The sequence below is a fragment of the Plutella xylostella genome, chromosome 17 (genome assembly GCF_932276165.1).
Source record: "Plutella xylostella chromosome 17, ilPluXylo3.1, whole genome shotgun sequence".
In the NCBI taxonomy this organism is placed as follows: domain Eukaryota; kingdom Metazoa; phylum Arthropoda; class Insecta; order Lepidoptera; family Plutellidae; genus Plutella; species Plutella xylostella.
Window position 1 is genome coordinate 3,078,178 of NC_063997.1, and position 72,089 is coordinate 3,150,266.

At 37.6% G+C, this 72,089-nt stretch overlaps 2 protein-coding genes and 2 long non-coding RNA genes across 4 annotated transcripts; 1 reads left to right on the forward strand and 3 right to left on the reverse strand.

The window, feature by feature from the left end:
- Positions 1–6,063: 6,063 nt before the first annotated feature.
- On the reverse strand, positions 6,064–7,188 carry LOC105392257. Its single transcript, XR_007267214.1, has 2 exons — positions 6,669–7,188; positions 6,064–6,500 (listed from the first exon to the last, which is right to left on the reverse strand). It is a non-coding gene; the product is annotated as an uncharacterized LOC105392257 (long non-coding RNA).
- Positions 7,189–23,041: 15,853 nt separating this feature from the next.
- LOC125489791 lies at positions 23,042–26,977 on the reverse strand. Its single transcript, XM_048626865.1, has 3 exons — positions 26,724–26,977; positions 23,657–23,838; positions 23,042–23,263 (listed from the first exon to the last, which is right to left on the reverse strand). The coding sequence occupies exons 1-3, from the start codon at positions 26,863–26,865 to the stop codon at positions 23,042–23,044; spliced, it is 546 nt and encodes a 181-aa protein (XP_048482822.1). The 5' UTR covers positions 26,866–26,977.
- Positions 26,978–37,106: 10,129 nt separating this feature from the next.
- On the reverse strand, positions 37,107–41,042 carry LOC105387823. Its single transcript, XM_048626870.1, has 3 exons — positions 40,789–41,042; positions 37,722–37,903; positions 37,107–37,328 (listed from the first exon to the last, which is right to left on the reverse strand). The coding sequence occupies exons 1-3, from the start codon at positions 40,928–40,930 to the stop codon at positions 37,107–37,109; spliced, it is 546 nt and encodes a 181-aa protein (XP_048482827.1). The 5' UTR covers positions 40,931–41,042.
- Positions 41,043–49,540: 8,498 nt separating this feature from the next.
- LOC125489751 lies at positions 49,541–50,585 on the forward strand. Its single transcript, XR_007267213.1, has 2 exons — positions 49,541–49,637; positions 49,985–50,585. It is a non-coding gene; the product is annotated as an uncharacterized LOC125489751 (long non-coding RNA).
- The last annotated feature ends 21,504 nt before the right edge of the window (positions 50,586–72,089 follow it).

Here is a 72,089-nt window from a genome sequence, read left to right on the forward strand (position 1 = left end):
CCCGGTTGGTTTTCAGAGATGTCGAGGATGATGACCCGGAAGGTGCAGAGCCGTGACCTGGAGATCCAGCTGAGGACAGCTTTGGAGGATCTCAAGGCGTCTCGTGACCTCTCAAGCCAACTGATGGCAGAGCGGGAGGACAACGAAAAGGAATTTGATTCCCTTTTGAAAAAGAACACCGACCTAAAGAATGTCATCGCTGAAATGGACATCCAATACCAAGACTTACAAGGCAAATGTGATGAGCTGGAAATTGTACTGAGATCAAACACAGAGTGTCAGGATTTATATGAAGCTGCCTTGACAAAGATCTGCAGCCTGGAGCATCAACTGGCTGAAGCACACACAGAAATCCAGCAAATAAATGAAGCACATGCAAGCGAAGAAACAAATAAGACAATGGCACTGTACGATGAATTAGTTACCCTACATCACACCCCTATGCCAACAATAGACCTCACCACTCCAAGCAAATCAATCAATATCAAAGGTGCAAACAGGCTTAAAAAATATATTAAAATAAATAAATATATTAGGAAGTCTGAGCGAGCATTGAAAAAGCATAAGACGTACCTTCCATTGAAAAAGGATAGAGTGAGACTACAACTACTGGTAAATAAATATGAAGAACAGATGTCGGACTACAACCAGAAACTCGCAGACAACAACCAAGAGTGCGAGTTCAACATGGCTATGCTACAGTCTAGGCTGGCCACATTGAAGTCTGCCCTAGACCAGAGAACTGTGGAGTATGAAAACCAGCTGCTGGTGCTGAGAAGTGTGGGCTTAGTTCGGGTTGAGATGCTGCCGGAGAAGTCTTCACCTGCTGAAGCCTCCACCGCATCTCCGGAGGCCACCACCACCACCTCGGAGGCCACAAATAGCATCCCGTTGGCCACCACTGAACTCACCACTGGTCTCCCGAGGGCCACCACCAGACTCCTGGCGGCCACCACCAGCATCCCGTTGGCCACCACTGGACTCACCACTGGTCTCTCGGGGACCACCACCGGACTCTCGGGGACCACCACCATTCTCCCGAGGGCCACCACCAGACTCCTGGCGGCCACCACCAGCCTCCCGACGGCCGCGCCATCCTCAGAGGTCATCCAGAGCGGATCGGCGGCAGCAGATGTTTTTCAGGCCTCCACTAAGAAATTACATAGGAAACCCACCTATTCTCAGGCAGCTAGTAGAATAGTAGGTAATAAGCAGTTACCTAAGATGTCACCCACTACCTTGACAAGGCTTACTACAAGTAGTAGCAATTCAAGCGAGGATTACAGCACAGTTGTATATTCCGATAGGCTTGGCAAGGATTTCGGGCACATGTTGGGTAATCATGTAAATGGAAAAGTTGTTAATTATTGTTACCCAGAACTTACATTCGGACAAATAGTTGAATTAATTTCAGAGAGGTCACACACTGACAAAACAACTATATTTATTATGGTGGGAAATAGTTTAGGGGTGTCAAAGTCTGACATACATAGAAGTTTTGCTATATTAGAAGGCCTTCCTACAAAACATGTATTTGTTTGTGCATTTCCTTACTCATGCACACTGCCTGACAAATGCAATTATATGACATGTAGCCTAAATAAAACAATGTACAATGCATGTTGTAAATCTGATTGTATCAATTTCTTTGATACTAATTTATACGTAGATAATTTTAAGTTGACTTGGGACAGTTTATTTTTGTCCTCAAATCAGAAACGACGTCTAGCTACAGAAGTAGCTCATCTTATTAACTCAGTTATAAGCATTATAACGAAGAAAACTTGTGTCCCTATTGACATCGTCAGTAGTAATACTGATAATAGTAATAGTACAGTAGATTTAAATTAGATTCTCAGACAACGGGAGAGAATCATAGTGTTGATATAAAGATTGATTCAGTTCACTGCTCTCTCGGCTCAAAACTATTAAAGGACAAGACATTTAAGAATGAATTTAAAGTGGTACATCAGAATATTCAGAGTCTTTCTTCTAAATTGTTAGAAATAGAACTATTTTCGGAAAAATTTAACATTGATTGTTTATGTATCACAGAACATTGGTTAGACGAGAATAAAATGATGTTCCAATTGAAAAATTACAAACTTATAAGCTGTTTTAACAGAAAGTGCAACGAGCATGGCGGGTCACTTATATTTCTTAAAGAAAATTGTAAATGTAAAGAACGAAAGGACATAGTAGCTCTTTCTGTTAAACACCATATAGAAATTTCATGTGCAGAGCTAAACAAGTATATAATAGTATGTACCTACAGGCCACCTACTGGTGATTTCATTACCTTTGAGACTGTCATGGAGGATGTTCTAAGGTTAGCTTCCAATAGTAAAAAGGAAGTAATAGTGTGTGGTGACTTTAATGTTGACCTATTAGGTGACTCTCCTAATATATCGAAATTACTGTTACTTTTTAAATCATTTAATCTTTTTAATGTCTTTCTGGAACCAACTAGGATTACATCCACGTCGGCCACTTGTCTAGATAACATATTCTGTAACTGTGAGTTTAAAGACAGTAGTGTGATAAATTGTCTGAGGTCAGACCACAGTGGGCAGACCATTACCTTAGTAAACACTGACAAGACAAATAAAACTAAGGTTAGATGCAGACCGATTACTACAAAGAAAATTGACAATTACTTGAAGAAACTAGACGAAAAACTTCCGAGGGTTAAAGTAGATTGCAATTCTAATGAGATGTATACTAACTTATTTAAGATAATAGCTGATGAGTTTGAGAGTAATTTTGAAACGAAGGAAGTTTTGATAGACAATAAAATTAAATTTTGTGACTGGGCTACAGATGGTATTCGCAAAAGCAGGGCGACATTATATGATCTGTATGAGATGAAAACATTCATACTCCGCCCTGACTTTCAATCTTATGTGAAGAAATATAGCAAAATGTACAAATGTGTCTGTCACTGTGCGAAGACAATTTTTATTAATAACAAGATTAAAGACTCGGCTAACAAATCTAAGGCCATTTGGAATATTATTAATAACGAAACGGGGAAGAATCGAACACGCGAGACTAATTTATCTTTAAAGGTAGGCAATGACATAATAACATCAAATGACGAGGTGGCGAGAGTTTTTGAAGAGTTTTTTACGAACATTCCTTTAGAGACTACTTGCAACCTAGATTCTTCAGCTACATTAGCTGAAACCCTGATGAAGGAGAACGCACCTTCAACCGATAAGGAATTTAAATTCAGATATATAAATACATTAACTATTATAAAAACATTTAAGTCCTTAAATATGAAGAAAACTGAAGACTTGTGGGGAATGTCAGTTAAATTTGTTCTTTCTATTATTAATAAAATCGCCCCAATTTTGGCTAACATTTTTAATAAATGTATCGCTGAAGGTGTGTTCCCAGATCTTATGAAATTGAGTAAAATTATACCTCTGTTCAAGAGTGGGGATATGGAGGACCCTGCAAATTTCAGGCCTGTCTCGGTTCTTCCAGTTTTGAGTAAAATATTTGAGAGGATCATACTCAGTCAGATGCTTTTGCATTTCAATGAAGCTCGACTGTTTCATAGCCAGCAGTATGGTTTTACAAAAGGCAAATCAACAACCGATGCCGGTACTGCGTTAATTAAGCACATATTTGACGCCTGGGAAGACCATCACGATGCTATTGGAGTCTTCTGTGATCTGTCGAAGGCGTTTGATTGTGTGGACCATCAGACTTTAATTTCGAAACTGAGATACTATGGAATAGGAGGAAAGGCTTTAGATTTGATAGCTTCATATTTAGACAAGAGGCAACAAAGGGTCGATATTAATAATACTAAATCACAGGGGGCTCATGTAAAGATAGGCGTCCCTCAAGGATCTATTCTAGGACCATTTTTATTCCTCATTTATATTAATGACTTGCCTTTTATGGTTGAAAAATTGACTAATATAGTTTTATTTGCTGACGATACTTCTTTGCTTTTTAAAGTTAAAAGAAGTGAAAATATTTTTTATGAAATTAATTCTATTCTATCTGACATACACGATTGGTTTACCGTAAATAATCTTTTATTGAATTCTAAGAAAACGAAATGTATTAAATTTACACTGCCGAATGTTAGACAATGCGATACTAACATTATTCTAGATGGGAATAAATTGGACCTAGTTAATGATACTGTCTTTCTTGGTATGACTATAGATTCAAAGTTACAATGGGGACCTCACATTGCCAAATTGGCTGGAAGGTTGAGCTCGGCAGCTTTTGCTGTACGGAAAATTAGACAACTGACCGACGTTGAAACCGCCAGATTAGTTTACTTTAGTTATTTCCACAGCTTATTGTCGTATGGAATTTTGCTTTGGGGTAGAGCCGCTGATATTGAGACTATATTTGTATTACAGAAAAGAGCCATCCGCTCTATATACAAACTTGGTTCCAGGGATTCATTGAGAGAACTATTTAAAGAAATTAACATCCTTACAGTTCCATGTCAGTTCATTTTTTCCAATTTAATGTATGTACGAAAGAATATTTCAACTTTTGATACAATTGGCAGTAATCATGACATTAATACTAGGAACAAGCATAAGCTGGCTTTTCCAGCGATGCGTCTGGCGAAAGTTAATAAATCGTTTTTAGGGTACTGTATTAGATTTTATAATAAGCTTCCAGCAGAAGTTGCTCAAATGCCAGAGAATAAGTTTAAGTGTTACATTAAAGAGAAACTCAGTAAAAAAGCTTATTATAGAATTGATGATTACTTAGAGGACGTTAATGCATGGCTGTGATAAGTAGTTAGCTCTGCTCATATTATTATAATAATAATAATTAAGCTTATATGTATTGTATACCAACTAGTTTTAAGTCTTTTTTTGAAAAGATGGCTCAGGAGTTTCTTGCCTCCGTTCTTCTCCTTAGACAGAAAGAGCCCCCCCTTATCCGAACGGAGAGTAATTTGTAAAAATTGACGTTCATCAGAAAATTTTATATTTGTACGATGAATAAAAAATTTTGACTTTGACTTTGACTTTGACTTTGAAGAATTTTGCGGTTTGTATAGGAAATGGTAGCATGAATTTGATTTTGACATATCGTATCGTGAGTTTACTCGAAGATTTTCTCACTGCAAATTATTCAGTGACAACTATTTAAAATGGAAGTTAGAGCATTTATTTCTTTTGGTTTTCGTATTTTTTATTCATAACCAATATGCTACGACCACGTAGATACCCTACTAAGCTAAACTAGTATTTATTACACGCAGCAAGAGACGTAGATGAGGAGGGTAGCCCAGAGGCAAAATTTACAAAAATTCATGAGAAATGTAGGGTTGTGATGTGTGTGATTGAAAATTGATGGCGCTGTCTGGAGCAAGACCATTATACAACTGTTCAGTGTGCAAAATCTATTAGGTACAGCGTGCCGTATGTTGCATTACGTGGCCCTCGATTTCGGCGTGTCTGACCGTGATGACGTGGTGATTGTTGAAGCTCGTGATGAATATCTACTAGACTGGAAGTGCCGAGAATCAATCGTGACGGATGAGATCCATGGCATCCATGGCACCAATAGCAGTAAGAAGTAGCAACACAGTACACAAACACCTATACTTACTCACGTTTTGCTTTGTAAGCTATAATTCGTAAAATTCTAATGTGCCTAACTGTAGTTATGTGTAATTGTATTAATAAATACCATTATTGCTACTGTCTAGATGTGTTTGAACTCTACCCTCTCTAGAATAGTTAAGGACAGTTAGTTATTGACTATAAACTTTAGTGCCAATTTCTCCATAGTCGGTTATCTAACTGACAGGGATTGATTTATTAATTATAAGTCATATCCATATAAAATTCACGAAAGATGTGTCAAAAATCAACCACTACTCCCTGGTTATGCTCAAAGCGACTACGGAGAAATTGGCACTTAACCTAACTAAAGGTAATAAGTCTCTTGGTAGGCAGGATTAATAGACCTCATTAATGATAAATCATCAACTTTCTGGGCCCACTTACTAATGGGTATAAAGTTCTGGATAAATGAAATTACCACAAAATAAATAAAATATTTACATTCTGTTTAACAGTTTTTTATTCTTTATTTTACAAAAAACATATTTATCTTAGTAGGTAGTATCATGTAACATTTGCAAACATCAGCATAGTATAACAAAATGTATGATTTATCTTTTCTCCTAAATGTATTCTTCACCGAGCAATCAAAATGCACACTTATAATTTATGCCTTCACGGGGGTGCACTTGCAGGCGGTGGCCTGGTCCATGATGCTGGGTACAGGATACGCTGGTATAGCTGGATTGGGCTGGCTCCTCGTACCAGGCACATGTTCCATGCTGATTCTATATCTGATCACATCAATTATATAGCGTTCACCGGCAGCTTTCAATCTGACATATCCATTTTAGGGCTGAACCATCAACCATTCACTGTGCCCCCTTAGGCAATTTAGGAGCATTTTCTCTTTGTATTATTCTTATAATCACTCCATACCTGTAAAACAAATTATAATTGCATCATTAAGAATAAGAATATAACTACTAACTATTTCAAAGAAACATGAGTACTGCCGATGCTTTATATCAAGGTAACTAGTTAATGCTTTTTAAAGAGCAGGTATTAGGAAATCATTGCGAGACGAGGGCACTCTGTCATGACAACCTGCAATGTTCTCCTCTGCTTATCACTCCTCGTCCCGTCCCTTCGCTTTGAGCTTGGCTAGTTTTTTCCACTTATTAAGGCACCACTGGCGACCTCTCCATCCGTGGGCCTTGGCGTTGGTATCCGTAGGCAAATATCACTGCGTTGAATTCAATAAAACAATAAACAAATTTAACAAATAATTATGAAAGCCGACCTGTCAGTTAGTGTCAATAGATTGATAATTTGACAGATGACAGATGACAAATGTCAAAAAAAAAAGTTAGGATGTGCGTTCAAATCATAGTTATCATCCATAGACAATTGTTAAAGTGCGTTTATAAGGAATCGCTGCTTACTTTGAAATTATTATGAAGGTTTTGAACTTAACAATCTCAGTGTGGTACAACCTTATTTTAACTCTGGTAACGTTGTAACGACCGGCACACGACGAAGGCTTATGCTGCCATTTCAATACGTTCAAAGTTAACGTGTAGTAATGAAATACGGAAACGATGAAATGTTCGTGCTAAGGGTACAGAACAGATTTTTCGCGAATTCCCTGCATAATGAACCGAATGCAACACAATGTACAAGAGGGGTTCCGCTCATCTCGCATAATCTTTATTGACCAAAACTCATTTCGCATAACTCGTATGGTCTAAACTTTTTTGGCCGAACCATCACTTTGCCAAGACTTATGTGGCATAAGGCTCGTTTCGTCTAAAACTCTTTAGGCACAATCTTTAAACACCTATGTTTCGTTTGCTCAAATTTATGTTCGTCTATACCTATGTATAATCTTGTTTCTCCTAATGTTATCTTAATAAATAATATATTAAGTATGTAGTAAATGTACAAATTGTGGTATTTTTCTCTTACATCCCGAAAATCACGATATTGTATGATCAAAAAATCGAAAGTTAACGACCAATATAATCATTACAAACCCCATGAGATCGAAACCTAAAAATAGGTGCGACGACGAGCAAAGCGAGGAGGAGCGTGTTAGGTGCACATGTTCATCAAAACCAAAGCGGAGCGCAGCGAAGCGGAGCGGAGCGGAGCGGAGCGTTTTCCAAACAGCGGAAACAATACAAGGCACCAGCTTGCGCTATGTAGGGAGACGCTTCGTCAAAGTTAAAGCCAAACGAATATTATTACTTTGTATAAACCTATGCCATAGCATTATTAGGCTATTCAAGATTTGGCCATACCATTATTAGGCTAAACAATGTTATGCGAAATAACTTTTTACTAAACGAGATTTATGCCATACGATTTTCGGCGTAACGAGACTTTGACCAAACGTTACTATGCAATACGAGATTAGGCAAATAAATCTTATGCCAAAAAAGGTAGAACCGTACAAGAGATTTCGAGTTTGTTGCCAATTTTCAAATCGAAAACTGGAAATTATTCAATGCACTGAGTGTACACAACAAGCCACGACGTTGCCGTGTGTGTGTGTGTGTGCACACGCACGCGCGGTTGCCGCTCCGTGCAGAAATGTTGTTCAACTCAAGCTATTCACATTTTTAAAGAAACTTGACTAAGTTTTTTCCAGTACCAACATTGTTTACAGTTTCCTTAACGATTTTCCAGAATTTCTGTTATATGGCGAGTTCTTATTTGAAGCTTTTCAAGTTAATTATTATTTCTTAAAAAAGACTAGCTGTTGCCCGACAGCTTAAGTTCACCTTTTATTAAATGTTTTCCCGTAAAGGGCTCACGTCCCGCGTCTATTTTTTCATATTACTTCTTATTGACCCTTCTTAACCATTCGTAGTCATCCAGAAATAAAATACAAACCTCAATTTGCCAAATTGGCCGCGTTGACGGTACAGTCAATCAAATTATTTTACCTATTAGAAGATCTAACCTTCCGTTTACGAGTAATTCAGTTCATTGTCACTGGATTTTGACTGTCTATATTTCACACGGCGCACGGGACCCCAAAGAATACGTGTGATGTGTAGGCACGATCTCACTGCTAAACGCCGTACAATTTCACCCGCGGAATCTGAGTGACTGCTAGCTCAGCCACCTTCACCCCTCGCGATCGTTTCATATTCGCAGTGAACGACTTTTTGCCAACCAATTGAATTTATCACATCCCCCGAATTTATGAACGGCGTGGTGTATGATTATTCATATAACATAACTACGAGGTAAGATACATTTAATAAATTAAAAATAGATTCGTTTACTTTCTTTGTGTATGTTTTATATAATAAAATCACTTATACATGTATATATAGTGCCACAAACTTATCTGTTCCGGTGAGAGCGAACTAAATTGACCCATTTCTCATTACTTACTAATGAATTGTATATTGTTAAAGATTAGATGGGTTTATTAACACCGCAAGAGCGAATTAACAATACGAACAAACATAAAATCTTATAGAATGAAGAAATATTAGACATTTATGTGAACTCTCAACGGAACAGATAAGTTTGTGGCACTGTATAAGGTACGTATATGTATAAAGTTATTATATTAAGGTTACCATAAATTGATTTCTACCAATAAAAGATTTAAATTTAGAATTGCTTAATCGTACTTGATTTATGGTCCCTATATTACAGCCCCTCCTCCTTCATTGACCATTTAGTAGGGTTAATCATTTAGTAGGGGTCAATATAGACTTAGCATCTGCTAAACTTCAGTTCTCATTTGTATCCAGTACTGGTTTATGCATAACCAAACTGGAATTCAGAGAAATGTTACTGTATCATGAATTGTTCAGCTATTCGGAGGATAGGTGTTCAAATAATATGATTTATAACACTGCAAGTCATGAGGCTACTCTGACTTTGCGAAAACTGCGTTGGGTTACGACTATATGGCTAGATCTGAGCTGTCTTAGCTATTCTAGCAGTCAACCACTTTCATCCTACCTTAGCCCCAATTTCTCCATTGTCGGTTATCTTACCGACCGGGATTGGTTAATCAATTATACGTCATATCCATATAAAATTCTTGACAGATGTGTCAAAAGTCAACCACTAATACCTGGCTATGCTCTAACCGACTATAGAGAAATTGGCACTTAGGCTTCGACCAATTTTACACGACGTTTATAAATAGATGCTACGCTACAGCGTAGCTAACTTGCTAATCCGTAGGCTTTTGCTACGCGCGCTACAATCCGCGTATCAAGTGTTTTTTTTTTTTTTTTCATGGGCAGCCAACTATTTTCCAAAATAACTTAATAATAGCTTGATGCCATTTTAACAGTTTATTATGTCAGTAACAAACAAACATACAAAACAGAAAAGAAAACAAAGTTTTGATACCACGCTATACCCTGTAGTTACATTAAAGAGCAATGTTATGACATAATAATATGCTACTGCTGAAACCTACTACGAATAAAATTTTATTTTGGAGTAGGAGCCAATAACTACGCAGGAGTTTTATCTTTTTCTAGAGTCGAAAAGTCGATGTAAGTCCCCTGCATAAATTAAGTGGAACATCACAGCATTGCTTCGCGTTCGATAGTAACCTAAGAACAATGACAAAATGGCCTGTAGCACTCAGATAATAGAGTAGATACTATTGTTTTTTTTATCATTCATGTAGGATCATAATCTATTCAATATCATCTAATAAACAATGAAATTTATTCTTCTTTTGTAGTTCATTAGTAAATGTGAAAGGGTTATTAAGCTACAAATCACTATGTACCATATATGCAATGTTAATGACTTCTATTGATATGCATAACCATAGCTGAACATAGAATTTGTTAAAATGTAGTAGTAGTATTAACACTAAAGTTACCAAATTGTTTTTGATTAGCTGTAAATATCTCCCTGTTTATGTTTATGTGTATTGCTTTAACTTAAGAAAGAAGGCACTTTGTAAGACCCCAGTACATTTTGTTCACAATTTCAGAAACAATTAGGAACTCTTTAGGCGAGGCTAATGGTAAAATGTTTAAAAGCTTTTAAATTGTTGTAAAAAAACTCTTGCAAAGAGTTTTATTCTGATAATAAACTGCAGGTTGAATGAGCAATTTTCTCTTTGGTCGAATAAATATTTAACACAACTTTGTTTCTAAATGTGACGTGTTATAACTCGTAAGTTTATAAATTTTTGTGTGTGTGTAACGTCATCATCGTACCTCCCAAAGTGAATCACTGGAGTTTATTATATTGGGGGTGGTTCTTTATAATACACATATTTTTTTTCCATTCTCATTTTTTTGGCGTGTCGGTGACAAACACGAGACTGACTAGCACGTCTAGGGTTTGTCTTTCGGAAAGGCTTTGTTTGTCTTTCGGAAAGGCTTTTTCCTGGATTTCGAGGCATTTTCCATTTAAATCGACTGATTCGTTTGCAAACAATAACAGTGTATATCCGTGTCTGTGTTTAAATTTCCAGGAATTTTACTTAGTTTACTACAATACGTCGTGTATTATGTTTTAATTATGGTTTTCTGACTACTCATTAGAAAAATCAATAAGTGATTAACTCAATTATCAGTGTTATCTATGAAATCAAAAATACTAATTACTAGTAATTACTTAGAGTCTACTAAAGACGACATCTAAATATAACTGTAACCTATTTTTAAATTCAGCACATAAAATAAATTAGTTTCTATGTATAATTGTATACATAGCTGACCTATTTTTAGATTAAGTTACTAAAATAAATTGCTTTTCTACTAGCTTTGAGACGCTAAATTTGACTAAACGAGAATCCAGTGAAGCATAATATTAGAATGTGCCTTAATTTCATGACAAAAGTACGGACTAAATTCATTATAATATTAATAACTACAAGTACCAACAAAAGGGTAAAATAAGGTGAAACTTATTTTGCCTTGTTTGTAATATTGTTAACATAAAGTTGTGTTTTATTAAAATATTTTTTTATATAGAAAACACTTATTTATTTTAAACCCCCCTTAAAGTCCTTGCATCCTTCCAAAAAATAAGATAGGAAAAATAAGACTTTTATAACTGAATCGTGTAGTTTTTACTGTTCCAAAGAAGAGAAGATATTCCACGAGGCCCTCAGGGGTCGGTTATAATTACAATATAGGCCATCTACATAATAACAGTATTAAACTACGATTAAGATGAAGTTAAAGCTCTCCAAGTCTGCTCACAGAGTTAGAACTAAAATTTACTTTTAGTTCTATCATCCAAAAGTGTATTCTGGGAAAACATTTAATTTTTTACTAGGTAAAGGAGCTTTTGGAATACCTACGTAAGTATTACTTACGTACGTATCAAACTGTTGCCATAATATTTTAAAACGCAGAACTAAATAACAATAATATTGGAGCGAAAACGGTTTTGGAGCTACGCTACCACAGACAGATACACAAATATACATATTCGTTAAACTTATATAAACCTTTTACTCTAGTGGCTAAAAAAACATACTTTTGCATTCTTTTGTTGATAAAATTACTGCTAAGCAGTTTGTTCTGTTGTCGGAAAAAATACAGATGGTTGAGAAAGAAAAGCTACAGCGATGAACAGAAAAGAATAGCTAAAACGGCATTCTTCCTGAAGAAATTAAATACCTTACCTAATTAAGTGTAAAGTTGCGGCCGCGGGCAGCAGCTAGTGTGCAGGATATAAAAGTGGAGCGGTCCTGCAGAGCACTTTAAAATATTGCGGAGCCAGCGCCCGCGTGCTCTGACTGCTAGTTAAAACTATATGTACTCACACGGCGGTTGGAGTTGTCTGTTTGTCTGTCTGATTTAGCCCCAGTTTCATCATACTCGGTTAGATCATAACAAGGGATTTTTTAATCAATTATACGTCATCTTCATATTAAATTCTTGACAGATGTGTAATAAGTCCACAACTGATACCAGGTTATGATCTAACCGAGTGTGATGAAACTGGGGCTTAGTAATACATGAGGATACTGATGATTCATCTTTTCAAAGTAATGGTAACAAACACGAGACACTAGGGTGCATCTCGAGTTTGTCACCGCGGCTGAGGGTTTTGATTGAAGTGCAGGTTCAGGAAATACAGATCTAGTTTAATAAATCCCATTCAAACAATGACTGAATTACCAAAATATTACTCAAAATAGGCAAACATAACACCCCTGCCTGTTGTATCGTTTACCCGAATGTATACATAAACACAGAGCTCCAGGCACTTTCAGCGGTCAAATAACCTCATTACCTCTGGGAGCACCCAAACAATTTAGTAGCTAGTCAGCGCTGCCCTGATATTACATAAATTGTAATGGATTTATATTACAACGGACGGACAAATAGAATATGCCAATTTTTATTAATAAACTAGCAATAACCTAGCAAAATGCAACGTACTTCCTTTTCCACCATCATCCTATCCACAATATCCTTTTCAAAGAGTATAGACAGGGAATGATGAAATAAAGTAGGTAACAAATTAAATGACACTCAGGGAACGAGAAAGAGAGTTAGCAACAAAGCACATACTTACCGAAACAATAGATCGTGTATCATCTATATATGGTATTCCATCAGTAAATCGAATGTTTTCTTACCAAAATAAGTAAATAAACAAAAGCCCCAGGAGAGCACTAGTGCACTAAACCCGTGAGTCACGGAAAGGTGCGACTACCTCAATATCCGGTGCCAAGCCACGGTGGCGGCGTATTTACTAACTACGTTATTTACAGTTGTTGTGGCGGCGTACCTCGTGCAGGTTGACTGGGAGAAAATGCTTATAGGATTAAAAGGATGGTTTAAAAGTGGCCCCCTTGTAGCAATAAAGAATAAAATTAAATCCGGGCATTGCTTATCTGTCAAAGCTGCCATAATTTGTATGGATCTGACTGTTGATTGCTAATCTGTCGGTAGTGGTAAAGCACCAAATGTTCCTAGCTCAACGAAAGGATTTGATCTTGAGCAAGTCTTGAATATTATTTAACCAATAATAAGCTATGTTTAATAGTATTGTAACCTGCATTCCATCATTATTTGTATATGATTACAGCAAATAATTTTTCAGTCGAAGCAAAGCACGCGGGAAAAGGCAAGGTACAAATGATACGTTCATGCAGCGACAGACATCGCAACTACGCGTTGATTTTAATGGAGAGCGGCCGGGATATACCTGTCGGGTTCAACTTGAGTTGTATTGGTTTTCTTGTTATTTATTCTCCGTAATTTATAGAGGATGTACTTACCTGCCTTCTCTTATTGTACGGTAAATATATTATATAAAACTCAGCTCTAGATTCTAGGGTTTCACAAAAAGAGACTGCCCGTGTGACGTATCAGCTGTTTGTACCTTGGCGCATCCTGGATAGTGAATGGCTAACAACTTATACATATATATACACTCACGGGCAATGAAACGTTTACACCAACTTGTTCAAACATTGCATTTAAAATTTTAACAAAATATTACCGTTTTTAGTTGGTAATATCCTGATGCTCTGTTAAATGCACTTCAATGTTGCAGAAGACGTCAGTAAGCTAGCCTAAGAGCAATTTGGTATTTTTCTCAGTGGAAGTATCTGACTAAACGGTGATAGATAGGTAAAAGCTCTAGTAGTAATCACCGACAAGCTAAGTAGTACATGAAGTAACATAGAATATTTTATATTTTTTCTTAGTCATGGTTAGTTTCTGAAAAACCACACCCTGCCATACTCTTTCAAGATGAAAATTCACGTTAACTTTATTGCGCTAAAACGTTTCTGAGGTATTATGATACTAATAACAAAAGGGAGTAAGTGCCGTTTTAATTTCAAAAAGTATGAATCAAAATAGAACAAATTTTAAATTTAAAGCCGCATCACCGTACAGTCAGGTGATTAATATCACAACAATAAATTACGTAAAACAACAAATCGTTAGCAACATAGCTTTTAAGCCGACGATAAATATTGTACGGCGATTACGCAAACACGGAGGTGAATCTGTGAAAAAACATATTTCTAAACGTCAGCGACCGGACCGGTGCGCGTCCGGCCCTGGGGGTCACTCTATATGGCGGAAAATAAAGTTTAAGAGCGCCTGCTGCGACTTTATATTAAGGCCCTGTTTCACAATGTCTGGTTAGTGGCTACCTGTAAGATAAAATACTTGCTGTAACTTTCTGTTATTATTTTTTTGACAGTGACAGCATATATTTTATCTCACAGGTAGCCACTAACCAGACATTGTGAAACAAGGCCTAAGGCTGATTCACACACTATTATGCACTGTTTAGTGCAAGTGCGAGTAGTCTGTGAGTACCTACCTAGACGTACCTATATTGCCCAGTATGTATGGCAGATTTAAAAGTTTTGCAAATACAATATAACAACAAGCTCAGCAATGTAGGTCTACTAAACACTCGCAATAAACATAGTTTGAATAAGCCTTGAAACGTGCCGATTGAACGACACCCCTCGTTGGTTTTTCATCGGTATAGAGTCACCCCCCCTCATCCGGTGCGCACGGACCGGATGCGGCGGATAAATTATGCATTTAGTACATGTCAATTCAAAGGCTACGGATGAGATAAATCTCCGGATCGGCCGGGACGGTGGGCCGAATCGGAAGAGATCCGGAGAGACGGGTATTTTGCGCGCCGTCGCGGTGTGGTTTGTTTGGATTTGGAAATCTTGAATTTACAATAGATTTATTTAAGTTTTTAAGTTGTTAATTTAATTTGTTTTTTTTCTATTTCGCATTCGATCAGAATTGACGGAAGTATTATACGTCCAAACTAGAAAAGGCTTCTGAAACTAAAATAGCTCGAAGACTCCCAATAATTGGAAACCACGAACATCGAACAGGCAAACGAAAAAAAACGTACGGAACCGTCTGTGAGCGAGTGTGACTCACACGTGTAAGATCCACTTTTGCAACACATTGTTTTTAAAACATATATATAAGTATATAGCATTCGTAGAACAGCTTACAGCATAAAGTTTATTTAGCTTTTGAAATAAACTTTATTGAGTGGAAATCTAAGAGAGCAGACACTTCAAATTTAATTACTTCAGGGCACGCACGAGTACGTTCTAAAATAAACTTTATTGCTGCGATGTGTAGGTTGAAATCCTGTAATGAAAATGGGCAAACTTTTAGGCCAGGATTTTTCAGTAGCCAAGTTACAGTTTATGAACTTATTTAAGGTAAATATTTAAATGTTCATATTTGCTTGGTAACTTTTGCTCCTTCATAACGTTATTAGTATAGACAAGAGTATATATATTATGTATACAGGGTGATTGGAAAGTCGATGTATTCCTTTAAATGGCCAAAATAAACGCATAGGCGGACAAATTTCAGTGGGGAAAAGAACAAGATTTTGTTTCAATTTTAAGTTATAATGTCTTATAACTGGACTTTGTAGAGCTCCGAACCGTTTACTTATTATTGTTCTCCGATAGCGCGGTTCCTCAAAGGCACAGATCGACTACAAGGTTGCTTCACCGAAATAATTCTTGTCCGATAACACGGTTAGCCGAAAGTAATTTTCGATGACGATAGGTTCAACGATAGAATGCTTTTTCGACGTCCCATTTTGTAAAATTGTTTAACAATCAAATTGCATCTGCAACAACACTATTCGGTGAAACTTTTCAGCTAAAACATTTGGCACAGTGTTTGAATACGTTGAATTTAAAACAATAATTGTCAAATAGTGTTATTGTCACGTGCTACTGGCCAATCATGTTTTCGGCAAATTAACCGTCGGCGTCGTCGAACAGTAGTTTTGTGGAACCGGGTTGTGAAGAATTATTTTGTTTTACCAAACATAATTGAAAATTACAATCGGCTAACCGTGTTATCGGACAAGCATTATTTCGGTGAAGCAACCTTGTCCTAGATCTGTGCATTTGAGGAACCGCACTATGGGAACACAATAATTAGTAAGCGGTTCAGATCTCTACAAAGTCCAGTTACAATACTTTTTACCTTCATATTGGAACAAAATCTTGGTTGTTCCTACTGAGATTTGTCCGCCTATGCGGTTGTTTTGGCTATATCTTGGTCATGCATTAATCGATTTTAGATTGGAATATGTAATTTTAAAACTTATAAATTGATTATGTTTTTAAGCTGTAGTGCCTGAAAAATTGTCAGATAAAATTCTTTTTTAATTTAGCTTTTTTGTTTTCACCTTTCGTAACATTTTCTTGACGTTTCAACTATTTTGAGGCACTGTGTCTAAATTAAGTTAAATATTGCACATTTAATGATTATAATTAGTTGACTAACGTGTCACTAATACAAAACAATTAAAAAAGTATTTAAAAAATGATTAGTTTTTTTTAACTTTTAAACATATAAATTTTGGCAAAAACCTAAAAAAAAACTCAAAACTTAAATAACTCAGAAATGGTTGACTTTCGGATAATGCATTATGGGGTTTAATCGACAGGAAATGCCTTCGTCTACAACCCATTTAAAGGAATACATCGACTTACCAATCACTCTGTATATCTGTTAACTACAGGAATCAATGTGAAAGAAAATAAATGTAAGTAATAGTGTACGATAGTTTAACTTAGGTAGCATGAAATTAAATCACTTAATCTAATTAAATCACACAACTTAACGTAGGATCACTTAATCTAAGAAAAATACAGTTTTTATCTTCCGAATAGGCGTCAGACCACGAGAAAAAAAAGTCCAGGGACCAAAGGTCCATAACATGGTCCTGGTCCAAGCGATCAGCCGGACGAAAAGGCAGTGGAACCAAGCGCATATGTGGAGTATTTTTAACCGACTTCAAAAAAAGGGGGAGGTTCTGAATTCGTCGGGATCTTTTTTTTATTAATTCAACTGTCTAACATATCGGAAAACAAGCGTTTCTTGAAGGTGAGTCCTTTAAATTATGTATGAAGATACAAAGTCAGTGTTATTTCACATCAATGTTTACGTCGACTGAATAAAGAACGCATGTCATATTGAGAGGTCGAGTAGGTGGGTGGAAAATAGCTGGATGATTTTCTGTGTTACTTCGATATCTAAAGTACTTCGTTGTACAGGTATGAATGTTTATCATTGCTGTGTTTCATTACTCTTCACCCCAAATGGGAAACCCTTGTAATTATGATCCTGACCCTGATACCGAACTATTTCACAATCATGTAATAATTAAAAGTAACACAAATACATTAAATATCACTGCACAATACCTTTTTATTATTGCAAAAACTGCGTCCCTACACAATTTCAACGATTGTCAGTGAAGTTTCAGTGAAGCCAATTGCATGTTGGAATTCTTGCCATATACCTCAGTAAGCAGCTTATGCCGAGTGCCTCTCAAACATATTACAATTTTAAAGCCAGTTATTATTTATTGAAAAAAAAACATATCTACTGATAAAAATACAAATAAAATGGCGATATGGTTTGCAACCTATCACGTGAGTACAAATGTGCTGCTAAAAGTGGGTGGCTCGCTTGTGAGCTACTACTCCTTCAGGGATTACAGTCGTGAGTGCATAAAAAATACAACTAACGAGATAACACTTAAACACCGCGTTAAAACTGATCCGTCCGTTTCTAAGATACGTTGATAGACGCATAAACAATGACAAGTATCTAGCTTATAATGGCTCAATTTTTTTCAATCGATATAAATACAGGTTGAATTCATGCAGGTTTTGACATCAATACAATATTTGAGTCAGAAATAAGTCGCGTTCTCGGCTGAGTAGGCCGCGTCAAAGTGAATCGACCATGCGAGGAAAAAGACAAATATATTTCCAACTATATTTTAGCGTTTCTATTTGAATGGTTGGATCGCACAGTTTATTTCGAGTTGCTGAAATTTAATCAGAATAGGATTAAATGGAGCTTCCTGTGTTTGACAGGTGTAGTGAGTGAGTGAAGGTTTCAGACTGCTTCGGTTGATGTGAAATGTATACGAAGTTACAAGCGTTGGAAAACAGTATTTTAATCCAAAAGGAAGTCAACATATTCGATATTTATGTGCTACAACTTTACTACAAAGACTACTTAAATACAAAGATGAACAAAAAACTCTTCCACTTTTACTGGTCGCTAATAGCGTAACTGTTTAATATTCTGAACCCTCCAACAACACTTACCGTAGAGCATTCTGTGGTATTGTAGGGAGATTTCAAAAAAGTACAATACAATAAATTGCAGCAATTTTGAAAGCATACATTTTTAGTACAGTCGAAATGCAAAATTATTCATAAATAGATTCATAAATCGAAACACAAGAGTATGTTTATTGTTTGTGTCAAAGTCCTATCTTGTTGGCGCTTTGCAAGCCTTTTGTAAACTGATAGTTAGTTCTATGAATTCGGGGTCGATCTATGTTATTTGTCAGACGCAATGTTTTCTCCACAGACCTGTATTTGAATAGACAACGCTTGTCTCATTCCTTGTATAGAAACCAAGCGTGCCATTATTTTTATACCTACTGTCACGTCAGTCACGTCACTTGAACGATTTAGTTTAGGAACGTCCCTAATGACACTGCGCTAAAGGAAGATAATTTCACTCCCTTTTTACACGCGAAGTACATGCACTTGCGTTGTCTACTCAAATACAGGTCTGTGGTTTTCTCAATACTAATAATAGGTATTCCAGGTTCCAGGATCCCATCCAGCACTAGTGTCGTGATACATTAACCGAATAAATTATATTGTTCTGTACCGCAATGTCATGAATTACTCACACTATTCATAATCACATAGATTTTCTAAATACAATATCTGGATTAGGCACCACAAGCAAAGGCTGCGGTACAGTGGAGGACTCATTTATCGTTTCACTTTGCAATCAAGTTTATATTCGTAGGGTAGAAAAGCCCAAGGAGTGTTAGGGCTCTGCCAGTCTGTCGTACCTCTCCCCCGTTCTCTTCTATTGAACAACTGCGAGTGTGTAGGAGACGTTTTTATGACGCGACATCGTATCGTGTTTATGCGTGGCAGCCCTTACACTGGTGATGTCTTCCACTATACTGTACGAAGGTGATTTTCGGGAGAAAACCCTAGCACGTGACTGAAACGGGCGTCGGAGTTCGGAGCTCATAACTGTTTATAGCGAAAGAAAATATCAGCAGAAATCTCTGCCTAAATTGTTATTTGGTCCAGCGAGTTCGGGGTCACGTCTGACCTTAGATTACGTCGGGTTCGCGTCGCGTATTGATAGTGTTTAGCTTACAATATTTCGGATTAGGGATAAACGAAAATGTTTATTTTTGTAAAAAGTAATTGGCTGAGCTGGCAGTATACTGCATTTTTTCATAATAGTCATAAAATGACAACAATCTTGGGGTGTATTTTTATTTGAATTTGTTTTAAAACTAGGTATAAAACATAAGCTTGCTTGCATTGTTCCTGAATTAAATACTTGCTATAAAAAATGGTTTGTATATTCAACATTTGTATAGTAATATTTGGATTAAACACAGTAAGATTGTTTACCCTCTATGAAAAGTATGTAAAAATCCACTTTAGTTACTACGTAAGTTCTGCTTAACTTGCCGTTCTCTGTTTAGAAACGGGGCGCCATATTCCCATAGCGGTGCGGTGTCCGCGCCCTGCACTCTCTCATCCATTTGTCACTGAGACTGCAACATCCATCTACCGAGGAACTTGAAGGGAATGCGACGCGTCTAATGGTTCATAAAACTTGAAGATGTGTTCAACTGTACTAAGTAATGGCGAACAAAAAGGTTGCGTTAATAATCATATGTCACTGAAATAGTTAAGACTTCGGTCAGTAGGGATATTAATTTCAGCATTGGTTTCATTCTATTTTTTTAAATCTTTTGTACGGGACCTACCCGTATGGTCGGTTAAGAATACTGGAAATTTTGGTTTCAAATAAAATACGTATACACCTACCTAATTAGTAGGTAGATAAATTTAATAGGCTGTGTATTGGCAAGATATAACGATAATATCACGTTTTTTTTTTATTCATAGACTACATAGTTTTTAGATGTGTTATTTTACCGAAGATAAATCTGTGCAGTCACCAAAGTTCTCTTGTACGGACAAAGGAAATACTAACATTTCATCATCAGCCAATAATCATCCACTGCTGGACATAGGCCTCTCCCAAGGAGCGCCACAACGCTCGGTCCTCTGCCTTCCTCATCCAACTACTACCCGCCACCCGCCTAAGGTCGTCAGTCCAGCGGGCAGGAGGGCGTCCCACGCTGCGTTTGCCTGTTCGTGGTCTCCACTCGGAAACTCGTCTACCCCAACGGTTATCGGTTCTTCGGCAGATATGACCAGCCCACTGCCACTTCAGCTTGCATATTTTGACAGCTATGTCGGTCCTTAGTCCTCTGACGGATAACCTCACATTTGCGTGTACGTTTTCCCCGAAATGTATTCGTCATTTCCCATTACTACCGAAACCCTTTGCCGTTACGAAGTGTAAAGAAATCTCGTTTTAATTAAAACTAACGCAAATAATAAAAAACAGCAATGTTGGTGCGCTCCGCACCGAAGCAATTTGAACTGTAATTGTCGTTTTCATAAGGTTTCATTTCGAATAATAATAGTTTTCCATTATGCATATTGCACTTTCAGATTCATTGGAAAACCACCCACTTATTACACAATTTGCCCCAATTTTTTTAAGCGTTTTATGTTATAAATGGGTGAATGGGTGAGTGAACACAGTGTGAATGTCCAAGCAATGAAATGGATTGTTTTTTATTAAGTATCTACTTCCCATTAACTTTCGAAACATCCTCTCAAAACAGCTATTCCCAAAATACCAGTTGACCATGCGTTTTCACTTATCGGGAGCATTATAAATTTACACATTGTGCAATGTTTCTCGGACACCACACCAAGTTATCCTACGGATAATATTTTATGTTATAAAAATAACTCTAACGAAGCAATATAACAACAATACATCGGTAAAATTATGAATTCCCCAACTGCCCCAGAAACATGAGTTTCGAATACGTTGTACATACAAAAAAAAACATTAAATCACGTTTGTATTCTATTAACAATACCAGGAACTTCCATAAAATAACATGAGACTACAATAAAGACTTTAATATCATGAAAAAATGAACAAGAAAAAACCTCATAACTAAAAATAAAAGAACTCCCGGAAAGACTGAAGGCGTGCTTAGTTTCAATGAAAAATGAAATAATTCAAGTTAATGAATGGTGAAGGTAATTTACCCAACAATATAGGAACTAATGCGGTAGTCGTGGGTTTAATACATGAAATAAAATGTAGGTAGACAAGATAAACCACAAGTTAGTGAGTCGGTGACGAAAACTAGACCTAGGGTTTATCAACATGGTGAAGAGATTGTTCAGGTAGTCGCTGACTAGTCAGAGTGCGATTGTCCTTTTAAAATAATAAGGAACAAATGATACAACAAGAGTCTCCTTCCGTGTACCTTCAAAGTAAACTGGGAAACTGTATAGGTAGGTCAATAATCTCGTTGCCACTGTTGCCAGTAATTTATTGGCATTAATGAAACTGAACCAGCTAACCCTTTAACCACGGTCACAGAAAGAGCTAGTTTCGTTGTATCGTGAGTTTTATCTTTAGTAAAATATTAAGTCAGGAAAATTAAAATAAAATTTATATGCCAACCGACCTCACTAGGTGTACAACATCATTGCCAGAAGATATAAAATGTGTGTAACATAACACTGCTTTTAGCGGAATGATAACGGCCGGCGGGAATTTACTCTGAAAACTGCAGCGAAACGGAGGGCGTCCCAGTTTTGTTCTTAGCTTCGACTGTAAGAGGATTATCCCTCAGGAATTGTGAGGAAAATTTCAGTTTTTCATTAATGTTATGCGTCACTGGGCAGGCAGTGCTGCGGAAAAGTGGGATTAAGTATAAAAAACAATCACGAATCTGTATGGAAAGTATGTTTTTCTTTTTAGATAAGCAATTTTTTAATTAATTATCTACTCGCTTGTATTTGTAAAACTAATTCAGAGTTCTTTGCGATTAATAAACTTGCTTGTTGTGGTTGTATGACATAACACGACTGTCGAAATGTGGATTTGTTATTGTGTATAATATGAAACGTTAGTGCTATACTAGTATCGCGTCTGGACGCGAAATAATTGTTATATGCATTTTAAATTAGATAAACATAGATAAGCATCTAGATTCAGTTATTAGTTGAGTGTTAGGCTCCTGGTGCTATGCTTCTGGGATTTCCTAACTTCTTCAATGAAACTCAGATAGAATTTAGACAAACTGTATTAATTAAAATAGGCGCTGATTGTGCAAAAGGCCGAGAAATTTATGTTGCGCGGTCGCAGAGAGCTGAGCGAGTGTGTGTGCCGCGCCGCGATGTCTCGGAGCTCGCATCGCGCGAGTGGTGGAGGCACGAAGATTGCCGAGGATCCCCGAGGCGATGTAGGCAGGTTGTAGGTGTAGGCGTTCCGGTCGGAACATACTCCCCGGGTTGAAGAGCTGTGTCTTCAAGAAGTTGAAACAGGAAGGGGGCATATGTTGTTGTATGCCCTTGTGATGGTCCCCTTCTTTGTCAGGATCTCCGCGACTCGGCTGCGGCCATCAGGACCCGGCTTGACGTCGGTCACTCTTCCCAGCAGCCAGAGTAGCGGGGGTTGGTTCACGTCCTTGATCAAGACCATGGTGCCGGTCTTCAAGTCTTGTCCATCTGTCTGCCATTTTGTGCGTTGCTGGAGAAGAGATACATATTCGTTAGCGTAACGCTGCCAAAAATGGTGACGCAACTTCTCAATCCTCTCGTGACGCTCAAGTTGCTGAAGGTTGACGTCGGCGACCTGAGGACCAGGGACTGAGGTGAGTGGCCGTCCAATTAGGAAATGGGCAGGGGACAAGTAAGAAAGATCAGAAGGATCGGAGGATAGAGGCGTCAAGGGTCTGGAATTTAAAATAGCCTCTATCTGAATCAGACATGTGGAGAGCTCTTCATATGTTAAATGAGTGAGATTAAGTACTCTACGAAGCAAATGTTTGGTGGATTTTACGGCTGATTCCCATAAACCCCCGAAGTGGGGTGAGTAGGCAGGAATGAATTTGAAATCGATGCCATGATTGGCAATATCTGCCTCTATATCTTTGGAGGAACTTTCAAGAAGACGTGTGAGCTCGTTGAACGCTCCGACGAAGTTGGTGCCGTTGTCGCAGTAGACGCGTCGAGATTTGCCACGACGAGCCGTGAAACGGGAAAAGGCTGCGAGGAATCCCTCCTTAGTGAGGTCGGACACCAGCTCCAGGTGGACGGCTCTGACTGCAAAGCAGACAAACACACAGATATAAGACTTGTGCAATCTGCACCCTCTACCTTTGCGGTCTGCTATCAGCACTGGCCCGGCATAATCTACTCCTACATTTAAGAGTGGGAACTCAAGATGTGTTCTGTCGGTAGGTAGATTTCCCATTTTGATTTGGATGGGTTGTGACTTGAAGCGTACACAACGTACGCACTGGCGGACGATCTTCTTAGAAAGGTTTTTACCATTTAATGGCCAGTAACTAAGTCGTATGTTGGCTAATAATATTTGAGGTCCAGCATGAACAAACATTTGTGCATGGCTTCGAATATGAGTTTGGTTAAATGATGGTTACTGCCAAGTAGTATGGGGTGCTTAACATCATAAGTGTAGTGTGAGTTATCTAAGCGACCACCCACACGGATTATGTCCTGTGAATCAATAAATGGAGAAAGGCTAATTAATCTGTTTTTCTTATGCAGGCTTTGATTATTTTTACGGATTTTGTATTCATCAGGAAACATTTCCTGTTGGGCAGATCTGATGATAAGGGTCTTTGCTGACTGAAGGTCTGAAGATGTTAAAGAGCCTGAGCTTTTAGGGTTGGATTTACAATTTTGAATGAATCTGAGTACGTAAGCAATAACTCGGATTAACTTTGTTATTGATGAAGATTTATGAATGAGGGCAGAAATTAAATTATTAGAGCTGCAGTCATTTGTTTCATCTGCAACATCCGCGTGCATCACAACTTCAGGCAGTACAAGATTTTGTAAGAGGGGAGATGGGGGAAAATCGATTTCTTTATGTTTGAGGAAATCGGGACCTGACCACCAAAGAGTTGAAGAGCCAATGGAATCAGCTTTCATCCCCCGTGAGTTTAAATCAGCCGGGTTGCTTTTAGACGGCACGTAGCTCCACGTCTGGTTGATCGTAGCTTCTTGAATTTCGCTCACTCTGTTGCGGACGAAACTATTGAGTCTACTCGGTGACGCAGACAGCCATCCCAGCACAATGGTAGAGTCGCACCAGAAGTAGCAGTGGCTCAAAGGAAGGGTAAGTGACTGGCGTACCTTAAGGTAGAGACGTGTGCCTAACAACGCGCCACACAACTCTAGGCGAGGAATCGTGGATGCTTTGATGGGTGAAACCTTGTGTTTTGATGCTAGCAGGCGAACACTGACGGAGCCGTCGACTGCTACTGCTCTTACATAGACACACGCCCCGTATGCCTTTTCAGAAGCGTCTGTAAAGGTGTGGTATTCAATTAAAACTGAAGAGTCACATAGGACCCAGCGAGGAATTCGGATGGAATTAAGAGCTGGAAGTGACTGAATAAAATCATTGAATTTAAGTTTTATGTCTGTGGGAACGCTAGAGTCCCAATCACATTTTTGAATCCACAGATGCTGTAAGAGCATTTTAGCCAGTACCACACATGGTCCTACTAGGCCCATGGGGTCAAAGACCTGGCTAACAATTGATAGTATGGTACGTTTTGTAATTTTGTTTGGGACAGTCAATTCAATTGTAAAAAACAAGTTATCTAAATTAGAATCCCAATACAGGCCAAGAGTTTTACTGGGGGAAGCATCATTTAAGTTAAGGGTTTTTTCTATGTTGTGTTTGTCAAAATTTGAAATTGATTCTAATATTGATTTATTGTTCGACTGCCACTTTCTAAGATTAAATTTTGCTGATCCGAGCGTCTGAACAACCCCATTGCATAGCTCGACAACTGAGTCTACTGTGTCTCCTCCGCTTAAGAAATCGTCTACGTAAAAATCGTGCTTGAGAGAGTCTCTTACTGCTGGTTCTGTAGACTGGTCTGCGAGTGACGTTAAACATTTGGTTGCGAGATATGCGGCTGCAGCTGTTCCATAAGTCAAAGTTTTAAGAGTGTAGGATTTTAAGGGCTCGGATCTGTCGAATCTGAATAATATTTGTTGTAACGAGCGCTGATGAGGCTCTACTAAAACTGCACGGTACATTTTTTCGACGTCGCCCGTTACAACAAATTTATGTTGCCTAAATCGCAGTAAGATTGATAGCAAGTCGTCCTGAACTGTTGGCCCTACCATCTGGATATCGTTGAAAGACTTGCCTGAGCTGGTACGGGCTGAGCAGTCGTACACGACTCTCAATTTTGTGGTGGTGCTGGACTCTCGAACCACCCCATGATGTGGCATGTAGTATTTTTTATCAGAAGAATGATGCAATGTATTTTCTGACATGTGATCAAGAGCGATGTATTCATGCATGAATTTTAAATATCTGTCCTTTAAAAGAGAATCGCGCTCCAGCTTGCGCTCTAAGGCGTAGAATCTACGCTGAGCCATTGTATAAGAGTCACCTAGGCTTTCAGGCGAGTCTTTCAACGGTATCGTTACCACAAATTGACCATTATCGTCGCGACGTGTGGTTTTCTGAAAGAGTTCCTCACAGGCTTGTTCCTCATTGGAGAAACACTTTCCGGCAGGTACCGAGTCCAACTCCCAAAAACGAGTAAGTTGGTCTGACTCTTCAGTCGAAAGAAAGTGACATGCTGGGGGTTGATGACGATTCATTGATGTATGTACACACCCTGATATAAGCCAACCGAATTGTGATGATTGCAAGTTAGGTTGTTTATGACCTAGCTTAATTGAGTTGGAACCTAAGACGTCCCAAAATACTTCAGCGCCAACTAAGATGTCAACAACTGAAGGTATGTTGAAGGTAGGATCTGCTAGCTGAAGACCTGGCGGTATGGGAATCGACTGTGTGTCTATGTAAGAGCCAGGGAGAGCAGTTGTGATTTTAGGTAGAATGTAACAACCTATGTTTGTCCTATAGTCACCCACGCAAGAATAAATAGTTACGTCACACATTTCAGAGGAGCTAGAAACTTGATCATTTATACCTGAGACGGTGGAGCTGGTGCTGCGTCTTACCAAGCCCAGCTTGCCACAGAGGTCTTGGGTGATGAAGTTGGAGGTGCTCCCGTTGTCTAGGAGAAGTCTAGCAGAGTGCAGGTTCCCATCGACGTCGGCAACTCTCGCCATAGCTGTGGAAAGCAGGACAATACCTCTGTTACATGCGGATGTTGGAGAAGAAATAATGTTGGTGGACAATGCTACATTGTCACCGTTGTCATTATCTTGAAATACTTCCCTGTGAAGCAGGGTGTTGTGCCTATATTTGCAATATTTACAATGAGACAACGTGCATGATTTTGCAGAATGACCTGGCCTGAGGCAATTCATACAAACATTGCTCTCAGAAGCTTTCTTTATTCTTGCCTCAATGTCGAGTTTTCTAAAAGATTCACAAGTGAATAGAAAATGAGCATCTGTGAGCACATAGGGCATTTGTTTTTATGTTGAAATTGTTTATGTTTTGTTGTTGAATGAAAGTTTTTTATTTGTTTATTGGAATCCTGATGGGAACTAATAGTTGTGGCTGATGATGATGATGACGACTTGTTTTTATTTACGAACTTGCTGTTGTCGTTTAAAGTTTCGATTAGATCTGCCCTATTCGACAAAAATGACGTGAATTGTTTTAAAGATGGTGAAGAGTTTATTGAATTTTTGAACTCTTCCCATTGCCTGTTGGTCGAGGGGTCTAATTTTTTGGTCATGATGAAGATAATTAAGGTGTCCCAATTATCCACTGGTTCACCGAGTGAAGACAGTGCACGCAGATTTTTGTTGGTGACATCAATGACATTTCTAAGGGCTTGGCTTGATTCCCGTTGGATAGGTTCAACATTGAACAGAGCCTGGACGTGATTGTTGACGAGAAGGCGAGTGTTGTCGTACCGTTCGCTGAGTAACTGCCAAGCAATGTCGTAGTTCGCCTCCGTTAAGTCCAAACTTTGCACAATAATTGATGCACTACCTTTCAATGCTGCGCGAAGATAATGGAATTTGTTAATGTTTGATATGGAACTATTATTATGTATGAGAGAAATATACGTATCTCGGAATTGGAGCCAGTGCTGATAGTCGCCGTCAAAGTGAGGTAAGTCTATCTTGGGAAGTCTCACGAAGTCGTGCTTGCAACCAGAGCCGCTGGAGCGGGCGCCGTCCAGGCTGGGCGCGGGGGCGGCGGGGGCGGGCGCGGCGGCCAGCAGCTCGCGCGCGCGGGACAGCTGCGCGTAGTACTGCGTCTCGAACTGCTCGCGCTCGCTGTACCGCTCGTCCACGTCCTCCGACAAAAGCTCCAGCTCCGTCTGTAACGCGTCGAATTCACTATACAGCACTTCCAATCTACTGACACGCATTTCTAATTCTAATACCTGGGATGGAGTAAGAGAATGACCACTATCAGGCATTAGTTTTAAAAAGGTCATGAACTGAGTCATTTTTGCTTTGTAGCTTCCACGCTTCTTAACAAGCTCCCCCAATTTAGCGACAGACATAATGAAGATTTAAGGCAAAAGAAAGATGTCTAAGCTATAAGAAAGGCGGGATTAAGCAGTTAAAAGTTAAGCAAATAAGTTAAGTTACTCACATACAAAGAAGTACCTAAGATGAGTAACACTGTAAGTGTACGATAAAGAGCGTGAAAAAAAAATAAGCCACAAATATTAATAAACCTACTATAGGTATGGTAAGACAGCTGTTATTAATGTATAACTAAGAGAAATGCACAAATAAATGTCTAAAGGAATTTACGTATTACGTAACAAGCCACGTTATACGATTCAAGACAAGTATAAATAACAAAGTATTTCGCAATTCTACACAAAAAAAGATGTTTTAATAAGCAAGTTACGTGAATAATACATACAATAAATGTATTTGTGTGTATCTATAACTGGAGAATGTTATTCAATACAAGCCATAAAACACGCTTAACCTTGACATTGACGACGGCTAGCTGATAAGCGAACAAAAGGTGCTAATGGGTTTTTAAGTGCGTTGAATTTTATTGCTATTATGAATGAACAGCTGATGTGTAAATATGCTATAAGTATCTATTTATGATAATAAGCTTATGAAGAGATCAATGATATGCCTGATCCGTATAGCAATATTTTAAATTCCTGGAAAAATGGATGGGGAAAAAATGACAGGAATATAAGGATATGGAACGGACTCACTCAGTGTACCAAAGTCCCTCAGGGTAGACCGTCCTTCAGGTGTTCTCCAAGCTCCAAGTTGTCTCGGCGAACGTGGCACGGTCCAAAGTCCACTAGCGACGACGAACGCAGTCGAATCTTCTCGGTCCTTTCGCGTAGGTATTACGAAGGACCACTAGTTGAGTGTTAGGCTCCTGGTGCTATGCTTCTGGGAATTCCTAACTTCTTCAATGAAACTCAGATAGAATTTAGACAAACTGTATTAATTAAAATAGGCGCTGATTGTGCAAAAGGCCGAGAAATTTATGTTGCGCGGTCGCAGAGAGCTGAGCGAGTGTGTGTGCCGCGCCGCGATGTCTCGGAGCTCGCATCGCGCGAGTGGTGGAGGCACGAAGATTGCCGAGGATCCCCGAGGCGATGTAGGCAGGTTGTAGGTGTAGGCGTTCCGGTCGGAACAGTTATTATGTATAACAGAATCTCGGAAGGTACATTGTACTGAAAGCTTTCCTAAAAACAAACGCCTTTCGAAAAAAGAGGCGTTTTTTCGTTAGCTTGAGAATAATCTAGAACCATGAAAATTCCTGTGATTTTGTATCATTGGATATAATAATATACTAATAGTCTTTCTATGATTAACTATAACTATTACTGTTAAATTTTAAGATGTGTCCCTTTCATTATGTATATACTTACTATATATACTTAATATTCACTATTATGAATCTATACCTAGTGTGTATAATAAACATTTACAGGTACAAACGTAATTTATAGTAAGCAGGGTCTAAAACGGTGTCAAAGCCCTTTATTTCAATTTCCCCGAAATGCTCTCTCCAAACGCGTGGTTAGTCATCTGGCACTAATGTTCCTGTTTAATTAACATTGAAAATTACTACGATGGAAATCCTTTATGATAGGGAAATTACGACAACACCACATCAATTGTGAAAGCCACCTAAAACCACTGGCGCCTGCCCCCTCGAGGGGGCGAATCTAGTCGGCTGCCGCAAACGGAAGACGATACACGCGCGCGCTATTTGTTCCTATTTCGTACTATTTTATAAATGTCGTATTTAGGTATTTATTAAAATTTATGAATAGAAAAATGTACGGTGGCCTGCGCCTAAAAGTATACAGGCGGAGTTTTTAAAATAGCGATCTCAAGCTCACATGCTGCTCAAGCACATCCACATAAATACCACTGCTACACACATCACACACAACACGTCCCCGGATTTATAACAGATGTAGCTGGTTCAATCATCATCAGGGACCGCTATTTTAAATCTCCGCCTGTATACTTTTAGGCGCAGGCCACCGTACATAAAAAGAAAAAAAGCAGCAAAAAATACTGTGCCGTATTTAATTGCTTAAATACGGATCGTGATCCAATTTTTTTTTTAGATTACCAAAAGATGCTGACAGGTAAAACTAATCTAAGTATTTTATTGATTTCTTCTACGTTCCTTATTTGAAATGAAATTAATCCGAACTACAAACCCTTTTTTTCTCCATGTTGAACAAAGTCTATTCCAATTTTTTTTTCGTTATAGTATTAAATTTACAGACACAACTACCTTCAAAATGTATTAATGAATCGATTATAAAATGTGCGCTGAGTGGGATTAGTGCTTAACGAAACTAACACGTTCTGTATCATAATATAAATTATATCCATAATATAAATTATAACGAAAAAAAAACATGTTTTCACAAAATTAAATGTTTTAGGTACCTACTTAGATTCATACATATTTTATGTACTTCAAAATATCTTAACTATGAAATTGTCATATTTTTTACTGGTTATTTCCAATAGAAAAAAAGTTTGGAATAGCTTTGTATTCTAAATTCAAATTATTTTGTTTTAATATCATGACATTCTTTTTACAAACTCAGTCCGTTGCTTAGTAAACGTTGTAGTCTGTGGTGCTGAGGCAACCCTAAGGTAGCTTATTTTTCAATGCGTATAACCACGTATAACTTATTATGCACCGTAGTCCAGTGAAATAAGGCGCATATTCCCTCAAAAATAAATTGGTAGGTAAGTAAATAAAAACGTGTGCGGCTGGAGCGCGATCTAAATTAGATCTTATTGCTTATGGGATGGAGTCATATTTCTTTTATAGCCATTGCGAAGATGGACTTCTGTACCTGGTACTAGTTATTATTCTGTGGTACAATGTATACCATCGCTCTTACGGTGAAGGAAAACATCGTGAGGAAACCTACATATCTAGATTTAGCACATCAATCTAGATATGTGAACCCACCAAAACGCACTGGACCAGCGTGGTGGGAAATGGTCCAAGCTTAGGAAGGCAGTTTAGACCTTGGGGATATGCACAAAGGTTCCATTCGAGAGAGCCAGGTGCAGGTACTTACACCCCCACAGAGAATAGAATAGAATAGAATAGATAGTTTAAATTAGGTAGCATGAAAGTAAATTCCACGTTGTTTCATTGGGATGATCACTTAACCTATGAAAAATACAGCATTCGTGATCCGAATAGGCGTCAGACAACGAGAGAAAAAAGTCCAGAGACTATAGGTCCATATCATGGTCCAATCGATCGCTAGGACGAAAAGGCAGTGAAACCACGCGCCTACGTGGAGTATTTTTATTAATTCAAACGTCTAACATATCGGAAAACAAGCGTAGGTGAGTCCTTTAAATTATGTATGAAGATACAAAGTGAGTCTTATTTCACATCAATGTTTACGTCGACTGAATACAGAACGCCTGTCATATTGAGAGGTCGAGTAGGTGGGAGGAAAATAGCTGGATAATTTCCTGTGTTACTTCGATATTCAAATTGTTCTCATTAATATTAAGATTATGTATTACCAACCTCATTAGTTTTATATAAATAATTTAAAGAGACTGCGATTCCACAGACAAACTGTATATAAACAGTTTTGTGGGACATTAACTGTAAAACCTATATATAGTATGTACACTTTAATAAATAAATAAGCATAATCAAAGTATTAAAAAATAAAAATAAAAGTACTGAGATGTTTTACAGGTATGACTGTTTATCATTGTTGTGTTTCATTATCCTAGACCGAATAAGAAACCCTTATAATTATAAACCTGACCCTGATACCATCTTTTCACAATTAAGGCGTTATAATTAAAAGTACCTACCCCTATACATTAAATATCACTGCACAAGACCTTTTTATTATTGCAAAAACTGCGTCCCTACTCAATTTCAACGATTGTCAGTGAAGCTTCAGTGAAGCCAATTGCATGTTGGAATTCTTGCCATATACCTCAGTAAGCAGCTTATGCCGAGTGCCTCTCAAACATATTACAATTTTAAAGCCAGTTATTATTTATTGAAAAAAAACATATCTACTGATAAAAAATACAAAAAAAAATGGCGATATGGTTTGCAACCTATCACGTGAGTACAAATGTGCTGCTAAAAGTGGGTGGCTCGCTTGTGAGCTACTACCCCTTCAGGGATTACAGTCGTGAGTGCATAAAAAATACAACTAACGAGATAACAGTTAAACACCGCGTAAAAACTGATACGTCCGTTTCTAAGCTACGTTGAATAGACACGCATAGACAATAACACGTATCTAACTTATAATGGCTCAATTTTTTTCAATCTTTATAAATACAGGTTGAATTCATGCAGGTTTTGACATCGATACAATATTTGAATCAGAAATAAGTCGCGTTCTCGGCTGAGTAGGCCGCGTCAAAGTGAATCGACCATGCGAGGAAAAAGACAAATATATTTCCAACTATATTTTAGCGTTTCCATTTGAATGGTTGGATCGCACAGTTTATTTCGAGTTGCTGAAATTTAATCAGAATAGGATTAAATGGAGTTTCCTGTGTTTGACAGGTGTAGTGAGTGAGTGAAGGTTTCAGACTGCTTCGGTTGATGTGAAATGTATACGAAGGTACAAGCGTTGGAAAACAGGATTTTAATCCAAAAGGAAGTCAACATATTCGATATTTATGTGCTACAACTTTACTACAAAGACTACTAAAATACAAAGATGAACAAAAAACTCTTCCACTTTTACTGGTCGCTAATAGCGTAACTGTTTAATATTCTGAACCCTCCAACAACACTTATCGTGGAGATTTCAAAAAAGTACAATACAATAAATTGCAGCAATTTTGAAAGCATACATTTCTAGTACAGTCGAAATGCAAAATTATTCATAAATAGATTCATAAATCGAAACACAAGAGTATGTTTATTGTTTGTGTCAAAGTCCTATCTTGTTGACGCTTTGCAAGCCTTTTGTAAACTCATAGTTAGTTCTATGAATTCGGGGTCGATCTATGTTATTTGTCAGACGCAATGTTTTCTCAATACCAATAATAGGGATTCCAGGTTCCAGGATCCCATCCAGCACTAGTGTCGTGATACATTAACCGAATAAATTACATTGTTCTGTACCGCAATGTCATGAATTACTCACACTATTCATAATCACATAGATTTTCTAAATACAATATCTGGATTAGGCACCACAAGCAAAGGCTGCGGTACAGTGGAGGACTCATTTATCGTTTCACTTTGCAATCAAGTTTATATTCGTAGGGTAGAAAAGCCAAAGAAGTGTTAGGGCTCTGCCAGTCTGTCGTACCTCTCCCCCGTTCTCTTCTATTGAACAACTGCGAGTGTGCAGGAGACGTTTTTATGACGCGACATCGTATCGTGTTTATGCATGGCAGCCCTTACACTGGTGATGTCTTCCACTATACTGTACGAAGGTGATTTTCGGGAGAAAACCCTAGCACGTGACTGAAACGGGCGTCGGAGTTCGGAGCTCATAACTGTTTATAGCGAAAGAAAATATCAGCAGAAATCTCTGCCTAAATTGTTATTTGGTCCAGCGAGTTCGGGGTCACGTCTGACCTTAGATTACGTCGGGTTCGCGTCGCGTATTGATAGTGTTTAGCTTACAATATTTCGGATTAGGGATAAACGAAAATGTTTTTTTTTGTAAAAAGTAATTGGCTGAGCTGGCAGTATACTGCTTTTTTCATAATAGTCATAAAATGACAACAATCTTGGGGTGTATTTTTATTTGAATTTGTTTTAAAACTAGGTATAAAACATAAGCTTGCTTGCATTATTGCTGAATTAAATACTTGCTAGCAAAAATGGTTTGTATATTCAATATTTGTATAGTAATATTTAGATTAAACACAGTAAGATTGTTTACCCTCTATGAAAAGTATGTAAAAATCCACTTTAGTTACTACGTAAGTTCTGCTTAACTTGCCGTTCTCTGTTCAGAAACGGGGCGCCATATTCCCATAGCGGTGCGGTGTCCGCGCCCTGCACTCTCTCATCCATTTGTCACTGAGACTGCAACATCCATCTACCGAGGAACTTGAAGGGAATGCGACGCGTCTAATGGTTCATAAAACTTGAAGATGTGTTCAACTGTACTAAGTAATGGCGAACAAAAAGGTTGCGTTAATAATCATATGTCACTGAAATAGTTAAGACTTCGGTCAGTAGGGATATTAATTTCAGCATTGGTTTCATTCTATTTTTTTAAATCTTTTGTACGGGACCTACCCGTATGGTCGGTTAAGAATACTGGAAATTTTGGTTTCAAATAAAATACGTATACACCTACCTAATTAGTAGGTAGATAAATTTAATGGGCTGTGTATTGGCAAGATGTAACGATAATATCACGATTTTTTTATTTTTTTTATTCATAGACTACATAGTTTTTAGATGTGTTATTTTACCTAAGATAAATCTGTGCAGTCACCAAAGTTCTCTTGTACGGACAAAGGAAATACTAACATTTCATCACCAGCCAATAATCATCCACTGCTGGACATAGGCCTCTCCCAAGGAGCGCCACAACGCTCGGTCCTCTGCCTTCCTCATCCAACTACTACCCGCCACCCGCCTAAGGTCGTCAGTCCAGCGGGTAGGAGGGCGTCCCACGCTGCGTTTGCCTGTTCTTGGTCTCCACTCGAGAACCCGTCTACCCCAACGGTTATCGGTTCTTCGGCAGATATGACCAGCTCACTGCCACTTCAGCTTGCATATTTTGACAGCTATGTCGGTCCTTAGTCCTCTGACGGATAACCTCACATTTGCGTGTACGTTTTCCCGAAATGTATTCGTCATTTCCCATTACTACCGAAACCCTTTGCCGTTACGAAGTGTAAAGAAATCTCGTTTTAATTAAAACTAACGCAAATAATAAAAAACAGCAATGTTGGTGCGCTCCGCACCGAAGCAATTTGAACTGTAATTGTCGTTTTCATAAGGTTTCATTTCGAATAATAATAGTTTTCCATTATGCATATTGCACTTTCAGATTCATTGGAAAACCACCCACTTATTACACAATTTGCCCCTATTTTTTAAGCGTTTTATGTTTAAATGGGTGAATGGGTGAGTGAACACAGTGTGAATGTCCCAGCAATGAAATGGATCGTTTTTTATTAAGTACCTATCTACTTCCCATTATTAACTTTCGAAACGTCCTCTCAAAACAGCCATTCCCAAAATACCAGTTGTTCATGCGTTTTCACTTATCGGGAGCATTATAAATTTACACATTGTGCAATGTTTCTCGGACACCACACCAAGTTATCCTACGAATAATATTTTATGTAATAAAAATAACTCTAACGAAGCAATATAACAACAATACATCGATAAAATTATGAATTCCCCAACAGCCCCAGAAACATGAGTTTCGAATACGTTGTACATACAAAAAAAACATTAAATCACGTTTGTATTCTATTAACAATACCAGGAACTTCCATAACATGAGACTACAATAAAGACTTTAATATCATGAAAAAATGAACAAGAAAAAACCTCATAACTAAAAATAAAAGAACTCCCGGAAAGACTGAAGGCGTGCTTAGTTTCAATGAAAAATGAAATAATTCAATTTAATGAATGGTGAAGGTAATTTACCCAACAATATAGGAACTAATGCGGTAGTCGTGGGTTTAATACATGAAATAAAATGTAGGTAGACAAGATAAACCACAAGTTAGTGAGTCGGTGACGAAAACTAGACCTAGGGTTTATCAACATGGTGAAGAGATTGTTCAGGTAGTCGCTGACTAGTCAGAGTGCGATTGTCCTTTTAAAATAATAAGGAACAAATGATACAACAAGAGTCTCCTTCCGTGTACCTTCAAAGTAAACTGGGAAACTGTATAGGTAGGTCAATAATCTCGTTGCCACTGTTGCCAGTAATTTATTGGCATTAATGAAACTGAACCAGCTAACCCTTTAACCACGGTGACAGAAAGAGCTAGTTCCGTTGTATCGTGAGTTTTATCTTTAGTAAAATATTAAGTCAGGAAAATTAAAATAAAATTTATATGCCAACCGACCTCACTAGGTGTACAACATCATTGCCAGAAGATATAAAATGTGTGTAACATAACACTGCTTTTAGCGGAATGATAACGGCCGGCGGGAATTTACTCTGAAAACTGCAGCGAAACGGAGGGCGTCCCAGTTTTGTTCTTAGCTTCGACTGTAAGAGGATTATCCCTCAGGAATTGTGAGGAAAATTTCAGTTTTTCATTAATGTTATGCGTCACTGGGCAGGCAGTGCTGCGGAAAAGTGGGATTAAGTATAAAAAACAATCACGAATCTGTATGGAAAGTATGTTTTTCTTTTTAGATAAGCAATTTTTTAATTAATTATCTACTCGCTTGTATTTGTAAAACTAATTCAGAGTTCTTTGCGATTAATAAACTTGCTTGTTGTGGTTGTATGACATAACACGACTGTCGAAATGTGGATTTGTTATTGTGTATAATATGAAACGTTAGTGCTATACTAGTATCGCGTCTGGACGCGAAATAATTGTTATATGCATTTTAAATTAGATAAACATAGATAAGCATCTAGATTCAGTTATTAGTTGAGTGTTAGGCTCCTGGTGCTATGCTTCTGGGATTTCCTAACTTCTTCAATGAAACTCAGATAGAATTTAGACAAACTGTATTAATTAAAATAGGCGCTGATTGTGCAAAAGGCCGAGAAATTTATGTTGCGCGGTCGCAGAGAGCTGAGCGAGTGTGTGTGCCGCGCCGCGATGTCTCGGAGCTCGCATCGCGCGAGTGGTGGAGGCACGAAGATTGCCGAGGATCCCCGAGGCGATGTAGGCAGGTTGTAGGTGTAGGCGTTCCGGTCGGAACATACTCCCCGGGTTGAAGAGCTGTGTCTTCAAGAAGTTGAAACAGGAAGGGGGCATATGTTGTTGTATGCCCTTGTGATGGTCCCCTTCTTTGTCAGGATCTCCGCGACTCGGCTGCGGCCATCAGGACCCGGCTTGACGTCGGTCACTCTTCCCAGCAGCCAGAGTAGCGGGGGTTGGTTCACGTCCTTGATCAAGACCATGGTGCCGGTCTTCAAGTCTTGTCCATCTGTCTGCCATTTTGTGCGTTGCTGGAGAAGAGATACATATTCGTTAGCGTAACGCTGCCAAAAATGGTGACGCAACTTCTCAATCCTCTCGTGACGCTCAAGTTGCTGAAGGTTGACGTCGGCGACCTGAGGACCAGGGACTGAGGTGAGTGGCCGTCCAATTAGGAAATGGGCAGGGGACAAGTAAGAAAGATCAGAAGGATCGGAGGATAGAGGCGTCAAGGGTCTGGAATTTAAAATAGCCTCTATCTGAATCAGACATGTGGAGAGCTCTTCATATGTTAAATGAGTGAGATTAAGTACTCTACGAAGCAAATGTTTGGTGGATTTTACGGCTGATTCCCATAAACCCCCGAAGTGGGGTGAGTAGGCAGGAATGAATTTGAAATCGATGCCATGATTGGCAATATCTGCCTCTATATCTTTGGAGGAACTTTCAAGAAGACGTGTGAGCTCGTTGAACGCTCCGACGAAGTTGGTGCCGTTGTCGCAGTAGACGCGTCGAGATTTGCCACGACGAGCCGTGAAACGGGAAAAGGCTGCGAGGAATCCCTCCTTAGTGAGGTCGGACACCAGCTCCAGGTGGACGGCTCTGACTGCAAAGCAGACAAACACACAGATATAAGACTTGTGCAATCTGCACCCTCTACCTTTGCGGTCTGCTATCAGCACTGGCCCGGCATAATCTACTCCTACATTTAAGAGTGGGAACTCAAGATGTGTTCTGTCGGTAGGTAGATTTCCCATTTTGATTTGGATGGGTTGTGACTTGAAGCGTACACAACGTACGCACTGGCGGACGATCTTCTTAGAAAGGTTTTTACCATTTAATGGCCAGTAACTAAGTCGTATGTTGGCTAATAATATTTGAGGTCCAGCATGAACAAACATTTGTGCATGGCTTCGAATATGAGTTTGGTTAAATGATGGTTACTGCCAAGTAGTATGGGGTGCTTAACATCATAAGTGTAGTGTGAGTTATCTAAGCGACCACCCACACGGATTATGTCCTGTGAATCAATAAATGGAGAAAGGCTAATTAATCTGTTTTTCTTATGCAGGCTTTGATTATTTTTACGGATTTTGTATTCATCAGGAAACATTTCCTGTTGGGCAGATCTGATGATAAGGGTCTTTGCTGACTGAAGGTCTGAAGATGTTAAAGAGCCTGAGCTTTTAGGGTTGGATTTACAATTTTGAATGAATCTGAGTACGTAAGCAATAACTCGGATTAACTTTGTTATTGATGAAGATTTATGAATGAGGGCAGAAATTAAATTATTAGAGCTGCAGTCATTTGTTTCATCTGCAACATCCGCGTGCATCACAACTTCAGGCAGTACAAGATTTTGTAAGAGGGGAGATGGGGGAAAATCGATTTCTTTATGTTTGAGGAAATCGGGACCTGACCACCAAAGAGTTGAAGAGCCAATGGAATCAGCTTTCATCCCCCGTGAGTTTAAATCAGCCGGGTTGCTTTTAGACGGCACGTAGCTCCACGTCTGGTTGATCGTAGCTTCTTGAATTTCGCTCACTCTGTTGCGGACGAAACTATTGAGTCTACTCGGTGACGCAGACAGCCATCCCAGCACAATGGTAGAGTCGCACCAGAAGTAGCAGTGGCTCAAAGGAAGGGTAAGTGACTGGCGTACCTTAAGGTAGAGACGTGTGCCTAACAACGCGCCACACAACTCTAGGCGAGGAATCGTGGATGCTTTGATGGGTGAAACCTTGTGTTTTGATGCTAGCAGGCGAACACTGACGGAGCCGTCGACTGCTACTGCTCTTACATAGACACACGCCCCGTATGCCTTTTCAGAAGCGTCTGTAAAGGTGTGGTATTCAATTAAAACTGAAGAGTCACATAGGACCCAGCGAGGAATTCGGATGGAATTAAGAGCTGGAAGTGACTGAATAAAATCATTGAATTTAAGTTTTATGTCTGTGGGAACGCTAGAGTCCCAATCACATTTTTGAATCCACAGATGCTGTAAGAGCATTTTAGCCAGTACCACACATGGTCCTACTAGGCCCATGGGGTCAAAGACCTGGCTAACAATTGATAGTATGGTACGTTTTGTAATTTTGTTTGGGACAGTCAATTCAATTGTAAAAAACAAGTTATCTAAATTAGAATCCCAATACAGGCCAAGAGTTTTACTGGGGGAAGCATCATTTAAGTTAAGGGTTTTTTCTATGTTGTGTTTGTCAAAATTTGAAATTGATTCTAATATTGATTTATTGTTCGACTGCCACTTTCTAAGATTAAATTTTGCTGATCCGAGCGTCTGAACAACCCCATTGCATAGCTCGACAACTGAGTCTACTGTGTCTCCTCCGCTTAAGAAATCGTCTACGTAAAAATCGTGCTTGAGAGAGTCTCTTACTGCTGGTTCTGTAGACTGGTCTGCGAGTGACGTTAAACATTTGGTTGCGAGATATGCGGCTGCAGCTGTTCCATAAGTCAAAGTTTTAAGAGTGTAGGATTTTAAGGGCTCGGATCTGTCGAATCTGAATAATATTTGTTGTAACGAGCGCTGATGAGGCTCTACTAAAACTGCACGGTACATTTTTTCGACGTCGCCCGTTACAACAAATTTATGTTGCCTAAATCGCAGTAAGATTGATAGCAAGTCGTCCTGAACTGTTGGCCCTACCATCTGGATATCGTTGAAAGACTTGCCTGAGCTGGTACGGGCTGAGCAGTCGTACACGACTCTCAATTTTGTGGTGGTGCTGGACTCTCGAACCACCCCATGATGTGGCATGTAGTATTTTTTATCAGAAGAATGATGCAATGTATTTTCTGACATGTGATCAAGAGCGATGTATTCATGCATGAATTTTAAATATCTGTCCTTTAAAAGAGAATCGCGCTCCAGCTTGCGCTCTAAGGCGTAGAATCTACGCTGAGCCATTGTATAAGAGTCACCTAGGCTTTCAGGCGAGTCTTTCAACGGTATCGTTACCACAAATTGACCATTATCGTCGCGACGTGTGGTTTTCTGAAAGAGTTCCTCACAGGCTTGTTCCTCATTGGAGAAACACTTTCCGGCAGGTACCGAGTCCAACTCCCAAAAACGAGTAAGTTGGTCTGACTCTTCAGTCGAAAGAAAGTGACATGCTGGGGGTTGATGACGATTCATTGATGTATGTACACACCCTGATATAAGCCAACCGAATTGTGATGATTGCAAGTTAGGTTGTTTATGACCTAGCTTAATTGAGTTGGAACCTAAGACGTCCCAAAATACTTCAGCGCCAACTAAGATGTCAACAACTGAAGGTATGTTGAAGGTAGGATCTGCTAGCTGAAGACCTGGCGGTATGGGAATCGACTGTGTGTCTATGTAAGAGCCAGGGAGAGCAGTTGTGATTTTAGGTAGAATGTAACAACCTATGTTTGTCCTATAGTCACCCACGCAAGAATAAATAGTTACGTCACACATTTCAGAGGAGCTAGAAACTTGATCATTTATACCTGAGACGGTGGAGCTGGTGCTGCGTCTTACCAAGCCCAGCTTGCCACAGAGGTCTTGGGTGATGAAGTTGGAGGTGCTCCCGTTGTCTAGGAGAAGTCTAGCAGAGTGCAGGTTCCCATCGACGTCGGCAACTCTCGCCATAGCTGTGGAAAGCAGGACAATACCTCTGTTACATGCGGATGTTGGAGAAGAAATAATGTTGGTGGACAATGCTACATTGTCACCGTTGTCATTATCTTGAAATACTTCCCTGTGAAGCAGGGTGTTGTGCCTATATTTGCAATATTTACAATGAGACAACGTGCATGATTTTGCAGAATGACCTGGCCTGAGGCAATTCATACAAACATTGCTCTCAGAAGCTTTCTTTATTCTTGCCTCAATGTCGAGTTTTCTAAAAGATTCACAAGTGAATAGAAAATGAGCATCTGTGAGCACATAGGGCATTTGTTTTTATGTTGAAATTGTTTATGTTTTGTTGTTGAATGAAAGTTTTTTATTTGTTTATTGGAATCCTGATGGGAACTAATAGTTGTGGCTGATGATGATGATGACGACTTGTTTTTATTTACGAACTTGCTGTTGTCGTTTAAAGTTTCGATTAGATCTGCCCTATTCGACAAAAATGACGTGAATTGTTTTAAAGATGGTGAAGAGTTTATTGAATTTTTGAACTCTTCCCATTGCCTGTTGGTCGAGGGGTCTAATTTTTTGGTCATGATGAAGATAATTAAGGTGTCCCAATTATCCACTGGTTCACCGAGTGAAGACAGTGCACGCAGATTTTTGTTGGTGACATCAATGACATTTCTAAGGGCTTGGCTTGATTCCCGTTGGATAGGTTCAACATTGAACAGAGCCTGGACGTGATTGTTGACGAGAAGGCGAGTGTTGTCGTACCGTTCGCTGAGTAACTGCCAAGCAATGTCGTAGTTCGCCTCCGTTAAGTCCAAACTTTGCACAATAATTGATGCACTACCTTTCAATGCTGCGCGAAGATAATGGAATTTGTTAATGTTTGATATGGAACTATTATTATGTATGAGAGAAATATACGTATCTCGGAATTGGAGCCAGTGCTGATAGTCGCCGTCAAAGTGAGGTAAGTCTATCTTGGGAAGTCTCACGAAGTCGTGCTTGCAACCAGAGCCGCTGGAGCGGGCGCCGTCCAGGCTGGGCGCGGGGGCGGCGGGGGCGGGCGCGGCGGCCAGCAGCTCGCGCGCGCGGGACAGCTGCGCGTAGTACTGCGTCTCGAACTGCTCGCGCTCGCTGTACCGCTCGTCCACGTCCTCCGACAAAAGCTCCAGCTCCGTCTGTAACGCGTCGAATTCACTATACAGCACTTCCAATCTACTGACACGCATTTCTAATTCTAATACCTGGGATGGAGTAAGAGAATGACCACTATCAGGCATTAGTTTTAAAAAGGTCATGAACTGAGTCATTTTTGCTTTGTAGCTTCCACGCTTCTTAACAAGCTCCCCCAATTTAGCGACAGACATAATGAAGATTTAAGGCAAAAGAAAGATGTCTAAGCTATAAGAAAGGCGGGATTAAGCAGTTAAAAGTTAAGCAAATAAGTTAAGTTACTCACATACAAAGAAGTACCTAAGATGAGTAACACTGTAAGTGTACGATAAAGAGCGTGAAAAAAAATAAGCCACAAATATTAATAAACCTACTATAGGTATGGTAAGACAGCTGTTATTAATGTATAACTAAGAGAAATGCACAAATAAATGTCTAAAGGAATTTACGTATTACGTAACAAGCCACGTTATACGATTCAAGACAAGTATAAATAACAAAGTATTTCGCAATTCTACACAAAAAAAGATGTTTTAATAAGCAAGTTACGTGAATAATACATACAATAAATGTATTTGTGTGTATCTATAACTGGAGAATGTTATTCAATACAAGCCATAAAACACGCTTAACCTTGACATTGACGACGGCTAGCTGATAAGCGAACAAAAGGTGCTAATGGGTTTTTAAGTGCGTTGAATTTTATTGCTATTATGAATGATGTGTAAATATGCTATAAGTATCTATTTATGATAATAAGCTTATGAAGAGATCAATGATATGCCTGATCCGTATAGCAATATTTTAAATTCCTGGAAAAATGGATGGGGAAAAAATGACAGGAATATAAGGATATGGAACGGACTCACTCAGTGTACCAAAGTCCCTCAGGGTAGACCGTCCTTCAGGTGTTCTCCAAGCTCCAAGTTGTCTCGGCGAACGTGGCACGGTCCAAAGTCCACTAGCGACGACGAACGCAGTCGAATCTTCTCGGTCCTTTCGCGTAGGTATTACGAAGGACCACTAGTTGAGTGTTAGGCTCCTGGTGCTATGCTTCTGGGAATTCCTAACTTCTTCAATGAAACTCAGATAGAATTTAGACAAACTGTATTAATTAAAATAGGCGCTGATTGTGCAAAAGGCCGAGAAATTTATGTTGCGCGGTCGCAGAGAGCTGAGCGAGTGTGTGTGCCGCGCCGCGATGTCTCGGAGCTCGCATCGCGCGAGTGGTGGAGGCACGAAGATTGCCGAGGATCCCCGAGGCGATGTAGGCAGGTTGTAGGTGTAGGCGTTCCGGTCGGAACAGTTATTATGTATAACAGAATCTCGGAAGGTACATTGTACTGAAAGCTTTCCTAAAAACAAACGCCTTTCGAAAAAAGAGGCGTTTTTTCGTTAGCTTGAGAATAATCTAGAACCATGAAAATTCCTGTGATTTTGTATCATTGGATATAATAATATACTAATAGTCTTTCTATGATTAACTATAACTATTACTGTTAAATTTTAAGATGTGTCCCTTTCATTATGTATATACTTACTATATATACTTAATATTCACTATTATGAATCTATACCTAGTGTGTATAATAAACATTTACAGGTACAAACGTAATTTATAGTAAGCAGGGTCTAAAACGGTGTCAAAGCCCTTTATTTCAATTTCCCCGAAATGCTCTCTCCAAACGCGTGGTTAGTCATCTGGCACTAATGTTCCTGTTTAATTAACATTGAAAATTACTACGATGGAAATCCTTTATGATAGGGAAATTACGACAACACCACATCAATTGTGAAAGCCACCTAAAACCACTGGGTTTTAGTTAGTAATGTCGGTGTTATTCACTGCCTAAACTGAGGGCCGAACATTTATAACATATCTAATGGCCAAGTTTATGGTGCGCGATATAAATATTATACTGCTGCAACTAAATCTGATCTGTTAAATTCAATCGTACCAAAACATTACTTGTTAAATGTTGCGAAAAAGTAATCAGATCTCTTGTGAAATCTAGCTCTATAACGCGTAGTTCGTAGTGCTTATCTCGTAGCCCGTAGCCCGTAGCCCGTAGCCCGTAGCGCGTAGCCCGTAGCTTGTAGCTCGTAGCAGAGTTTTCCCGTAGGCGTGCAAACCGTGGACTCAACTTTACTGGTGAGTCGCCGTTGGCTGAGTCAATTTTAGCTGCTGTCAGAATAAATTTCATATACAGGGTGTTGCAAAAAGGGTATAGCCAGGTAGGGCCAGATGCCTGCGACATATCTAAGCCCGAAACTGAAATCAGACTTTCAAAATTCGCGAAAAAAAAATAATTCATTTTTCATAGAAACTTAGTTGGGACTTTTGACTATTTAGAATGATATATTTTTTTCGCTAATTTTGAAATTATGATTTAAGTTTCGGGCTTAGATATACCATGCTGCACATGTAGGTTTCGGCTTAGTATACCCTTTTTGCAACACCCTGTATATTTTAAAGCTACAGCAGCGATTAGGCAATAGACACGAACGCTCTTATAGATGCTTCTCGGCCCAACCGATGACGGAACTCGGGACGGTCGGCACAAGTGTAGAATATGAACTATTTACATACATAAGCAAAATGCATTTAGAGCACACGTCAATATAATTCTAGATGGTATAATTTTTAAGAATTGAACTCACGGCCTCTTTCTATCCTATGCGATTTGCCACCACGCCTTACGAATTACTTATGTTACATTATTAATCTCTAATCTCACACACAGTTTCATTCCCAACATTAACGTTTAATCCCCCCCAAATGTTATCGAGAGTGGGCAGGCGGCACTGATATTGTCAACACTGAATATGGTTGACGGGGCCGAAACTAGCACAATAGGGCCATTTGAGCGACGGAAGACGTTTTATATCTGGCAATGGCACAATAAAGGGGACAGCCAATTTTGTCACAACTCATTGGGGGTCTTATCTTGACCGCGAAGCCGCAGCAGGGCGCGATACACGGGGCGAGTGACACTATCGCAGAGGATTGTATACATTGCTCGGTTGCATCTGAGTGTCGAGTGGAGAGAATGAATGCTACTAGCGTAAGATGTCATTTTACATCGGTTATTTCTTCAACTGACAGTCGGGTTACCCACTTACTCGACAACTCGCTCAGCACAAGCTTGGTGGACTAGGCCTAAAAAAAACCTTCCTTCATTGGAAGGAGACCCGTGCCCCAGCAGTGGGACGTGATAGGTAGTGATGATAATGATGATTTATCGCTTTCTCCTGTACAGAAATTTATCATCAACAACCCTAATATCCTGCGCTTATGGATTCAAAACCTTTTCTATGGAAGCGTGTCATCTTTTATTCAAAAGCAGCAATGTACACCATACTGATTCCAGCAATCCTAACCATCACAACTTAGACGAAAACTAGACAAACTTACATTTTCCTTCTGAAAGTGCCAAACTGGTTCCTCTGTACACAATAATAGAAAACAATTTGGTGAACAGATACATTTGCACCAGAATAGCGGCTATAACCTCCCAAGCATCAACAGTGTAACTGTATTCTTATTTTATACATCGTAATAGCGAAGAAAATAACGAAATTTCTCCCAATGTCGAAACTATTCGATTTAGCCGAAGAGAAATACAGTTTTGTTATGCTAATGAGGTGCATTTGCAATGGTAGACAAAGATATGATGTTTTTATTTACGTTGAACAACAGATTGGTTCGTTTGGTTTTAATAAGATAGACTACTTATGTCTTTTAGGTTAGCTCGTAATTTAAAAGCTAAATGCATACATGGTGTTATAAAAGTAAAGTAAGCTAAAATGTTTCTATATTTACATAAACATAAAACATAAAAATTCTTTATTCGGTGTCTAGCACCACTCACCAAAAAATAGATTTACAGATTAGCACTTTCTCAGAACACAATAAGGACAATTATTGTCATAAGACATAAGTAATTGTTTCGTAGAATTACAGGTAAAGTAAAAGATCCTATAAAACAAGCTAATCCGACACTTTGCATTTACAATTCATAAACAAGAGAGCTTCCATGTTTTTCGTTCTAGAAATATGCATATCTACTGGCTTATAAAATAAAGAACTAAATGAGAACTCTTTATACTGCAAATGGATTCGGTACTCTGGAGTTTGCTTATATTTTAAAGATTTTAATAATATAGTAAGGTGGTGTATTTAGAGGTAGGTAACAAAAAAATGTTATCAAAGTAAACCAATGACGACCTTATAGTACTAAAATCACATGTTGCTAGTGATTAATTAAAATGACTTAGACATAATAAACTTTAGACAATTAATTATAATATTATAATTTAAATTAAAAAAATGCTATATTTATAAATCGTGCACTATATTCAGTGCAGTTTTACTAGTTTACTATGTTTTTGAAATAAGTAGGCCAATACCTCCGCGATCGAATAAACTTATTTACACATATTTGTAGTTCAGACGCGTGCTGTATGAATACCAGTCTTTAAACCTGTACATTCCGTAATTCTAGCGGCATAAGATATATTTTTGAACAGCACGTGTTGTTCGTTTCCTTGTATGTACCTAAACCGAACTCTTAAGTAACGCTTTGAAACTAAAGTTAGTACAAATTTTAGTTTTGAACTTCGCTCCACTGACTATAGAGTAGTGTTGCCACGAATAGTGAATTGGCCGAATACCGAATACCGAATATTCGGCGACGCTGCCGGCCGAAGCGCCGAATATTCGGCGCTACAACCTGTTTTTTTTGTTCTTGGAACTGCTTTGACGAAGTCGCTACAGATTATATGAGAAATGCTCATTATTAGGAGGCAGAATGCTGTGGCAAACGAGTTGAATTTTTATTTGATAATAATTCGCCTAGATCGGATGGCCGATCCTTACGAGTAGTGGTCAGCAAACAAAAAACAATACCCGAACCTTTTGAAATTTGCAAAAACACATTTTTTCCTTCACCTGGAAGTAGCGTTTATAGTGAGAGGTTATTTTGTGAGGATGGTTACAATGAAAAGCGCAATCGTACGCTACCAAAAAATGCTAAAATGCTCGTTTTTATCCAGCACAAATTACTACTGATTAATTTTAAGTACTAAAATGTTGTGATTTGGAAATAAATACACAATTTTGATTAAAATAACAAGTTATTTTTTTACATGATTAACTATTCGGTATTCGGCCCGAATAGTACGCACTATTCGGCCGAATACCGAATACTGAAAAAACTGGCCGAATAGGCCGAATACCGAATAGTTGCCGAATATTCGTGGCATCTCTACTATAGAGGTAGAGGCTATTTACTCCTATTTGTTGGATCCTTCTTTCTAACTTCAATGTGCATACATCTTAATTCAAGAATGTTAGGATTTAGTTCCACACGTCCATTGTAGGATATACAGGGTGTTGTAAAAAGGGTATACTACCGAAAGAGGGTGACTCAGCTTTTGTTCTACGAGTTTTGATAATTCATGAATTTGTTTCGCCTCAAACCAAAAATAATATGTGAGATTTAAGATATGATGCCAAAATGATTCAGCCAAATCCGTGTAAAAATTTATAACAAACCCAATTTCAAGTATGAATCCCTTTACTCCCGATAGATTGTGGGGGAGGAAGAACCGTAAGCGGCTTACCTTCACCTAATGAGGCCTGTGCTTGGATGTTTTGACAAATTGCCATGATCTTACCATAACATCCATCTTTTATACGTATGTATACTTGGAACGAACATGAAACAGTAGAAGTAACGAAAATAATGAGCAATCTGCCTTTAACTTTCAGCACATGAATCGATTAAATTAATTCACATACTGATAGAACTTTGATAAACAATACGAGCTATAGATGGAATGTCGGTGCAAAAGAAATGTCTCGGTAAATAACACCTCATCGTAGATCAGAAATAATGGGACTGCTTCTGAAGATACAGTGGTATCTTCAGAAGCTAAATTAGCTAAATTAGATCATAAAAACGTGAACACGTAAAATTATTGGTTCTAAATTCGTCAGTCGAAGATTTTCCATGTAAAAATTTAATACAATGAAATTAAAATGTATGCATTGAAGGTTTTAAATTATTCACATGTATGCTATAACCGTCACAAACTCACACACATAACCGTCAACTAGAATCCCTTTTTCCATTATGGATAAATGTTAGCATTTGTAACAAGAACGAGAGTGCCCCCCTTCATTTTCATGCCAACTTTGTACTCGTAAGTAATTATGTAAATCGCATTAAGAAAACCATTGTTTCTCCTGCCTTACTTAAATAAAATGGCTTACTATTAAAAGTTATGTTCTAACTTTATGGACATGTAACTTTTGTTTACCGATAAGTGTGTTGTTTAAGCCTCTAATTGATCAGACATCATCACAGTCTCTAATAGATAAACATTAAACAATTATAATGTGTGGGGGTATAAGTTTTAAAAAATGAGATTGATGGGGTGCCGACATTTTGTAAATGGAACTTTTTCATTTTTCGTGAAGCTTTTCGGTTTAGGAGTCCTTTGGTGCAACTTTTACTGGAACATTTATTTTGCACTCGTTGCTCGTACAAGCGAGCATTCGGCATTCAGGGTCTTAAATATAAAAATAACGCTGCCGTTTTGAAAACGTTAATCACGTCTAACTTTTTGTGGTATGGCCACAAGTGCTGCGATTGGAGCGCACCACAAATTATTAAATAAATTATAAACTTTTGCTAGCATATGGACATAAATTTAGCATCAAAGTAAATGTAATTTTATGTAAAACCTACCTGAATCCTAAGCGGGTGTCAATTTCCCGGCATACCGTGGTGATGAAAAGAATTATTATGTCTAAATACTATGCTCCACCTTCTGCAATTTCAATCAACAGAAAGCCATTTACTGTATGTAGCCTTGCTTTAAACCTCCGTCTGTTCCGGTCAGTAAGTCAATGTCTCTGAGTAAGCGGCATAGACAACAGCTATTCGACGAGATAGACGTCTTGTACGTTGACAATAGTCCGGTCACTCAATGAGCACGCAAGAAGCCTCTTCGGGTGATGTATAAACTGTATTTATTACAAAATTATTTCATAAGTGACATTTTCATTATAGTGTAAGTCACTCAGCATGAACACATGCCATAGACAACGTCACTGTCAAATTCCTCCCTGCTGGGTGATTTTCTATCTCGGGTGTCATGGACTCGCGATTTCCAACCGTATAAATCTATGATGGGTTTCTGACCATCTTTTGGCATCGGCTATCTCGGTCATGATCACTAAACGAATAGTGGGTATGAGATTTATCGATACACTAGAGGTTGCAAAATTTTTGTGAAAATATTCTGTGATTAGCCGACTAAATGAAAACTTCATTTCACTTCAAACTACGACTACTGTATTTATCAAATCTTTAATTTACCGCATTATTTAGAAAAATGGCGATACTGGAAGCTATTGTCAAATGATTGTCAAAACGAACTGCAAGGAACCATCCAAAACAGACATTGATTTTGGTGTGTGTTTTTTTATAATTACCTGAATCCTGTGTTTTAATTGTTCATTATATCTAAGGTAAGTACATAATTAACGTATTACTATTAAAATTTTAAACTTAGTCATACACAGAACGAAATATGGGAAATTTTTACAAAGTCGTGAAAAATTAACATTTATTGTTCTTAATAAAAGCATTGAGATCAATGATTTCTAGTACGATACGCTAGTAATATAAGTCGATGATTGAGATCTAACACTTGGTACTGGGAACTCAGTTATTAAAAGTAGATTGATCACTGAGCCATTACATAATCTTCACATTTGTGCAGGTTGTGCTTGTTAGTAATATTTTTGTGAGGCATAACTATCATGTGCTAAGAAAAAAGATTGAATAGGACATTAATATTGTATTTTATTTCCAGGATGGCGCCTTTAAGAAAAGTCTCAGATCGACAAATGGACATTTTGTTGGAGTTCGTTGAAAGACATAAAGAGCTTGCTGTTGGCCGGTACCCTCCCGGCCCACTAGGCATACAATCAGCACGTTGGCTATGGGACAGTGCAGCATTACAAATACCTATATGAATTATATTCAATTGGGTCTGGAGTTACAAAAACTGGTAAAAAATTCTGACGGGCATTCACATGTAAAGTGACAATGTGCAATCATAACTTAAAGGTTAAAGTAGAAAAATTATTTTAATAATGATTAAAGTAAGACTGGTAGAAGCAAAATGTGATAGGAAGTTATGTGATTTAAAATCAAAAATAAAAGCCATTAATATAAATTGTGTTTTTTATTACTAAATTATACATATACAGCAAAAATCAGCCTATCAGTCAGGTTATTTTAGTTCCTTGAAATTCACAGCCTCTGGACAAGGTTGGCCCGCATGCGCCCTGCATCTGCATCAGCAGCACCATAAGCCACGTTACCAATATGCTGCACCCGAATGTTACCAGCAGCAGGCAAGTTGTCGTCACTGGTATATTGTGTGCATTTGCTATATTGTGTAGTACACAGCAGTCATTTACTATTTTCGCAGCTTTGGTGGGCTCATAGTGAAGCACACGGTGTGCCAGCAAACATCTCCAGCGTGTTTTAAGGGCCCCAATGCACCGCTCCACAGTATTTCTGACACGGCAATATAGATCAGTGTAGTGTTCTTCTGGGGATCCTACAGCTGCATAGAGGATAGGTTACCTCCATGGCCGTAGAGCATAACCAGAGTCCCCTGAAACCAATTTTAAAAACAACAGTTAGGTACCTATACTTACTGAAAAAAAACAAATACCTACTGAAATAATTTCCTCCTAACTAATTAGGTACTTACTATTTACTAATTATAGAAGACCAAAAATTTGCAAGATTCACAAAACAAACATCAAAGAAATATTATTTTGTTCAAGATCATAAGAACAAGAAGACTTCAGCGTCACAATAAAAAAAAAAAGTTATTTTCTACATTCTATGGTGACTCTATGGTTTAAAAGCTACTATTTACTAGTTGCCCAAGACAAGACGGTTGGCCAACCCAAATTAGTACTTATGATTCCAACTATCCGATACAAAATACCAATCTCGGGTTTCGATAAAATATTCGCATACAAAATTTTAACAAGATGGCGGCCGGTGGGTATTGAAGCCCATACCAACTATGACGTCATTATTCGACCCCAACCGAACATACACAATACGAATAGTGTCAAAATTTGCTTTTTGACAGTAAGATCACGGTGAAGAGAGTTATCAACGAGATAGAAAATAGCCCAGCTGTATACGCCCGGCGCATCCTGGGCTAGACTGCCTAACCGTTTCACGACGGAGGCAAACCCTGCATGGACGAACTCTATAATGTTGGTCACCGATACGATAAAAAGATTAGTCCTGTGCAAAAAACATAATTGCTACCCTACTGCCTACATAGTCATATTATGTTCACAATCCTACACTGCATAGATACTTATCTGTAATTGCCTTTCAGCAAGGCTACGACTGCAATGCTTGCAAAAAATATTCGTAGTAAACATTCGTTCTTACCCGTGCCTTCATGTTTCCCGTACAGGATAGAAACAGTGAAATTACACTGTAATTCCGTTTACCCTGTAATCATGTAATTGCTGTACTGGAACCAGGTTCTCGCTTCGACCTTTTTAAGCATACGAACAGGGCACAGAGTAGGCTATAATATATTGGGAGCATAGTGCTTAATTCTTTTAATTTTTTTGCAATAGTAGGAGGCTATTTTTGAATTATTATTTGGACAATAATAGTAATGAAATGTACAATCAGGTGGATTTTATGCTAATAAGGGTGTACAAAAAAAAACATTTTCAACAAAATACCTGTAAAGATACCTTATCTACAAAAATAAAACTACAATTATATTTCACTCACAAAATTCTACGCTGCATGTCTAAAAGAGTCGGATTTTTAAATATATAAAACTTGCCTACCTAATAACTTTTTTTTTATTTATAAAACTGTTAATCTCTATATTTTCCCACACTCTGCACCAGCGCTATGCGTTTATCCTGAATGTTCATTTTAAAAACAGCAGTAATCTTGCCGCTTTTAAACGTTTAGCGTTATTTTCATGATGTTTGTTTTTTTATTCGAACGCTTTCCGGCTTAAATACATTGCAGGAAAAAAAACTGAAATTCGTTATGAACATATTGCTATGTAGTTAACGTTTCCCAAATATTACTTAACCAATATGTTATTAATATTTTGGTCGCTTTCCTATTTCGTAACCCGTAATATTTATGTCCCAATATTAATTCGTATTGTATTAATCATATCTGTATTAGGCTTTAGCAGATCATCCGTTTAGATAAAATGAGATGATATCTAATAATACTAAATTGTTATTATATTATTTATGTTTATTGACCTGTGACCTTGGCCGAAAAACAGGGGTGTATTATGTGTGCCGTTTCTGTGTGTGTAAGTGAGTTTTGACTGTTGAGGGTTACATGAAACCTTAACAAAAACGAACCAACGAGAGCTGTCATGCAATCGGTACTTTTAATAAAATAATAAAAAAAAAAAAAAAAAACGTTTATTTGAAAACCAACAAAGACACATACATATTGTTGAAACCTTGGTCCTCAAACTAGGATTCCCTGTGCTATGAGGACCAGGACCCGTCGTTGATTATTTATCTAATTTAAAAGTGCCTATTAGAAGCATATATAAATTACAAAAGTTAAATGCTTACTTGCTAATTAGGGATATAGTTTAGATCTGATGAGATTACATCTGGTAGGTACATACTTAATTAATAAATTTAAGAAAAAAAACAGTTATTGAACATTTAACTTTGTAGGTACATTTTATGAAAGTAGAATATACAAAGTTAAAAATAATATTTGTGTGAGCTGTGTGTATGTGTGTCAGATGTGTGTGTGTGTGTGTGTGTGTGTGTGTGTGTGTGTGTGTGTGTGTGTTTTCACATTAGAGCCCACTTAGCCCTGCGTAATACAACGAGGTATAGTCGTGGTTGGCACAAAAGCTCTCGCAAAATTACATTTTAGTGAGGTAGAGTGACCCCGCAGGACTTTGGGAGGTCACTCTCTAAATCAACGAACGAACAAATGAGAATTGACGGAGCATTTCAGCTCTTCTGTTATTGAAATAAATAAGTAATGATTAACATTATTAATTAATTTGAGACCACTGATTAACTGGAGCAATTATCTTTTTACTTGTCTGTAACATATAAGTGAAAACTTGTAATTGGCTATCTGTAACTATTTTAAAATTCTTATGTAAAATAAATTAGCTGTAAGTTTTCCTATAATAAAAAATAAATAAAATAAAAATAAATAAATTATCACGCAAACGGCAACCTAAATACAAAGAGATAGAGTGGTTAGTGCTGCAGTTTTGGTTTTTCCTAAGCTTCGGAACGCTTCAAATGAAGTGTGATAGCACATGTCCATCCGCCATTTCCATACTGTTTCATTATCTGCGCGCGCTATACCAACAACTACACAATAAAGCTGACGAACACACGAAACAATGCTGTAAACAAACTACAGATTAGGCGAGGGCACACAGCGCGGGTGCGACTAACACCGTCCGGTCACCGTCCGGTCACCGGACGGACCGCAAATATATGGAGAGACGGATAAAAGTAGAACCATCCGGATCCGGAGATAGAAACCCGATTTTTCGCTCGATATTGTTGGCACGTTCACCTAGAGTCGGCCGAATGAAAATAAAAGCTACGTACCGTTATAAGTATGGAAGAGTTTCCTATTCGGAATACTAAAATAGTATTTCTAGTGTACTTTTTACTAATTTTTTTTTTTCAAGCTGCTCACCGTATTTAATTTTACTAAGTATATGTATAAAACTGAATGTAGGTACATGACATGTATAGTATAAGTATAAATTTTACAAATAGAAATGTATTTACCGCGAGTCCACTTCGCCTTACTTTTTCCCGTGGGAATTTCAAGACGATAAATACGTAAGATTTATTTATTTATTTACTTAGAGACAAACAGTCATACATAATTTATCTGTAAACATAACTAGGTAGTATATTTTAGACCTACAGTCCCATAAATAAAGTATTTATCGTCTTGAAGATAAGTAGGGAATATTTCTATTAAGTTTCATCTAAGTATGTACGGTCAGCTGCATTAGTAGCTATACACTTCTGTACCTTGTCAAACTGACGAACCGTGTTTCAATAAATAAATAGGCGGTTTCAGATTGGCAAGGCAAAAAGTGTATAGCTATATACTTATGCAGCTGACTGTACGTTCAGTATTTTTTGTGTGAAATAGTAACAAGCCTATATGTATGTTAAGCATGTGTATGTGTAATATGTGTATGTGTATACACATTCTTCATATTACACCTTTATTATTTGAGTCAGTTATCCTTTTTATACAACCGGCAGCTTCCAATTAAATTAACAACTTTTAGGGTCTGTTTCACAATGTCTGGTTAGTGGCTACCTGACGGATAAAATACATGCTGTCACTCTCTGTTATTATTTTTTAGACAGTGACAGCATGTATTTTATCCGACAGGTAGCGACTAACCAGACATTGTGGAACAGGGGCTTAGCCTAAAATTAAACAGACTCACGTATTCCTAATACACGTTAGATATCACGTTTATGTACTTACGGAAGAAACTCTAGCTGCCTTTAAATATTTATCAAGCTCATTAAAAATGGACGAGCCGAGAGAAAATATGCGTTTACTTGAGACGAGTTATTTACTCGAAGATTTTGAATGAGAATCCGAACACGTAACGTCGGTACAGTACGACATAACCCGAAGGGGCTATTCCTTAGACAAGACATATAAGTATTAATATATAATTATTTTAGGTAAACATGTGAGTTTATAGATTTAGTTTGTAGGTACTTAGGTATATAATAACAAAATATAATTCTAATTATTTCTTTAGTACACTTGACCCCTCTTTGATCATAAATTAAATATCCTTCCACCCTAAGGCTGTCTTGAAAAAATCGCTTTAAGCTATAAGGCCGCCATTTTGTATATATGTGTTATGTATTTAAGTTATATAAGTTTATTTTATGTGTGTGTACAAATAAAATATATTCTATCTATCTATTCTATATATATTGGCTATTCCCATGCAAAGGCTGAGTAGGTTGTTTAGGTGTGATTCATCAAAATGTATAAATAAATAGTTTTACTGGACAAATACATCTATCATCACTTTAGTAAAATATAAAATACAAGCTAACGTGAACTAAATCTTTGCCCATTTTACTTTAAATTTTTGTTAGTAGAAACTTTGTGCTCGTCCGCACTGTAGCCACTTGAAGAAGCAAACACGTTTAATATTTAAACAAGTTTTTAATGAAGACGTAAAGTCGACTACTTTGTATTTAGCTTCACTGTTTAATAAACTACCCTTCTACATTACACAGGCACGAGCAGATTCGACCCAAATTAAACTTCTAGGTACTCTAGTTATGAAACCTAGTTCGCATCAATAACATAAAGGGAAAACAGTATTATTTTGCGACTTTGTTGGTTTGTCGTCGACACGATAAAAAGAGGAAGAAGGGTAAACAGTTGTATTAGAGCGGTGGCAGCTCAGTCGAGCGCCCGCTTCTCAAACCAGAGATGCGAGTTCAAATCCCGACTCCGACATGTACCAAGGCATTCTGTGGAATTATGTACAATGTATACTGTCACTAACCACTAGGTACATCATCAAGTACAAATACGCAATATTTCAGTGATGACATACGATACATTATATTCGCCAGCCTAATTAGGCTGTCACTGTGTGGCCTGGGGGACACAGTGATAGCCGGTATGACAAAATAACGACAGAACCAATGATTATGTTCAAAGCCCACCCGACTCAAAATCATACACTTGCAAGCAATTAAAAAGTTCCAGTGATAAGCACCAAATTACTCCTGTACTGGATAAAAATTGCTTTACAAATTTTACAATACAATACAGCTAATGTAGGACACAAACATTATTATGTAGATCGAAAGGAAAAAACAGTTTTTTTTCAGAGTACCAATGTTTGCGTTTGAAAAATATGCGTTCAATCAGTTATCGGAGGTATTATATTTGAACAATCTTATCACTATTCTTGAAATTAAGTTACTACCCTACTTACATATTAAACGCAGCTTCTGATATTATGCTCTACCTTTACTTATACCTAGCTAATACTAGCTAGGAATTAAGATTAGTTAGTACGTATTGTTACCGTGTCTATTTATCTTCATACTACTTGTCTAGTGGCCTTTGTTGTGCTGAGACATATGACAGTGCAGTATGAAAGGAGATAAGGAGGAAAAGTAAAACAAAGAGCAACCCATTTATAATGAAAGTGTGGCTTGTATTAGAAAGTGTGGACTAACATAACCTAAGCAACGTTAAAAACCCCCCGACTTTTAAAACTAGGTGCCAATTTCTCCATTCTCGGTTAGAGCATAACCAGGGAGTAGTGGTTGAGTTTTGACACATCTGTCAAGAATTTTATATGTAGATGACGTATGTTGATGAACCAATTCTTGGTCGGTTAGATAACCGACTATGGAGAAATTGGCACTAAAAGTCGCAAAACACTCGGGGTAACATTACCCATGACCCAAAAAATAAAACGGATCTAAAATCAATTTAGCCGTTTGGAAGCTATGGTACCACAGAAAAACACAATAAACAGACATACGTACATAATAGTCGACAAATTTACACTATTCCTGCTTTTACATACACCTATCTAGTTATGCAATTTACTTAGTTATGTTTATTAGATGAAAGATAACTTTGCCCAAGTTATTAATGTTATAATTGTAATTTTATTACCAAAACATCTGCTGAAATTTCAGTAACAAAAACAAAGTATTGTTTTCAAGTGCTCACACACTCACCACATGTGCTGATTAATTCCGGTACGTGATCATGTTGCCAATTTAACATTATATTATACATATTTTATAGCCTAGCAAACAGGCACCACTTCTATCCCACTAACGTAAAAACTATAAGTTACAGATCACCAAGGTTTTTTAGTTTTGTAGTGCATAATGTATATTTATTTATTTATTTATATTTAACACTTTAATGTACACATATAAGCAAAACAATATAAAGAAGATACAACATTTTAAAAACACATAGGACGTATACAATGTCGGGCTCATTGCCAAAAAGCAATTTCTTCCAGCCAACCTACGACTTGGTGAAAGAGAAGATGGAAAGTTAAATCTTTTAACTAATTTAAAGTTGGTACAAATTTACTTTCTTTAGAATCGCTAGGTCCCATTTATTTTTTATATTACAACTCTATCTACCTACCTACATGTGTAACAACTCTCGTATGGTCGACGTCATAGATTTCATCGTTAAGTTTTAGTTTTTTCCCAAAAAAGCCGTTGAAAACCTCAATCAATTGGCAGAGCTAATCCAGCGGGAGCACGGAGACAAAGCTTGTTGATAAATGATGATCCCCTAAGGGTTACTCTTGCTTGACAAACATGAACTCACGAGAGCTGTGACGCAACTGATACGTTTCACTACGAGATAAAGTCGTCGTTAGCGCAGTTGAGCTCGGAAATTTAGTTTTTCGTGAACTAGAGTGACCTCCTGGTCCCCGGAGTGGCCGGGACAGGCGGCGGCTGATACCGCAGCCGCCACAATATTTACATACTACGGGATTCCCGGACCAACAAGGATGTTGTTAGGGTTTGGAGAAGGTAGAGACAGATACATAAAATACTATGTACGTACCTTACATACTCTACTCTCTCTATTACCTGGTCCGTGTGATATTATAAATTTAAAGCGTGCCAATAGTGAGTATAGATACATGCATGGTGTACAAATAATTATTTTGGTGGAAGAATGCTTTGTAAACAAATACCCAAATTATATAATGAATTATCGGTAAGTATAAAATGAGAAAAAATTATCTTTATTTAAAACATTATTAATAAATATTTACTTAAAACTTATTATGATACTTAAAACTTATTATGATTGAGAGTGGTGCCTTCCTTGCACTGCTCACTTGACACAGTCAATATATTGTTTATTTTGTTAATTTTTAAATAATAGCTTAATTAAAATGTCACCGTTTACCCACAGTCAAACCAAAAATATTGGTTTTGTGGGAATTCTTCTGTACCCTATGTATCACTGCAATGATTATAAATAAATAAATAAATAATAATGACATGCTCCCGTTTTTACGGGAAACACTTTCCTCAGACAGGAAACCAACATAAATGCACATTATTTTTCAATCATACACTTTAATTTAATTTAATTATTAAAATTTAACCCATTTAAAAAAAACTATGTTCGTTAAGTAAACCTATATTTTCATTGTCTGTTTGGTATCCATACCTAATCTATTTCTGAGAGTGGTTTTGTAAGAAATATAGAAATAGGCAATAGGATGACTACTCCATAACGTCCAAAATTTATCACAACTCTATGTGTTGTAGCAACAAGACGCCGGGCGGTTCATTTACATAAGCTCTGGATCGTCAAATTGAATCAGGATCTTATTCCTGTTTCGTAACGTTTGATTAGGATCATCGCCTCTTCATCAGCCAACAGACGGCCTTCGCTGGACATTGCCCGGCCGCAATTGAGTAAATCTACCTAAGAATCAACTTGAGTGGTGCTCAATTCAGCTGTATGTCATATAACGTATGTTTATCAGACCGTCTAGTGCGGGTTTTGCTATTTATGAAAATGAAAAAAGTTTACGTTTCTCCTGTCATACTGCATACATTATGTGTCAAAAGTTTCATGATAGTTTCCATTAGAGGCGTCACTTATTATGTGAGAAAACCTAAACTTTTATAGTTTTCGACAAACTATCAAAACTGTACTTGTACTAGATCCCCTGTTGTAAAAATCGTAGATACACTAGCTTGCAATGAAAAAGTTCCAGCAGCCTTAATAGTTTCTGTGTTCAAGCTTCGTTGTGATTGCAGTAAATTTTCATTAGGCATTTCTGGTATGGCTTTTTTTAAGAGCACCTACCACACTAATGCCTATGGTCTAAGGTTGGACTTATTCTATTGAATCATTGAATCATATTATCTTTATATTATATTTTATCTTATCTAATGTACCCTTTAATTACTTAAAATTCGGCCTCGTTCCAATATCTATATAAGTTTACGATCAGTTTACATTATTAGTTATAATAACAAACCCAGTAGCTAGAAATCCAGTGAGTTGTAATTTAATTGTGTGAAAGTTATTTGAAAACCGCCCAATCAGATAACTCAATCCGGGGCAAAGCCGCACCGAGTGGGTACTACAGTTATCTCATTTCAGGTGTATGTAACTATAAAGTCATGACATATAACATATCGATAATATTTAATATAATATATTCATATACTATAATACGGTCTTTAAAAGTTAGTTCTGATCCACTTTCGTTTTCAGGACTTTATATAGTTGGACTACAGTCAATTACACAAACGAAAATGTTGCATTACCCTGTATTAATCTGAATGAAAGTACACCGATAAAAATATAATTATTATAGAAGCTGAAGGGAGGCCAAAAGTACAGTTGAAGATAGACAGAAGTGGCGGACGTTAGTGGAGACCCTCAGCAAATCTAGGGTGGCATAGCCAACCACAACACACTGGTATAATTCAAAGGTATAAATATAAACCTACTTATCCGGCAAGTTTAGTGCATTGTACTCATTCAACGGCGATACGGCTCGCGACCTATCACGTGTGTTGGTACCAATGTACATCGAAAAAGCGGGTGCTCTGACAACCCCTTCGGGGATTACAGTCGTGAGCATATGTACCTAATTATGTGTATGTATAAATATAAAGGAATATTTCATAATAACTCCTATATAATAATGTAAGTATCAGCGACTGCTATCACTGCACTGTTCATTGCAAGCCACAAACAGAAGTTGGCTGTAGTTTACATGAGTGCGAGCTACAGTGGTGAGACAAGCGAACCCGGGATTATCTTGTGACTAGTGCGTCGTTATAACTAGTGCGAGATATTTGAAACTAGCTTAAATTGCCTTTACCTTAATCTAGGTATTATACAGAGTGCTTATAGATAGCATCAGGTAATCGTCCACTGCTGGACATAGCGGTTTTCTGCAATCTTCCTCATCCAGCCACTACCGAATAAGTACATAATGTAAGGTATTAATTGCTCGTTCGTGGTCTCCACTAGTGACCACAAATTTTACTGACTAATGATAAATTACACTCACGGGCAATGAAAACGTTCCACTGAGAAAAACACCAAATAACTCCTAAACGGAAAAGGCTTGCTTAATGACGCCTTCTACAACATTTATGTACATTTTACAGAAAATCAGGGGTATTACCAACTAAAAAAATATCATTTTGTTATATTTTTAAATTAAATGTTAGAAAAAATTGGGGTTGTTTGATGTCGGCATTTTGAGAGTGGAACTTTTTCATTGTCCGTGAGTGTATTAATAAATTTAATACAGCTCCATCTATTATTCTGAAAATAAATTAAATTCTTCCACTTTCAATCTCTTTGCACTGAGGGTGGACATGAAAATACCTACCTTATTTACCAATCTCCTCGATGATGGTACTTAATAATAAAGCGTTAATTGTAAAACAAAATAGTACCTACTTATATTATAAAAAATTGGCCGAAGGAGGCACAGGATCGGGACCGGTGGTCAATTTATAAGGAGGCCTTTGCCCAGCAGTGGGACACCAACCAGGCTACATAAAAAAAAATATATATATAAAAAATATATAAACTTAGCACAAATATTTTTCACCGACACGCTACGAACTACGAACAAGAATTTACTTACATAGTGTCATTATTTAACCCTACGTAGGTATATTTACCCTTTTCTCGAGAATTCCCGTGAACCTTGATCTTTGCGACATCCTGTTTAATTATCGCGGCTCGGGAAGTCACAGATCCGCCTGAATGACGCCATTCAGGACATCCTGTAAACGACCCCCTATTTTCGTACTATGTATTACGTAAGTAGGTACTGGAGGGTAAGTCTATACTGAAAACGAACGGACGAGAGCTGTCGTGCAATCGGCACGTTTAGTGCCAATTTCTCCATAGTCGGTTATCTAACCGACAGGGATTGATTTATAAATTAAACGTCATCTCCATATAAAATTCATGACAGATGTGTCAAAAGTCATCCACTACTCCCTGGTTATGCTCTAATCGACTTTGGAGAAATTGGCACTTAATATACGAGATAGGTAGTATCGTGGCCCGCGTAGTAAGGCTCCGAAACTTAGTGTTTCGTTATAGTATAGAGTGACCCCTGCAGGTATAGTTATATTAAAGGTACATATTATGTCTGAGCGTACCCTAAATTCCAGTTATTGTTGATTGTAATATTGAAACCGTTTCATCGAGTCAAAATGATTGACTATTGTGTATTGCAAAAAAAACTTTATAAATAAAAATAACTTGGAGTTGGAATGCAGAGGCTAGAGTTTCACTTGTCGAAGCTCATGTATTACGCATGGCACCCCCTTGAACCCCTGAAAAAGTTACAAATAATGATAAATTGTTAGTCGCTAAGTAAGTACATTCCGCTATCTTTTCATCCACACGAAAATCTTGAATGTATCTCACAATGCAGCCTTTTTGTGAACAATTGTCAAGTTCTTTTAATATTTTTCAAGAAACTGCAAAGATCGTGTCTCTTAGCAGTTTGCTGAGCTTGTTATCTTATTGACCGCAAGTTCACAAACTCGACATGCGCTTATCTCAGTAGTTTTTCTTGGGAGAAAATCGGTTTTATTCTCTTTCATTTCGAAAAGTATTCTAGTGACAAGGTTATTGTTCACAATGGACAGAGTTGTTGTTTGATTTTATTTCTTACAGAATTATGTTACGACTATGTAGGTAAATAATTTAATTTTAAATTTTTGGAAAAATATTTTACTGTTTGATGATTCTTCGTATGGAAGAATGGAAGTCCAATACTCTATCGGCTTCCAGAAATTCCATGGACAAATAGGGGCCAGCGTCCATATTTTTGTTACACAAACGTAATTAATACTAACTACATAATAAAAACGAGAAGACTTGTTTATCTGATGTCGCTATTCTTGCCTTACCAATTATCTAGCCGTGGCTTATAGCTGTGGTAAATTTTAAGTTCTTCAGCCCCTAATTCGAGGTGAATCCCACAGGTAACAGCTAGTACTGCGGTTGCACCAGAGTTGCAAGTACACCAGATCTTCCTAAATTGACTAATATAGAACCTGAAACATATGAAGACGCTCAAAAAAAAATAAGTTATTTCGATAAGGGCATAAATGTATTATTTCAAAATATGCAGAGTATAGGTAACAAATTAGATATTCTAGATGCTTTCTTATTAGACTCACCATATCATATTGTTTCTCTATCAGAACTCTGGTATAATCAAGAGTACATAAACACACTCCAACTATCAGGATACACTGTAGCATCAAGTTTTTGCCGAAAAGAACGCGAAGGAGGAGGAGTATGCGTAATTGTTAAAGATAATTTAGAATTTATACAGAGAAATGATCTTGTTAAAATGTCAGTAGAGTTTATTATAGAAATTAGTGCAATAGAGATACCAGAACTGAATTTAATTTTAGTAAGTTTATATAGAGCAGACCGTCATATTAATGTATTTTATGAACAATTAACTAAATTATTGAATACGATCATACGTAAAGACAAATACAAAAACATAATTATTGGAGGCGACTTTAACATAGATGTTTTAGAAAAAAACAAACAATCAAGAGACTTTCTAAATTTCATGAAAAGCTTCAACCTTAAACAACTAATTACACAACCAACTCGAGTTACAAGCACAACATCAACGTGTATAGACCTAATATTCACCAACTATGAGGAAAACATATCTGGAGTAATCGACTATGGTTTTTCAGACCATAAGGCAACAAATATTAAAATATGTAAAGACCAACTTCCACACTTTATAAATAAACCAAAAATAATTTACAGAAGACTTTTTTCAGATAAAAATATTTCATGTTTTGAAAATAAATTAAAAGAACTTCAATGGGACGAAGTTATTAATACATCTAAATCTACAAACGAAAACTACAACTCTTTCAACAATACAATACAAGAAATACTAAATATTACCATACCTATACAAAGGGTTAAAATAAAAACAAAAAAACAAAAAACCTGGTTAACTACTGGACTTAAAAAATCATGTGCACACAAAAGAGCACTAAAAATTATTTTAAATGAAACCAATAATCCCATTATTAGGAAATATTACAACTCTTATTCCAAAATATTAAAGAAAACAGTAAAAAAATCGAAACGACTAGAATATATAAAACAAATGAATAAATCCGATAACAAAACTAAAACGATGTGGAAGATAATAAATGAAAAAAGCAAAAGAAAAACTAGGAAGGATATAAAAAATTTGAAAATTAGAATACACAACCAATTAAACGAATGTCCCGAAACAATTGCAAATACCTTTAATGAATTCTTCGCAACTATTGGTAAACCTAATGACGGCGAACCCGAGGCTCGCGGCCGGCCAGTAGTAGAGCCTACTACTCAAACTATGTTTCTTCAACCGGTAACTATGGATGAAATATATAAAATTATAAAAGATCTTAAAAATAAACACAGCTATGGCCTAGACGATATTCCTCCAGTACTTCTAAAAAAATGCGCAAAACAACTTATATATCCACTATTTGTTCTAATAAATCAAAGCTTCGAATCAGGCGAATTTCCTGATTTATTGAAAATATCACTAGTAAAACCCGTACACAAAAAAGAAGACCAAACTATACTTAACCATTACAGACCCATAGCTATGTTACCTACCTTTTCAAAAGTTTATGAAAAAGCCATGTCAAATAGACTCTATCAATTTATAGAAAAATACCAAATCTTAGATGATTGCCAAAATGGCTTCAGACAATGTAGATCTACCACACTTGCAGTTTATAAATATATACAAAAAGCACTAACATACATAAACGATAAAAAATATGCTCTTGGAATACTACTGGACATGACAAAAGCATACGATAGAGTTTCATACAAAATCCTTATGGAAAAACTCTATGACTCAGGTATTCGCGGCCCAACATATAAATGGTTTCAATCATATTTAGAAAACAGGAAACAAATTGTACAAATAGAATATTTCAACAAAACTACAAACGAAATTAAAGTAATAAAATCTCAGGAGATACAGCTTACAGGTTCCATTCCACAAGGCAGCGTACTTGGTTGCGTATTGTTCCTCATTTACATCAACGATCTTCCCAAATGTTTAAATAGTCAGTCAGCAACATCTGTCCTATTCGCCGATGATGTATCTATCCTTATTGAATGTGATGAAAATGATCATCACGAAAACAAATTAAAAGCTTGTTTCGAGACAGTGGAGCATTGGTTAGAGGACCACAATTTAAACGTAAATTATAATAAAACTAAAATTATCCAATTTCGATCACACCAGAAACACCCATTAGATATTAAACTCCAAATAAAAAATAGTAACATACAAGAAACAAATACATTTTGCTTACTCGGAATAAATATTGACACTCACCTAAACTGGAAAAACCACATCGAAAAAGTAAAATCTAAATTATCACAGTTTCTTTATGCTTTTTATGTAATAGAACGTACAACAGACACCCCTACGGCACTGTCGGCGTACTATGCGTACGCATACTCCTGCCTTAGATATGGAATCATGCTTTGGGGAAACAGCGTAGACGCAGACCAAGTTTTTATCATGCAGAAAAAAATTATCCGAATACTAGCACACATAAAAAACCAGGAAAGCTGCAAACCATACTTCATAAAAATGAAAATTCTCACACTTCCTTGTCTATATATATATGATATTAGTATTTTTGTATTTAAGAACAAAGAAAAATTTCTCCAAACTAAAGACACACACAGCATAAACACCAGAAATAAAAATAAACTTTACCTTCCACCATCTAGAATAAAGATGTTAAATGAAAGTCCACATTACATGGCAGTAAAAATATTTAATAATCTACCTACAAATATAACATCAAAAACGAATATAAAAGTCTTTTGCAAAAGTCTCAAACATTACTTATTGGATAAGTGCTTTTGGGTGAATTTCCCGCGGCCAAAAATTGCGTGGCATCAATGAAATCGGTACTAAAGAACCAAGTTATAATTTTCTAATATTTTTTTCCGGTTAAGTGAAATAGTTATCTATGTGTAGCACTAAATATTTTATAAATAGGATTAATGGATATTTTTAAAAAAAATATTAAACCCCCAAATCTTTCATTGCCGTGTCTGTCCCCACGTTACCACGTTTTGTATTATTCTTCATTGATGAAAAAATATTGAGTATTGATAGTTAAACTTAGTTTCATTTGATACATTAATAGTTAAAGTATTGTCACGGAATACATTTATTGAAATATATAAAGAATATAACGAACGGTAAGTGAAAATTCATGTGTCCCAAAACTTCTGTTCATTGCCGTGCCCTAAACGTGATCAAGGCTATTGTTTTACCTATGAACTTGGGTGCCCCCCTCAGTGCGCTTATCGTTTCTTACAAGTGTCGCCTAACTGCTCGACGTGGAAGGAGGTACATCGGTGCCCGCGTTTTTGCGCTATAGTGAAAATCAGTAAAAATTTTGGGGACTGGACATTTTTTCTTTCATTGCCGTGGATAGATATAACTTCTATAAAATTAAGTTTGTCTTCTAGAGTAAGCATTCAAAAGAAAGCTTTTTGAAAATATTTACCTTATAAAGTGTTTATTTCTTAGAATAGTTAATACTTTTTTAGTTATTTATATTTAATGCCTTGATTTTCATCGCCATGCTTTCATTTTCGTGGCTTCCGTGGCCAATATTTGCTATGGCAATGAAAAAAAAGCCACGGCAATGAAAAAAATTTCATTGCCATGTCTTGTAAAATAATTTGTATTCATTGCCGTGGTTATGTTATTCATTTCCGTGGCCAGGTTATTCATTTCCGTGACTTATGTTTTCATCGCCGTGGTATGTATGATTAGGCAAAGTAACATATCTTTTACCTGTAATACAGGTAATACCGATCACTGACATTACCTACAGAACTAGTCAAATTACCTCTTTTTGCAGTGCGTTAAAACGGGTGCGTATCGCGATGTATAAAAACGAAATATATAATATTACATTAATAATAACAATCACAACATAATTATAATGAACGTTATGTATAAATAAGACCGAAGGTAGCTCAGTCGGGTAAGCGCCCGCTTCCCACTCCAATAATGCGGGTGCGAATTCTGGCGCTGACATGTACCAATGTGTTCCTTTGAATTTAAATACAATGTATACCATCGCTCTTACGGTGAAGGAAAACATCGTGAAGAACCCTGCATATCTACCTATAGATTTAGCACATCTAGATAATATGTGAACCCACCAACTCGCTGTGGACCAGCGTGGTGGGAAATGGTCCAAGCTTAGAAAGGCAGCAGCTTAGACCTTGGGGATATGCACATTGCACAAAGGTCCCATTCGAGAGAGCCAGGTGCAGGTACTTACACCTCCCACAGGTAGTAGAATAGAATATAATAGAATATACATCTCTGCAGGAACTCATCTGGATGCTAAGTGGCCTTAATGCTGCTTGAGTGTAGACCTCCGTATGAACTTGGGCAAGACAAAAGTCATGTAGAATGTTCACATAAAACCGGAGCCGGTGATCGTTCGTGAGACAACTATCGAAGTTGTGCAATAATATGACTACCTGAGGCAGACTATTCGGCTAGGCATAAGCAACTTCGACAAGGAGGCTGAAAGGCGCATCCAACAGTCTTCAACCATTGCACCCTGCCAGTTATGACATATGGTGCAGAGGGTTCTACCTTTTTTGGCCTAAGATTTATTTGCCTAATCTCGTATTGCATAGTAACGTTTGGTCAAAGTCTCGTTTCGCCGAAAATTGTATGGCATAAATCTCGTTTAGTAAAAAGTTATTTCGCATAATCTTATTTAGCCTAATAACGGTATGGTCAAATCTCAAATAGGCTAACAATACTATGGCATAGCTTATAAAAACTACTAATATTCATTTGGCTTTAACTTTGACGAAGCGTCTCCCTATATAGCGCAAACTGGTGCCTTGCATTAGGTATTTAATTTTCCGCTATGTGGGTAACGTTTCGCTGCGCTCCGCTTTGCTTTCGACGAACATGTGCACCTAACATGCTCCTCCTCGCTTTGCTCGTCGTCGCACCTACCTTTAGGTTTCGATCCCATCGGGTTTAATGGCGATTGTAATAATTATAATGGTCATTCACTTTCGATATTTTGATCATTCAATATCGTGATTTTCGGGATGTAGGAGAAAAATACCACAATTTGTACATTTTTTAAAACATACTGAATATAGTAAGATAATATTAGGAGAAACAAGATTATACCAATACGAACCATTTGAGCAAACGAGACTTAGATGTTTCAAGTTTGTGCCAAAAGAGTTTTAGACGAAACGAGTCTTATGCCAAGTGATGATTCTACCAAAAAAGTTTAGACCTTACGAGTTATGCGAAATGAGTTTAGGATAATAAGGATTAGGCGAGATGAGGGGAACCCGGTGCAGAGACCTGGACACACTGATGGTGGGACTGGTCCACCGACTTAAAGTCACTCAGCGTGCTATGGAGAGAGCTATGCTTGGGGTTTCTCTAATGGATGGTATCAGAAAAGAAGTTATACGTCAGAGGACTAAGGTTACCAGCCGGTAGTGGCTGGATTCGGAAGACCGAGGACCGAGTGTTGTGGCGCTTCTTGGGAGAGGCCTATGTCCAGCATTGGATGATTATAGGCTGATGATGACAACATGTACATTTCATTTTATTATACCAATTAAAATATACTATGATTTAGCATAAAGTTCATAAAATATTCTATCATATCACATAATGTGTGTTAAATTACACAACACCATCAAAACCTCTAGCACCACAACCTAAAGATAGGTGCGATAACGAGAAAAGCGAGGAGGAGCGGTTAAGTGCACATGTTCAGCAAAAGCGAAGCAGGGCTACATGGGGAGACGCTCTATGTTTAGGTTTTGGTGCAAGGAGTTTTCACTGCGTTATTATTATTGGCGCTATGTAGGGAGACGCTTAGCTGACCAACATGTGCACCTAACCGCACACGCCTATGTTTATATTTTGGTGCTAGGTGTTTTGCCGGTGTTGTGTAATTCAGCACAGATAATATATGTCATATTATAGTATATTTTATGAATTTTACATAAAATGAACAGTATACATATTGGGTATTATACCTTATAAATAAAAATATAGATGTTATAGGTAAGGTTTATTATATGTTGTAAACGTTATTAGTGTGAAATGAAACATTTTGTTTTATACGTCGCAATACGGACCCCACAATGCTACTTAGAGAATTCCATACTATATTCTAATTTTTTATACATACTGTCGTTCTTTCTTTCGTTCCAATATCTATCCAAATATTTCTGCCATACATGCCTGTCTAAGTTTGCGTTTCCCTCACAGTCTTTTTTAAAAATTGCAGTGGATTGATTCTTTCATTTCCATTGTATACAGTTCTTTCATTGCCGTGGAAGTTTGTTTCATTGCCGTGGGCCTTTGTTTCATTGCCGTGGACGCTTGTTTCATTGCCGTGAATGCATGTTTCATCGCCGTGGCACGAAATTTTTAATCATCCGTATCTTGTTAAGTTTTTAACTTATCTGCTACCCATTTAGTAAGAACACTAACATTAACAAAAACTTTAATAAAAGCGTTTTTCTAATATAAAAAACCTTAAGATAAAAAAGTCCACGGAAATTAAGATTTTTTAGGACTTGTTGAAATCCACCCTTTTATTCCATTAAAGAATTTATGAACCTAAAAATTGCTCAGAAATATGATGTTCTGATCTAAATAAATACTTTGTTATTGTTAGGTTAGTTAATTATAAGCTTAATATTATTGATTTAAGAGTTATGAATAAGAACCTAGTATTATTGTGAAATTGGTTCCTACTAGCTTTAAGGGAATTTGCAGTGCCCACTATGGGTATCAAGTTGTAAGTACTATATTATTTTAAGATCATTAATGTACACTTGATGGCAATAAAATATTTGATTTGAAATATTTGATTTGATTTGATTTGCTATACAGGTTCGTCATTGACGTAGATACACATAACTATTTCGCGATTCGTCATAAATACCGCGCTGTGATTGGTGGAACGCGCATTTAACGAGTTTATCGACGAAGATAACGAACCCGTGTAGCGTGAGTTCCACTAAACACACCCGACAAACTCGGACTTCTCTAAGCATAATCATTGTATTTGACTTGCCGGTTCCCGTTGTGCACCAAACTGAGTCAAACAGAATAACTTATCTTTATCAGGTCACTTAACTAGTTGGGAAGAACATACAGTCGACTCCATGAGTTGATGTAGCCGCTTTCTTGGTGTAAATAAATAAATACTTTACATAAACCATTATACGCCTCGAGTTCGTGACGTTATAACCTGAAAACCAGCGATGTGGGCTTGAGGTTTCTACAGGACATAGTAAACTTTTACCTTTTTCAGGCCCAGGCCCAGAGTACGTCGCACATTAGGTATATGTTTGTATAAAGTGCAGTTGATACGTCACTCGGGGAGGCTCCTTTTGTGCATAGTTTTCCTGCGAAAGAAACACATCCATAACGACAAACTTTCTAATATTACTAATATGCTTTAGAAATGATATAGAAATTAGGATGCTTTAGTAAAGTGAAATGTAACCTCGACTGTACCTACTGTTCAACTATTATCCTGGAACACTATTCAGGGTAGTCAAGCGATCCAAAAATTATAGAAATAACCTGGCTATCAAGGTCCGTATCTAAATACCAGGAAATAGCGACCATACTATCGTCGTGCCACGTATTTCTATAAAAACTCATAGAACCCTGTGTCTCCACACGGCGATATTATTGCTTATAGGTTGAGTGTGGCGAAAAGTTAAGTCAATTCTATTCTATTCTCTGTGGGGGTGCAAGCACCTGGCTCTCTCGAGTGGAACCGTTGTGCATAGTTATTCTTATTGGAAGTTCTAGGTTGATGAACAATAATTTTCTTCGGATGGTGCCGCCAATTTATTTTGACGGGGTTTATGTACCCTATAGTGATACGGTCAGGAATCTTGGCGTTATTTTTGACAAGTTTCTGACATGGAGTCCTCAGCTGGAGGCGGTTAGCCGGAGGATGTTTGCTTCCGGGGGATCACTTCGAAGACTACGCAATTTCCTTCCTACCTCCACCAAAATTGCTTTAGCTCAATCACTCCTTCTTCCCGTTCTTGACTACGCCGATGCCAGCTATCTTGATCTCACTGAGGAGCAACTTAACAAGCTTGAGCGTCTTCAAAATTATTGCATACGATTCATATTTGGCTTAAGAAAATATGACCATGTATCTGTATTCCGACAAAAACTCAAGTGGCTCCCAATTCGTCTTCGACGGAATACTCACATACTTTCACTACTTTATTCGGTACTGTTCAATCCTTGCTCCCCAACATACCTTAAGGAGCGTTTTGAGTTGAGATGCTCCACACACAGCCGCTCACTACGTTCATCTCATAACTTTCGCCTTCATGTTCCCTCTTGCACCACGGTGTTTTATGAGGGTTCCTTCACTTTTCAGGCTGTTAAATTATGGAACGATCTGCCCATGGAAATCAGACTCGCACCCTCTCTACCATCCTTCAAAAACAAGCTCAGACAGAAGGGCTAGTACGGGACGCATTTAAGACGTGACAAGAGTTTTGCATCGCGCTCACTCACATCGCGCAACCTCAAGAGCAAGCGCGACGGAGAACTTTTGTCACGTCTTAATAGCGCTCTGTGCTACATGGCTAGCATTACTTAAATTTAGCTTATCCAGATTAGAATAAACCAGCATAATATATATATATATATATATATAGATATTTATTTATGTATGTATTGTATTATTACATATAAGGTCTAGGTATATAATTATTAATAGCTATGTAGGTTTAAAGTATTTATATATGTTCATAATATATTTAAGTATTATTGTATGTAGGTATTTACACATTGTTCATAGTAATTATGTTGTATTTTCTCTTGTCTTGTCACACGTTACCCCTTTCTTTATACTTTATATTTCCTTTTAATGTGGTTGTCTGGAAGAGATTACTTTTAGTAATAAGGCCGCCAATTGTACCATTTTTCTTTTCTATGTTTGTGATACTATTTCGTTTTGTGTGCAATAAAGTGTATTTTATCTTTTATCTTTATCTTTATATCCCCAAGGTCTAAACTACCTTCCTAAGCTTGAACCATTTCCCACCACGCTGGTCCACTGCAGGTTGGTGGGTTCACATATCTAGATGTGCAAAATCTAGATAAGCAGGTTTCCTCACGATGTTTTCCTTCACCGTAAGAGCGATGGTTGGTACCTACATGTCAGCGCCGGGATTCGAACCCGCATCTCTGGTGTCAGAAAAGTTAAGTCGTCGCGAGTAGCTCTGAATAAGACTTCCCGTGCAGAGTTTTGTGCTAGCAAGTTCCAAGTTTGTGGTCGAGTAATTAACTTGACAGCGACTGCAAGTTGCACTAGAGTGCTATAAGATAGTTACACTCTCGCACCAACTTACACGGTGATTCTAGTTTAGTGTTAAAGCGCTTGATTAGGGTTTACGAAGTCGGTACAGCGCTCTGAGTGTACCTAAGCTTTGATAATTGTGTGAAACGGAAATTATTGCGGCCGATTTCCTGCTTCAGTTGCTGAGCTTTAGGCTGCGTTCCCAGTAGGCGACTTGATTGCTGTCGTGAGTACTGTTGCCACTGTAATTTACTAGGAGATCTCTCTCTAAATAAACTTACAGACGAACGAAATTGACATGCAATCGGCACGCTTATAATAATACAAGGAAATAGAGTTTTCTTTTGCTGCGCCATTACCTCCCAATATTACCAA

Bases quoted from the DNA above. Each gene is read 5' to 3' on its own strand.
- LOC125489791 (XM_048626865.1), bottom strand. From the start codon at position 26,865: ATGGCGAGAGTTGCCGACGTCGATGGGAACCTGCACTCTGCTAGACTT. The intron at 23,839-26,723 runs GTATAAATGATC...TCTGCTTTGCAG, and splicing joins CACCAGCTCCACCGTCTCAG to TCAGAGCCGTCCACCTGGAG. The intron at 23,264-23,656 runs GCAGATATTGCC...TCTCTTCTCCAG, and splicing joins GTTCCTCCAAAGATATAGAG to CAACGCACAAAATGGCAGAC.
- LOC105387823 (XM_048626870.1), bottom strand. From the start codon at position 40,930: ATGGCGAGAGTTGCCGACGTCGATGGGAACCTGCACTCTGCTAGACTT. The intron at 37,904-40,788 runs GTATAAATGATC...TCTGCTTTGCAG, and splicing joins CACCAGCTCCACCGTCTCAG to TCAGAGCCGTCCACCTGGAG. The intron at 37,329-37,721 runs GCAGATATTGCC...TCTCTTCTCCAG, and splicing joins GTTCCTCCAAAGATATAGAG to CAACGCACAAAATGGCAGAC.